Raw genomic sequence first — 72,089 nt, forward strand, 5'->3', positions numbered from 1 at the left:
AGTTGGACATGACAGCTGTTTTCAAAGAGGAAGGAGCAGAAGTTGTCAAATCGTACGACATCAGCCAGAAAAGGACACATCATCACTTCCACTATGTTTTATTGGTGAAAGCATAAAGCCAGCCCATATTCTGCCTCTGGAAAAGATGAGTGACAAAGAATTTGCAGCCACCACAGGCCACAAGTTATTTTACATTCTTGCTACTTTCAAAATGCACTCAGACTATCCCAAGATGCCAGTCTAATCTCATAAGACATCGGAAACTACTCTGGGAATTTACCATCTAAATAGTTCCAAGAGTAGGTTAGCCTCTTCTGGCATGGTTTCTCATATGTAATTCCTTAGGTGTGACTCCTCATGACCTGATAATTGTGAAAGGAGATTATCTGACTTCTACAAATACATGCATATTATAAGACATGGATGGGAACACTTCAACACATGCTTTTATTCAAAAAGGGGGCAACACAGGACACATTGCTATTACTAGTAGCAGTTCTGAAATCCTATCAAATTCCTACTGCTGGATTTTTGGTTCTCTGTGCCTCTTGCCTCTACCTTCTGACTCATTCTTTCTTTTCTGTAAAAAAAGTGATCATGCTTGATGCTGAGTAGCTTTCTCATTCTATTTTATTGTTGTAGAAGTTCTGGAACCTAAATGCCCTTCTTTCATTTTGAGCTATCTTTGTCACTTACAGACCAAGCTAGTATAATGTCCTTAACATTTCTTTCTTCTCTTTTGTGTTACATGTTAACTCACATGCTTGGACAGAAGCCACACTCAGAAATCTGTTTTGAGACAGGCCTCTCTCTGCCTTGGACTGAGAGTCAGAGTGCTGTTGGGGAATGCCCTTATAATTCTTAGAAATCTTTTAGTCTTGCTGAGCAGATTGGCTATGCGCTGCCATAAATATTTGATGTATTAACAAAGATTCTCGCTGGCTGAGGTTATTTCTTATCTGAGAGTTTTTCTAGCAGTGAGAAACATGCAATTATAGGGCAGTTCATTTTGAATCCAGTAGGTTCTGTTTCATAAATGTTTTCTCTATATCTGGCTTGAAACCGAACAGCTCCCTCTTTGGTTCATGTCTCCCTGGACATGCTTTATTAAATACAGTTAAAATAAATGCATTGGCACATTAAACACTCTGAGTGGCAATCTCTTTAGCCAATTTCACTAGTAAATTAGACTTATTTCTATTTTCCGGAGTTTTGCCAAACTTTTTTGCCACCATTTAACATATGTCTCTTTTTATTCAGTCTCCAATAACAATTTTCTCTCTGTCCTTTAGCCTTTAACTAATCTCTTATTGATATATTATAGTTTGAAGATCACCATTTTATCCCAGAGACAGTGCCACATATTTGAGGTTTTTGTAATGGACATAGTCCATATCCCTGGTAAGAAATCCTATTTCAGTTATCAATTGCTGCATAAACACCCCCATTGCCCCAAACAAAACACAATGCTAAAACAATTTATGATTAGCTTTCACAGTTCTATAATTTGAACAGCATAGTTGGCCAATTGGGAGCTCTTTATACAGTTCAGTTAGAGGTAGTGGGAGTTAGAGTCATCTGGATGTTCAACTGGGCTTGTAGCTTAAATTATTCACACTTTACTCATGTAATGACAAACAGTTTTAGGTGTTTATAATATGTAGAGGCTGATTCTCTCTTTGTTTCCTTCGCTGTCTCTTTCCCTCTGTTGGTCTCTTTCTTTTCTGTCTTTACATGGTCCACTGACATGGCTATATTGAGCTTTTTACAGCATGGTAGCTAACTTCTCCTGGAGTAAGCATTTCAAGAGATTTTGTCAGAAACTGCAAGTCATCTTATGACCTAAAATTGAAAGTCATGTGTCATATTATATCACTTGTAAGTCATGTGTCATACTATATCACTTCTGCATTCTATCAAAAGAGAGTACCAAGGCCAACCCAGATTCCAGGATATGCATACTGTGCGGCCCTGCTCATTGTAGTAGGACTGCAGGGTCATCTTTCAAGGCTAGCTTCCAGAACAAGAATGCCTATTTCAAAACATTATTTGATCACCTCTAATTAAGCCATTTTTTCCACTTTCATACTTATTTTTAAACTCATCAAGTTGTATATTTTAGATATGTATAGCCTTTTGATGTTAATCATACCTCAAAAAAGTGTTTTGTTTTAAAAGAATTGCTGTGTCAGTTCTATAACTTAACAGAAGATCTTTTCTCTTCAGGGTATAGCCGGAAATTCCAATTTGAGCTAACCTATTTCACTGATGAAAAGCCCAAAACCCAATGCAATAGGTTTTATGGCTATAGTAATCATTACAGAAAGACCCAGATTTGGAGACACTAAGAAACGACAAATAGTGACACTCAATCACCTTTGATGGGGCATACTGAAAATGTTGGTAATTTATGTCTTTGAGATGGCGTAAACGTAATTTAGAAAATTTTTGCATTAAAAATTACTTTAAAAATCTGGTTTAGCTTAAGAATTTTGTGCTGAATCCAAGTTTATATATATATATATATATATATTTATAGTGTTTATATATATAGTGTTTTTATATATATATAGTGTTTTTGTGTTATGTTGTAACTCTGAAGTTATTTATCTGAAATGTTTCACATAAACTAAGTAATAAGTGACCCACTCAGAACTGGTGGCTATATAATTAACTTATTTATGCCTACAAAGACAGAAAAAATATGTTGATTTTATTTTAGTCAAAAGATTAAAAAGCTAATAACTCTCCTCTTCTTGCATGACTGCTTTGATAATGTTGACAATTTATCCTATTCTTAAAATCACAGCTACCATACATAGCACAGTAGACTCATCTGTTAAATTACTCTGCATTTTCCCCTTTATTTTCCCCTTTTTAAAAGAATAATGAGATATTAAAATTCAGTCCTTATGGTAGAAATAGATATAATAATATTTTTGATTACTCAGATAACATAGATTCCTCTCTTTATTTTTAGTTACAAAAACAATTTGAGATCAGGAATTAATACATCCAATCACGTGTGATAATAAAATTGCAAACTTCATCTGAGGTCAAAGTATATGCATGGCATTTACAGAACATTTCAACTTATATAAAGATTGCAATCAAACAAATACTTACAGGGAGATTATTGCACATGTTGGTTCTACCTATTCAGGGTGAATGAAATAATCGAGGATATGAAAACACCAAAGGAGGAAGGAGAGAGAAAAAGAAACCAGGAGGGAAGATTCCGTAGATGTACAGGTCACTTCTATTGGAAATCATAATATTTAGAAGTATTGACTATTACAATTGAAAGAAATCGTTAATGTTATTTTGCAAGTCTTGATAGGGCCTCCAGAAGTTACTCCTTGTTGTGGTTATCCTCTCATCCCCAGCTCAAAATTTGGTTTTGCTCTTAGGATTGGTGATATCAAATAGCCACTAAGAGAGCGTGAAAAGGTTTCCTACTCTAGTAATAATAGTGTGGATGATGCAGGGATCAATAGTGCAAGCTCTTAGCTTACCAAGTAACTTTTACAAATTTAATTGAGGTAAAAGGGTGTTGTACTATGTGGAAGGTAATATCCCATTCCATTTTTCTCAGCTGCTTTGTAAGTTTAAAATGAATTTCCTTGGATGAGAATGTTATTGATATTGACAGGAGGCAGGGAAATACTGGGTAGAAGAGGGTATTTCCCTGGCAAAGTCCCCACCCTCAGGCCTGGAAACCCATGACCCTAAATGGGAGCACGTATTCCTGTTATCATGCCCAAATGTTGCCTTTTCCAAGACCACTCTGGTACATCACACCTCTATCCTGTACCCATATAGACCCCAAACCTCAGTCTCCACGAACAGAAGAGTGGCAAGGCAGAGAAGCAGACAAGAGAAGGAGCACCTGAACATTGAAAGGAGTTTGGCTGGAGATGGTTGGAGAGGAGATTGGATGTAGTACAGCCAAACTCCTGAGGGAGACCATCTTCCCACTCCATCCCCTTTCCATTTCCCTATCCATCCCACCAAAAGCCACTTCCATCATTTAATAAAATCCCCAAATCTACCAATCTTCAAGTCTGTGTGACCTGATTCTACCTGGACACCGGACAACAACTCAGGTACCAAAAGGGCAGAGTGTAAAAGGCTGTCACCCTGATTCTCCACTAGACCGTTAACACTTAGCTGTCTGAGGGTGGAGCATTAATTGTAACATATCCCCTAGCATTAATTGTAACATGTAACTACATGTTACCATGGGGCTGGAGCCCAAAAGTACTTGCCTCAGCTTCTGCACCTGCCCATCTACATGCTCCATAAGGGGTTTAAGCATACAGCAGCTGAGCAAACAGGTCCCACCCCTGCCACAAGTCCCACGACGGGGTCAGGGAGCTCTCTCATCTTATCATCAGTGTGATCTCAGAATTGTACCCCTGAAAAAAGTTAAATGTGGCTAAGATCTTGCCTGCATAATCTTGCCTGCCATTATGTGCAATGGCAGAGCTTTTGAGGAAACCAAAAAGGGTAGCTGGGAAAAGGTGTATCATGTTTCTTCAAAGGTGAAGTCAGGCTGTGACTGAGAGGCTGTTCAAATTGGCCTTGAACAGAACATACTAGCCAAACCTATACTCATAAAATACTTTTCAGTTGCTCATTGGGTAGAGTCAGCAATTTTAATAATATTGGATATGGGATCTTAATTCGTTGTTCTATGGCATAATTTGGATAATCCAAGGTGAGTAACTATTTGTTCTCTCCAGTTTTAAAAACAGGTCTACTTGGAATGTCAAACACAGAAACAGTGGGAATAATCACCCTTTCTTTAAATACATATTTTATAATGAGCTTCAATCCTTGAGCCAGTCAATAGGCAGCAGCTTAAGGTGCATATGGGAGAGCAGCAATGGGCCAAGGCAAGAGTCAGGGAACAGGCCAAGGCAAGACAAATGATAGTGGGTCTTGCAAGACATGCTGCTCACTGTGCCAATTGTTGTAGTCACCCTGAGTAAGGGTGACGGACTCTTCACCCAAACATTGGTTTAGATGTAAAACCAATGATAATGCCACACATACATCCACACAGGCCAAGAGGAAGTTTCCGGTAAAAGAAGGGTGGACTTCAAGCAGGCCAAAAAAAAAAAAACCTTGAGGGAACAAAAACAAGGTAACTGGCTTGGGGTTTTATTGTGATTGGGGTTGGGACTGAGATGATGGTTTCCTTACAAGGGCTATGGCTTGCACGGTCCGAGTTTTTTGCTGGTGCCAAAGGAGTGTGAGCACTGGACGTTCACAGCTTGCCCAGATGTGGGAAAGAAGTGGACAAAGGAGCACTGGGGCCTGAAAGCTGTCAGCAGTCAAATATAAAAATAGAGTCTCATTCTTTATTACAAACCTAAAGCAGTCTCATAACCACTGCAGTGATGGGGAAAGAAAGATGTGGTATCTACTTAGCTTTACTGTTGCCAAGATGGTAAACCCATTCATTAAGGTGACAGTATTTATAGAAATAAGTCCTTTTTTGTTGTTTTTTTTTGTTTTTGTTTTTTTGTTTTTGTTGTTGTTGTTTTTGAGACAGAGGCTGGCTCTGTTGCCCAGGCTGGAGTGCCATGGCGTGATCTCAGTCCCCTGAAACCTTTGGGTTTAAGCAATCTTTCTGCCTCAGCCTCCTCAGTAGCTGGGACTACAGGTGCACACCACCACGCCCAGATAATTTTTGTATTTTTAGTAGGAATAAGATTTCACCAAGTTGGCCAAGCTCGTCTCAAACTCCTGACCTCAAGTGATCAGCTCACCTTTGGCTCCCAAAATGCTGGGATTACAGGCGTGAGCCACTGTGCTAGGCCAGAAGTAATTCCTTAAACTAAATAAGGCATACAAAATTGGAAGAAGTTAGATTGTAGGCCCAATCTATCAGGTTTAAAATTTAGAGAAGTTCTCAAATTCCAACAGAAGCTGTAGCTTCAGGGTGTTTTTTAAACTGCAGCTAGTCCTTTTTTTAAAATGTCAACTTCCCAACAAGGAGTTGACTGCTTCCTGTATTCTTAGAATTGTGCTTAAGGTATAGTGGCAAGCAAGAGAGTGCCAGTCTTTGTACATACAGTTTATGTTGACGAGTGTCTCAAGCTGCAGACTTCCAGACAGTAGACATATATGTAAATACCTGAAGCCGCTTGGAATAAGATAAAAGAGAGTTGTAGAAACTGGTTAACTAGAAAGCACGTGTCCCAGCTATAGACATTCCAATTCAAATTGCTAAAACTGTCTGACAAAAGAAAACATAGCCTCGGAGACCCTTAATTAGCAAGCTTACTTTGGAGCTTAATTCAAAAAGTTCTCAGATTTTAATTCTTGATGGTAGGATTTGAATGATACATATCTACTTCCTATTCCTACCAGTTTTCTGGAGTCTTATCTAGGGAGCTTTGCCATATGATCTCCAGTCCATCGCGTAGATTCCTTACAATTTAGACAAATGTTCTTAGTGTATACGGTTATCAATGTGGAATTGTTTTCCCGTTCCAAAAGACAGCCCAAAGAAACTGAACTTCAATAATTTCTTCAAGATTCCTGAACTAGTTCATGACCCAGGCTAGAATGGAACCAGGATATTTTACTTTCTCATGTCTGTCAGTGCTGCATTTTGCTCTTAGACCCGGGATAGCATAGAAATAGAGAAATATGCAAATCGGAGGTTGAGGGGTCAAAGAAGATAAATTCACCATATTAATCAAATACAGTCTAAGCCTCTCGCTCTCTAAGTAGTTACTGTCTCTGATTTTTCACATTTTTTCTCATCTGTAATTTCTTCATCCTCTATAGTTCTTTCTCTTTGCTAAAAATTTTGTTTGACAGCTGTACACATACTGAAATTGCATCAGTAAGTCATTGCTTAGCGGGTACAGTGTGAAAGTTATCATCATTTTGCTTCTTTATACATTTCCTGCTTTGTTTTTTAGCAAACTGGGGAGATGGTTTTATTTATATAATCTGCAAAAGGCCTTTGAAAGCCAATAGCCTATTATCATTCTGTTGGGTTTTTACAACTGTTTAGCCACAGTAATAGTCAACAAACAGAACTATTTCTCTTTTATTTTCTTTTTAAAAATCACTTTATATATATATATATACTTTAAGTTCTAGGGTACATGTGGATAACGTGCAGGTTTGTTACATATGTATACTTGTGCCATGTTGGCGTGCTGCACCCATCAACTCGTCAGCACCCATCAACTTGTCATTTACATCAGGTTAACTCCCTATGCAATCCCTCCCCCCTCTCCCCTCCCCGTGATAGGCCCCGGTGTGTGATGTTCCCCTTCCCGAGTCCAAGTGATCTCATTGTTCAGTTCCCACCTATGAGTGAGAACATGTGGTGTTTGGTTTTCTGTTCTTGCAATAGTTTGCTGAGAATGATGGTTTCCAGCTGCATACATGTCCCTACAAAGAACACAAACTCCTCCTTTTTATGGCTGCATAGTATTCCATGGTGTATATGTGCCACATTTTCTTAATCCAGTCTGTCACTGATGGACATTTGGGTTGATTCCAAGTCTTTGCTATTGTGAATAGTGCCACAATAAACATACATGTGCATGTGTCTTTATAGCAGCATGATTTATAATCCTTTGGGTATATACCCAGTAATGGGATGGCTGGGTCATATGGTACATCTAGTTCTAGATCCTTGAGGAATTGCCATACTGTTTTCCATAATGGTTGAACTAGTTTACAATCCCATCAACAGTGTAAAAGTGTTCCTATTTCTCCACATCCTCTCCAGGACCTGTTGTTTCCTGACTTTTTAATGATTGCCATTCTAACTGGTGTGAGATGGTATCTCATTGTGGTTTTGATTTGCATTTCTCTGATGGCCAGTGATGATGAGCATTTTTTCATGTGTCTGTTGGCTGTATGAATGTCCTCTTTTGAGAAATGTCTATTCATATCCTTTGCCCACTTTTTGATGGGGTTGACAAACAGAACTATTTCAAGAGAATCAATAGCAAATACTCTTGTTTTCTTTATGGCCCATCCAAATCCCTACAAATTCCTCCTTGACTCAAAATGAACTAGACAGTCCCTGTGACATTTCTGGACATTATAGGATATTGCAAAAATCTTTCTTCAATTTTAGATGTAAAAATAATTGTAGATCAAAAATCAATATTTTCAACTCAACATAGTAAGAAAATACATTCAAATCCCATTTAAAGTTAAACCTTTTGCCCAATTCTTTCAACAAGCAGGCATAGGGAAAAACTGGCACTACCAACTTCTTCTCTGTAGTACCTGCCAGGCCTTCCCCATTTTCACCAAGTGAATAGGTTAGCTCTGACTCATCAGGTAAGGAGTAGAAAAATAAAAAGGTGAAAAGGTTGAAAAGGATTTACTTCACTTCTACTATTGTGAGCTGGCACAGGTTCTCCATACAATAGAACAGTTATCAAAGCTGACTCTCTTATACCTGTACTTTTCTAAAAATATCATATTATGTAGATGCAAAAGTAATTGAGATTATTGCCATTACTTTCATACCTCCCCTTCCCTAGCGCCAGTGACACATCACCTCACTATTTGTCTAATCTATATTTTTTATTAATCTTATTTTAGCAAAATTTGTATACAAAAATGACTCCATTTAAAGTTATCAATTTTATGAATATAGATTCATACAACTATGAAACCAAAGCCACAGTCAAAACACAAAACATTTCTGTTACCATCAAATGTCCACTTGTGCTTGTGTGCAGTTCATGCATCTCTGCTCTCCTGGCAAGAATGAACTACTAGTCAGCTCTTCGTCACTATAGATTACTTTGCTTTTTGTAGAAATTTATTTATTTATTTATTATTTATTTATTTTTTGGAGCCAGAGTTTTTCTCCGTCTCCCAGGCTGGAGTGCAGTGACACCATCTCACTGCAACATCTGCCTCCTAGGGTCAAATGATTCTCCTGACTCAACCTTCTGAGTATCTGGGATTACAGGGAGGCATCATCACACCTAACCAATTTATATGTATATGTATATATACACACACATATATATATTTCCATTTATTTATTTATTTATTTTATTTTTTAAATTATACTTTAAGTTCTAGGGTACATGTGCACAATGTGCAGGCTTGATACATAGGTACACATGTGTCATGTTGGTTTGCTGCACCCATCAACTCATCATTTACATTAGGTATTTCTCCTAATGCTATCCCTCCCCCACCCTCCGGCCCCCCCAACAGGCCCTGGGGTGTGATGTTTCCCACCCTGTGTCTAAGTGATCTCATTGTTCAATTCCTACCTGTGAGTGAGAACATGAGGTGTTTGGTTTTCTGTCCCTGTGATAGTTTGCTGAGAATGATGGCTTCCAGCTTCATCCATGTCCCTGCAAAGGACATGAACTCATCCTTTTTTATGGCTGCATAGTGCTCCATGGTGTATATGTGCCACATTTTCTTAATCCAGTCTATCGTTGATGGATATTTGGGTTGGTTCCAAGTCTTTGTTATTGTGAATAGTGCCGCAATAAACATATGTGTCCATGTGTCTTTATAGTAGCATGATTTATAATCCTTTGGGTATATACCCAGTAAAGGGATTGCTACATCAAATGGTATTTCTAGTTCTAGATCCTTGAGGAATCGCCACACTGTCTTCCACAATGGTTGAACCAATTTACAGTCCCACCAACAGTGTAAAAGTGTTCCTATTTCTCCACATCCTCTCCAGCACCTGTTGTTTCCTGACTTTTTAATGATTGCCATTCTAACTGGCATGAGATGGTATCTCATTGTGGTTTTGATTTGCATTTCTCTGATTACCAGTGATGATGAGCATTTTTTCGTGTGTCTGTGGGCTGCATAGATGTCTTCTTTTTAGAAGTGGCTGTTCATAGCATTTGCACAATTTTTGATGGGGTTGTTTGTTTTTTTCTTGTAAGTTTGAGTTCTTTGTAGATTCTGGATATTCGCCCTTTGTCAGATGGGTAGATTGCAAAAATTTTCTCCCGTTCTGTAGGTTGCCTTTTCACTCTGATAGTAGTTTCTTTTGCTGTACAGAAGCTCTTTAGTTTAATTAGATCCCATTTGTCTATTTTGGCTTTTGTTACCATTGCTTTTGGTGTTTTAGTCATGAAGTCCTTGCCCATGCCTATGTCATGAATGGTATTGTCTAGGTTTTCTTCTAGGATTTTTATGGTTTTAGGTCTAACATTTAAGTTTTTAATCCATCTTGAATTAATTTTTGTGTAAGGTGTAAGGAAGGGATCCAGTTTCAGCTTTCTACATATGAATAACCAGTTTTCCCAGCACCATTTATTAAATAGGTAATCCTTTCCCCATTTCTTGTTTTTCTCAGGTTTGTCAAAGATCAGTTGGTTGTAGATGTGTGCTGTTATTTCTGAGGCCTCTGTTCTGTTCCATTGGTCTATATCTCTGTTTTGGTACCAGTACCATGCTGTTTTGGTACCAGTACCATGCTGTTTTGGTTACTGTAGGCTTGTAGTATAGTTTGAAGTCCGGTAGCATGATGTCTCCAGCTTTGTTCTTTTAGCTTAGGATTGTCTTGGCAATGCAGGCTCTTTTTTGAATCCATATGAACTTTAAAGTAGTTTTTTCCAATTCTGTGAAGAAAGTCATTGGTAGCTTGATGGGTATGGCATTGAATCTATAAATTACTTTGGGCAGTATGGCCATTTTCACGATATTGATTCTTCCTATCCGTGAGCATGGAACATTCTTCCATTTGTTTGTGTCCTCTTTTATTTTGTTGAGCAGTGGTTTATCACTCTCCTTGAAGAGGTCCTTCATATCCCTTGTAAGTTGGATTCCTAGGTATTTTATTCTGTTTGTTTTCACTCACGATTTGGCTTTCTGTTCGTCTGTTAATGGTTTATTATTGACGACCTTCTGAAGCCTACTTCTGTCAATGCATCAAAGTCATTATCTGTCCAGCTTTGTTCCGTTGCTGGTGAGGAGCTGCAATCCTTTGGAGAAGAAGAGGTGCTCTGATTTTCAGACTTTTCACCATTTTTGCTCTGGTTTCTCCCCATCTTTGTGGTTTCATCTACCTTTGGTCTTTGATGTTGGTGACCTACAGATGGGGTTTTGGTGTAGATGACCTTTTTGTGGATGTTGATGCTATTCCTTTCTGTTTGTTAGTTTTCCCTCTTAACAGTCAGTTCCCTAAACTGCAGGACTGTTGGAGTTTGCTGGAGGTCTACTCCAGATCCCGTTTGCCTGGGAGTCACCAGCGGAGGCTGCACAACTGCAAATATTGCAGAACAGCAAATATTGCTGCCTGATCCTTCCTCTGGAAGCTTCATCCCAGAGGGGCAGCCTCCTATATGATGTATCTGTCAGACCCTAAGGGGAGATATCTCCCAGTTAAGCTACATGGGGGTCAGGGACCCACTTGAGGAGGCAGTCTGTCCATTCTCAGAGATCAAATGCCATGCTAGGAGAACCACTGCTCTCTTCAGAGCTGTCAGACAGGGACATTTAAGTCTGCAGAAGTTATCTGCTGCCTTTTGTTCAGCTATGCCCTGCCCACAGAGGTGGAGTCTAGAGGCAGTGGGCCTTGTTGAGCTGTAGTGGGCCTTGTTGAGCTGTGGTGGGCTCCGCCAAGTTCCAGCTTATTGGCCACTTTGTTTACCTACTCAAGCCTCAGTCATGGTGAATGCTCCTCCCCAAGCCAGACTGTGGCCTTGCAGTTTGATCTCAGACTGCTATGCCAGCATTGAGCAAGGCTCCATGGGCATGGGGCCTGCCGAGCCAGGCACGGGAGAGAACCTCCTTGTCTGCCGGTTGCTTAGACCTTGGGGAAAGCACAGTAGTTGGGCAGGAGTGTCCTGTTTTTCCAGGTAGTCTGTCACAACTTCCCTTGGCTAGGAAAGGGAAATCCCCCGACCCCTTGTGCTTCCTGGGAGAGGCGACACCCCGCCCTTCTTCAGCTCACCCTCCATGGGCTACATCCACTGTCCAACCAGTCCCAATGAGATGAACCAGGTACCTCAGTTGGAAATGCAGAAATCACCCGTCTTCCACATTGATCATGCTAGGAGTTGCAGACCAGAGCTGTTCCTATTTGGCCATTTTGGAACAACCATAATTTTTATATTTTTAGTAGAGATTGGGTTTCATCATGTTGGCCAGTCTGGTCTCAAACTGCTGACCTCAAGTGATTCATCTGTCTCGCCCTCCCAAAGTGCTGAGATTACAGGCATGAGCCACCACACCCAGACTTCGTATAATTTTATGTTAATTCACTTATATAGTATGATGCATATTCTCTTATGTCATTCTTCTTTCACTGGACACACCAATTTTGAGATTTACAAATATTGTGTGCACTGGCACCAACGTTCTGGGTTTTTTGCAGAGTAGTATTCTTCTGTATGGACATACCTGTGTATAGACATTGGTTTTTCCATTTTGAAAATTAAGCTGGTATGAACATTCATGAACAAATTTATGCATGGGCATATATTTTCATCATTCCTCCTGGGTAAATACCTAGAAGTAGAATGGCCAGGTAACTGAATATTATAATTTGAATAAGCTCCCAGTGATTCAAAGTGATTGTAAGTTTCATTCCCTCATATTCTGACACTTAAAATTATCAATCTTTTGTTTTAGCTATTTTAGTAAGTGTGTCCTAATATGTCATTGAAAATATATTTGCCTTTGCCCTTGGCTGATTTCTTCAAATTGAGTGGAATATTTTGATGATTTTATATATTTTAGATACAAATCATTCATCAGATAGATTTATACTGTATTGTAAATGTTTCCCACCATTTTATGCTGACCTTTTCATTTCTTTTTTCTTTTCTTTTTTTTTTTTTTTTTTTTTTTTTTTGAGATGAAGTCTCACTCTGTCACCCAGGCTGGAGTACAGTGGTGCAATCTCAGCTAACTGCAACCTTCACCTCCCAGGTTCAAGCAACTCTCCTGCCTCAGCTTCCCTAGTAGCTGGGACTATTAGCACGCATCATCATGCCTGGCTAATTTTTGTATTTTTAGTAGAGATGAGATTTCACCATGATGGCCAGAGTGGTATTGAACTCCTGACCTCAGGTAATCCACCTGCCTCGGCCTTCCAAAATGCTGGGGTTACAGACATGAGCCACATCACCTGACATTCATTTCTTTAATGACATTTTTTGAATTGAAAAGGTCTTTAATTTTGAATAGTTTCTAGTTATTAATTTTTATGTGTGGTGCTTTCCGCACTTTAATTTTTAAGATAAACATTTGCTTAAATAAACTTTAAGACAAATATTTATTTTAAAGTATTTGCTTATCTCAGGTTGCAAAGAAGTTCTCTTGATTTTTCCGTATTTTTATACTGTTAGCTTTTATATATAATAAATTTCTTGTTAAAATATGTGTACTATTGATATGGACAGGAAGCAGGGAAATATTGGGTAAAAAAGGGCAGTCCCCGGTGAGAGTCACACCCTTAAGCCTGGACCCATGGCCAAAAGTGAGAACATGCAGTACTGTTTTCCTGCCCAAATGTTGCCTTTTCCAAAACCAATCTGGCCCAACCCACCCCCTGTCTCGTACCCGTAAAATCCCCAGGCCCCAGTGGTGGAGCAACAGAGTGGCAGAGAAGGAAAGAGAAGCAGCAGCCATATGTTGGAGGGAAGCAGCTTGACTTTTAGAGGGATGGCTTGACAGTGGGACCTCAGAGAAGAGTTTGGCCAGAGATGCCCAAACTCCAAAGGAAGACCACCTTCCCACTCTGTCCGCTTCCCAGCTCCCCATACAACTGAGAGTCACTTCCACCACTCAATAAAATCTTCCACATTCACCACCCTTCAATTCATTCAAGCGACCTGATTCTTCCTGGATGCCAGACAAGGACCCAGGTGCGGGTGCAAGAGGCTGTCACACGGACCCTCTACTGAGCTGTTTAACATTTAAACTGTTCATAGATGGCAAAGCTAAAAGAGCACTCTCTAACACACGCCCTCTGGGACTCCAGGGATTGCAAGTAACCCCTAGACACTGCTGTAGGCCCACATAGAGTCCTGCTCCTGCGAATTGCACAGATATGCTTGTCCCAGCCTCTGAACCCATTCACTTGCATATTTCCCCTCCTGCAAGGGGTTGAGAGCAGTGTACTAAGTAAACAAGCCAACCCCTTTGCAAGTCCCACAAAGAGGTCAAGGGAACTATCCTGTTTCACTATGGTCTAGGGTTCATATTTATTTTATTTCATATGAATATCCAGTAGTTCTAAGAGCATTTGTTGTAAAGACTTTTTTTTTTTTTTTGCCTTTGAATTGCATAGGGACCTATGTTAAAACATGTATGTATCTCACTAAAATCACATTGTTTTGATTACTCTAGCTTTGTACTGTCTTGAAATAAAATACTTTAAGTCCTGTAACTTAGTTAATTTTCCAAATATTTCATCTATTTTAGGTCATTTGCAAAATTGAGTTAAGAGAGCAGGAATGATTTACTTTATTCCACTCTTGTGAGATGGCAATACAAAACTGTAATTTGACAATTACAAAATTAGATACTGTTTGTGAATTACACAAGAAAAGCCTTTTGGACTTTTTATTAGGATTCTGTTGAATGTAGATCAAATTAAGAAGAATTCACACCCAAACAATCCAGAAACATAGTCTCTCTTTCTCTTTATTATTTATGTCTTTTAAAAATGATTTCAGTAAGGTTTTGTAGGTTTTATAATAGATGTCTCACATTTACTTGTAAAAACTTATTTGGAAATATTTTATGTTTTTGGCAAGACTTAACAACTTTAAAATTCATTTTTCATTTTTTCCTGCTAGTGTATAAAATTCAAATTATTTTAAGAGTAAACTTATGAACACTTGCCAAATTCATTTATTCTAATAGCTGTCTTGTAGATTCTTTAAGATTGTATAGGTAAGCTATCATGTTAATAAGAAACAATTTTACTTCTTCTTTTCTGCTATTTATGTCATTTGTTTCTTTTACATGCCTATTTTGCTATAGTTAAGACTACTAGCGGAATACTGAATAAAAAGGGCCATTCTTACATTGTTTTCAATTTTAGGAGGAAAGTATAGGATATTTTACTATGAAGTAGCATAACTGAAGGTTTTCCATAAATGCCCTGAATCAGAAAGAAAAAATCTTGTTGTCTGAAAGTCTATATCAAAATGGTTACTGAACTTTGTCAACTTCTTTAATGCATCTTTGAAAATGAACATCTGTTTTTTCATTTGATTCTGTGAATATGGTTAGGTTATATTATTTGATTTGTGACTATTGCACACATGTTACATTCCTGGAACAAATTCTATTTAATCATGATGCATTATCTTTTTTATAAGTTTTATATTCAATTTGATAGTATTTTGTTAAGAAATATAACTATGTTTATGTAGGAAGTTAGTCTGTATGCTATTTTCTGCAATGTCTTTTTCGGTTTTATTTTTAGATTCATGTCAACTTTTTATATAAAAATGGTAAACACCCATTCTTTCTTGTGAAAGAGTTGTAAGATTGAGTTTTTTACTATGAATATTTATTAGAATTTGCCTCTAAAACCATAAAGTCCTAGAACATTTTCCTTTTAATACAGAAAGATAATGAACTCAATTTCTTCAATTGATATTGAGATAGTCAGACAGTATGTTTCATCTTTGTGAATTGATTAGGACATTTTATTTATCAAGAAAATTATACATTTCATCAAAGTTGTGAAAGTTTGTGGTCTATATTTATTCACATTATTCTGTTATTACTGTTTTCAAGTTTTTAAGATCTGTAATGGTAGCCCATCTTTAAATACTGATATAACTACTTTCTGTTATATTTTCCCTGAATATTTCTAGATAGGGATATCTTGATTTTTTTTTAATTCAAATTATTGGCTTTGTTCATTTTCTAGATTTTTATCTTTTTTATATTCCACTAAGTTTTTCTATTAAATATTTTAGTTCTGCCTACTTTGACTTTATTTTGATTCTGGAAGTTTTTTTAAAAAACCTATGTAAGGTATTATGTCTTAGATTACTAAGTTCAGCTCTTTCTTCCTTTTGAATATTATCATTTCAAGCTAAGACTTTCCTCTGAGCACAAATCTAGATGCAGCTATCACATCTTTATATTTTTATTTTATTATAATTTAGTTTTCATTATTTTCTGCTTTCCTTGTAATTTATTTTTCTTAACTCATGAATTATTTAGAAGTGTGTTGTTAAATTTTCATATTTTTTGGGGTGGGAACTTCTTAAATACCTTATTTGTATTGTTTTCTAATTTAGTCCATTGCAGTCAGAGAATATACTCTGTATGATACCAATAATTTTAAGTTTATTATTACTTGCTTTAAGATTCATTATATGGCTTACTTGGTGAATGAACCTTGTATGCATATTTACTTGAAAATCATTATTCTGCACTTACTGAGTAGTGCTCCATATGGTGCTTAATAGTATGGTTTAGATGACTTGTGTATTTACTGATTTTTTAAAATCTAGTTCTTCCATTGGTTGCCCGGAAAGAATTGTTAAGACATCCTGTTATAACGATGAAATTGTTTATACTATGAGTTTTTGCCTCATGTATTTTTAGGCTCTGCTTACACGTTTATAATTATTAGCTCTCCCGTATGAATTAAGCCTTAATCTTTATGTAATATTCCTTTTTATCCTTAGCAAAAATTTTTATCTTGAAATATGATTTTTGCTGATATTTATGTAGTCACTATATCCTTCCAAAGTTTACTATTTGCAAAGTATATATTTATTTTTTCCACCTATTTTCAACTTTTTATTTAAAGTGGCCCTTGTAACCATTTGCTTTGCTCTTGCCTATTTCACCTTTTTGGTAATCTGGTAATCTGTGCCTTTAATTAGGGTATTTATTTGATATTATTAAATGTAGATCCTTGTAGAGTTGGACTTAGAGCTATCACTTTATTACGGTTTTCTCATCTGATTTTCCTTCTGTTTCCCATTTTCTAACTTCAACTGAATTGTTGAAATAGTTTTAGAATTATATTAATTCATTGAATTTTATGTGATACTGTTATTCATAATCCTTTGTTTGGAATACTGTAGCATGAGAACAACTTCAAAGGAATGTTTCAGCTTGACCAGTTAGGGAAGGATTCTTACAGAGTTTTACTGTGATTGGTCAGCTGAAGTCCCACTAGTTAGGGAAATAATTGTCTAAAGATGATCCTCTAAGGCAGAGAGATTATTCTGTGGCTCAGCAGCCAGTCATTGGGAAGTTATCAAGAAGAATAGGAGGGATAGTTATGAGAGCCAAGGTCATATGTAGGCTAGAGTGAACCATTTTTAGTATTTAAAATTTGTTTACACTACCCTACTTTGTTTTGACTTAATCTATTTCACTTTTACTCACAGTAAATATTTCCTTTCTAAATATTTTACCTACTTATTCATTTCCTTTGTATCATTTGTTTGTCTGTTTGGAATGGAAACTTCATAAGTGCAGAGCTCCTGTTTATCCTGTTCTAAGTGTTGCCCATGTCTACATCAGTGCATAGCACTTAATAGAAATTCCAGAAATATTTCTTGAATTAAATTGCCTTAGAGAATAGATGATCTTTGGATACTACTCTCAGATTCCCTATCACGAACGAAACTAACTCTTTAGAATTTAAGTAAATTCTTTCTTTTGTTGCCTTCCAGTTCCCTCAAGTTCTAACTTTTTACAACATGAGGACTAAGTTTAACCATTTTTTTTTTCTATTCAGTAGACAGCAGTATACCAAGGATATAGCAAGCAAACAAATAAGGAGAAAGAAACAAATGGGTATAACCATTATGATGCAGAATGTGACCCTCCTTTACAGGGTATTTGGCTCATTCAGGTTCTGAGTACAGTTGAAGTTTATTTTAAAATATCTACAGCAATGAGAGAAGAAACTAGATGGACAGGTAATGACTTCTTTCCTCTCTGATGCAGATGAGATTTTCAATTTCCATTCCATTAAAACACCTTTTCATACTTTAAAGTTAAAATTATCTACTTGCATTCCAAATTATACATTAATATAGACCCCTATTTGCATTTTAAACTGGGCAATACTACTTTCCAGTCCGAATCTTGATGGTTTCACTTTAATTTGCAATATGTTTTAAGGGCAATCATATTTTCTCATAGTAGTTTCCCACTGAGAAATTTATTCTATTTCAAAACACATTTTGAACTGTGTTGTTATGTTTTCTCTCCTAGCATTCATTCCTTTCTTCCTCCAGGACCAGATTGTGTGATTCAATGCCTGCAACCCATTTCTTACATTCCTTAGCTCCTTCTTTTGTACTTTGTGTGGTCATATTTAATGTTTAATACCATTAGATTTTAATTATACCAAAAAGCAAAAAGATTTTAAAATGGAGATACAGAATTCTGAATATACAGCTAGTGTCCTATTTTAACAATTCTTAATAAGTAAATGCGTTGTAACACAAATTTGCTTACAGTATAATTGTTTTTATCAACATCGATACTCTAGACAAGAAATTCTGCAAGAAGTTCCTCATTATTCCATTTTTGTTTGGCAAATGTCTTTACATTGTAATATTTTCCAAGTTTGATTAGACACCTCTAAAGATTTCTGAATAATTAAAATCTTTTTCTAACACATTTTCCTCAAGTTATATTTCTATTTGTTTACAGGCTTGATCTCAGTTTGTGACTTGCCTGCAATGTTTTCCATTACAGTGCACTGTTTGAAAATGCCTTGATGGTGATAATCACTGGGCTCCTGGAGTGTGATTGGTGTGGTGAGCATCCCTGACTTGCCTTTTAAATTTTCTTCATTTTTCCACAGTTAAACAGATTTTACTCTTGTTTACAATTGGCCTCTTGTTTTTAATTATTTTGTCAACTAGGTAGTGTCATTATCTTTCAGTATAATTTTGTAATATGTGATTTTCATTTTCTTCAAATTTCTATCCTATGATTTTTTTTCTAACTGCCAATTGACTACTGAAACTAACTGACTTCAAAATGTAGGGATAAATTTCACGAATTTTATTCATGCAAATTTTCTTGCTGTCTCTTTTCATGTAATCCTTTTGTCTTAAATGGTAATATTGCTATGTTTTATGTAAGATAACATTTTCTTTATATTCTTTTTCTTCTGGTTCCAGTCTATGATTCTTTTAAGCAATACCTATAAGTTTCTGGGTGAGAGAACTACTAAGCCCTTTCTAAAGCAGGAATGCACGTGCAACGCACAAAACAGATCCAATCATGTTGCCCTCTTTACTACTTATTTCCATAGCATGTTCAAGCTAATCTTTTAATTCTTCTGTCTAAATCACATTGTTCCAAGATTTCTTCTACAGCATTGAAATATTCCTTTATGTAACTCTGGATCTACAATAAGCCAATAACTGTTCGACTTATAGGACTGATTAAGTACGAATTTCGTTGCTTTTCTCTGTTTGATTTTGAATTGTCTACATATTAAAATGCTACATTTTATTAGTTAATGTTATGAACTGGAAATTACATTCCAAAAATCATACTCAAATTGACTTGTTTTAAAAATTATACTCCTTCTTTAATTGTTCAAAATATGAAAGAACCAATTCAAGTGTTTCTGTGTTACACACACACACACACACACACACACACACACACACGTGATCATTTATGCTAAATAGGTCAATGACCTAAATAGACTTGTGATAATAACAAGAGAGACCATTTAAAATAAAAGATTCTTACTATTTTATACAAGTTTATTGTTTTCACAGTAAAGTCCAGCTCTGTTGTGGTAAATATTTTGTTGAAAGTTCTGTATTCTTATTAGGCATATTCAAATTCTTTTTAAAAATTTAGATAGTTTACTGAGTAAGATACCAAAGAAGTCTTGTATTTTTAAGAAGTATATTGTCTTATTTGTGGATCTCAAAGGCCTATTTGTCATAGGAATCCTTCTGATCCATCTGCACCCAGCCCGTCTGTGAGAACCCTAACATTTTATTACGCAGGTAGGCACAAACTGTTAGGTTGGCAAGACAGGCAAAATCAAGAGTTTTATAGCAGGTGTATATCAAGAAACATCCAAGTAATAACAATAGTGTTACCAATTTACAGGCTCTTTAGCTTCCAGGTCTAATAATTTGTTTGATTTTAGACATGATTCACACTACCTACAAATGTTCTCTTTATATAGTACACTTGTATTAAATTGATTTGACAACTTCTAGAATTTTTCTTAAGGGTGAGATACAGGCATCGAGGTCAGATTTGATTGGCTGGAAACAATAAGAACTTTGCAATGGTGTCATTTGGGATAAACAACAAAAAACAGTACCAACAACTTTTGACAAGGAAGAAGGAGACTTTAGAGGACAAAATGCATATTTGTCAGTCACTTTCCATGTGCTATTCAACTTATTCCTCAGAAAGCCCCTACAAATTAGGTATTCCCATTTTACAGATGAAGAAAGATTACTCCAGGTTGCTATAATCAGTCAGACCCTGCAAGGATGAAGCCTCAGTAGCTTTTATTATTATTATTTATTTATTTATTTGTTTATTTTGAGATGGAGTCTCGCTCTGTCCCTCAGGCTGGAGTGCAGTGGCGCGATCTCAGCTCACTACAACCTCCACCTCCCGGATTCAAGTGATTCTCCTGCCGCAGGCTCCCGAGTAGCTGGGCTACAGTCGCCCGCCACCACACCCAGCTAATTTTTTTGTATTTTTAGTAGAGACACGTTTTGCCACGTTGGCCAGGCCGGTCTCGAAATCCTGACCTGAGGTGATCTACCCGCCTCGGCCTCCGAAAGCGCTGGGATTACAGACGTGAGCCACTGTGCCCGGCCGACTATTTTTTTTTTTTTAAGATGGAGCTCACTCTGTCACCTAAGCTGGAGTGCAGTGTTGCCATCTCGGTTCACTGCAATCTCAGCCTCCTGGGCTCAAGTGATTTTCCTGCCTCAGACTACCGAGTTGCTTGGACTACAAGCACTCCACCACGCCTGACTAATTTTTATATTTTTAGTAGACACAGGGTTTCACAACGTTGGCCAGACTGGTCTCGAACTCCTGACCTCTGTTGATTCACACGCCTGGGCCTCCCAAAGTGCTGAGATTATAGGTGTGAACTGTTGCGCCCGGCCCTCCAGTGGCTTACTGATTCTTCCATGCGAGCCCCTGTATCCACCCACTGATAAATGTCATTTGAGCCCAACCTGAGGTTCCTGATGGGGAACTGGACACAGTGGAGTGGGCAGAGTCAGAGACATGATGAGGCCTTAAAAAGGTGAAGCTAGGATTTAAGCCTAGGTGTATCTTACTTCAAAGGACTGCACTTTAATACACCATCTTCTGATTGAAGTAAAAATCAATTTATTAATCAAGTTAATGGTCTTTTAAACTTGTAATACATTATAAAAGTAATTATTGATCATATGCTATAAGCCAAGAGCTCTGAAGGATTATCGTGTATGCATTGGTTATTCTTCCCTTCCCAATTTCCAGTTTTCAGTAAAGTGTGTGTGTGCGTGTTTGTATGTGTACATGTGTCTATATATAGACACACACATATGTATATGTATATATACCTACATATGTGTGTATATGTGTGTATATATACATATACATGTACCTACATATACACATACATATACATGTACCTACATATACACATACACATATGTGTATATACATATACATCTGAGAGATTATTGTGTATACATTATTCTTCCCAATTTCCAATTTTCAGTAAAGTGTATATGTGTGTATATGTCTACATACATATACACATATGTATATATAGCTACATACACATATACATACATGTGTGTAAATACATATACGTATCTATTTGTGCATGTATATACACACATATGTATATGTATTTACACATATACATATATGCATATACACACATACATATATACACACATATGTGTATATGTATACTTTTGTGTTTTTTTATGTGTGTGCATGTGAGCATATACACAAATAATAGAAAGTAGCAGAATGAGGAAATAATTTCCAAACTTCAATCCCTCAGAAAGTTGAGGCAAGAGTCACAGTAGACCAAAACATCATAGGCAACCTCTCGTCCTCCATCTCCCAATTGCTAAGAATTTGAATGAATATCAGGATAGCTGTGGACTCACCACAATATTTAGAGTAAATATTTTATTTAATTTTGTGTAGGCATTAAGGGATAAGATATTGAAACTGATGTCTGAATTATAAATATTTTAGAACTTGCCAGTTTTTAAAAACTTCATATGTTTTGCACTTCATCAATTAATCTGCATCTTAATTTGAATTCATTGATGTATTATTATTAAGATTAAGAAGATTAAACAGATATTTTCTGCTTCTGTAAATAAATAACCTTTGCCATCCCAAGGAAAAAATTCTGTAGGAATATCTGAAAGGAACTCTATAGACAATACACAATTTTACAGTATAATTTAAGGAAATAATTAAAAGTTAGTATGAGTAGAGATAATTTGGTATTTTAAATGGCAGAATTAAACATTCTGTCTACAACTCTTAGCAAATCAAAAGTCTCTCTATGTCAACTAAGCAACATATGTGTGGTAGTCAGAGCAATGTCCCAATGGACTAATCCCCAGAACCCGTTAATAGGTCAGGTTTTGAAGTCAAGGAAATTAAAATAGCAGATGGAATGAAGGTTGTTGGTCACCAAGCCTCAATATGGGAAGATTATTTTAGATTACCTGAGGGGCTCCAATGTAAACATTGTCCCGAAAAGTGGAAAAGAGAGCAGAAGCTTGTCAGAGTGATGGAGTGTGAAAATGGTTATTGCTGAATTTGAAGATGGAAGGATACCACTAGCCAAGGAATGCAGGAGGCTTCTAGAAGCTGGAAAAGACAGCAGAACAAATTATTCTGTAGCGTGTCTATAAAGGAGCACAGTCCTACCAACACACTGATTTTAGCCCCTAAGACCCTTTTCATACTTAGGGCCTCGAGAGCTATAAGACAATACATTTTCATTGGTTTCAGCCACTAAGTTTGTGGTAATTTGTTCCAGCAGCAATAGGAAGCTAAGTCCCTGAGTAGTGCTCTGAAGTATTGCTTTATATAGATGCTGAACATGTGTTCATTGGCTGAAGACAGAGAAATTAGGCTGGGCGAGGTGGCTCACCTCATAACCCCAACATTTTGGGAGGCCGAGGTAGGTGGATCACTCGAGGCCAGGAGTTGGAGACCAGCCTGGCCAACATGGCAAAACCCCATCTCTCTTGAAAAAAAAAAAAAAGCCAGGGGTTGGGGAACGCGCCTGTAATCCCAGATTCTTGGGATGCTGAATCACGACGATTGCTTTAACCTGGGAGATGGAGGCTTCAGTGAGCTGAGATTCAGTCATTGCACTCCAGCCTGGGTGACAAAATGAGACTCCGTTTCAATAAACATATAAAAATAAATAAATAAGAAGAGAAATTTAGTGCAATTTTGGAAATCTTATGGAAAGATAAATTTATATTTTTCGATTTTTTTATGTTGTGTTTTAAAACCTCAGAGATGACCTTTTTGCCACGTGAGTAGTGATGAAACACGACCAATTTTCATACCTGTTTCTATCTGTATATGAATATATGCACTTTCAGAAAATCTGGAAAAATCTTAGACTAAAGAGTTCCAGAATTCACCTTTGTTATGGTCAACTCTCTACTGTATCCACTTACAGCCCCAAACATCAGGCGTTAAACCATGCTGGCACACGATAAATATCCAATCAAGTTTTAGCACAGTTCATTCAGAACCTTGCAACAGATCATTAAAACCTGATTATCTCTTCTTTGAGGTTTTATTCAGTGCTTCACTTCAGTGCCTAGAGTAGTGCTTCACATGTGGTAGTGTCTCAAAAATATTTATCAACTGAATGAGTGAAGACAAGTACTGCTGAGTGTACTAAGAATTCTCTTTAGGCATTTAGTTGAGGCAGCTTTTGTTCAAGCACCGCCAGGGTTCCTGATGACTGTGTCTATTGCTTGGCCTTCCCCAGCCCATTTCAGAAGTGCTCAAATGTATGCAAAGGCTTTCATTTTCACATTTTGCTAATTTAAGTTACGCTCAGGTATTTATATTCTCAATGTCTCAAAGGTTTTTGGTGTGTAATGGCTCTTTCAGTTTTCACCTATCCTTTTCTAAGCATTCTTACCTAAGACGTAGCCATCAGTCCATCCAGTAACTGGACTGGTATTGTACTGTACTAACAACCACTTTCGCTCTAATTAAGATTATTTTTTTCCCAAGAACAACCTCTCCAATTCCCCATTTTAGTAGCCCTTTTTTGAGCTTTCCTCAGTAGTTCTCTAAAATATAACCCTACAGAGTAAAATGAAATTATAAATATGTTAGGTGCAAGCTAATACTACCATTGCTTTAGCTTCGAATGGATTCTTTATTTACCATTAGTAACCTTTAAAATGTTCATACTGTCATAAAAATCCTTTAACACAAAGCCTGATACAAAGCAGACCTTGAAAAGTATTAATTTTCCTACTCTTTTCTATGAAGAACCATGAAATACTGTCATAGAGTAAAATGTGCTTATATTCATGTGAATATAGTGTTTTGAATTTTTAAAGTCATACATCCAGTGAGACAACTCTTTAATATGATTTTCTAACAGATCTGTAGTTAATTTGAACAAAGTATGTAACAAGATGGAAGAATTTCTGTATATGATAGCTTGAGTTTTGAAGTCCCATTGCAGAATTCTCCATCATTACGAAGAACAGAAAGTTTATCCTTTTTGCTAATTCTCCACTAAATTAAAAAAATAGCTTTGTCTTAAATTATAATTTCAAATTTGCAACTGAAGCTAATAATTAAATTAGTCAGTACAGTTTCTGTAATAAAATTTTAAACTTTATCCTTCTAAGAAGAGGACAATAATACAAATATGTTTGTTTAAATATTTGCCTTGGTCTTCTTACCTTATTTCAAAAGTACTCTTTTTTTTTTTTTTTTTTTTTTTTTTTTTTTTTTGTAGGAGTGGTCAAAGTATATTAGAAGATATGAGAGAAAGCTTTATTTAATTTCAAGCATTTTTTGAGTATAAGTCATTTTACTTTTTTAAAAAAGCCCACAATCTAAAGTATGTTGACTTATATAGCAATTAATTTTTTACAATCTAATGGGATTAAGCATACTTTTTTTGTGAAAATAAAACTCCTAGACCCCAGGCATTATAAATATAGAAAGCTAGTGTTTCATAAATGTTAGCAATTTTTCCACTTAAATTAGTGGAAATGCATTTCAAATACTGCCTATGTCTAATCACAGAGAAAAATAGTAACTCTACAGTGAAAGAAGCTGTTGGACACCATCTTACCCAAGTGATCGAAGTTATCATCACCAACAAAAGGATAAATCATTGTCATGTGCCTCCGGATGTGATACACTGAAAAAGCCACTTTGTCATTTATGTGATATTCCTGCTGCCATATTCACAACCTTAATCCAGTTATAAGGAAATATTACACAATCCAAATTGAAAAACATTCTACAAAATACTGCCTGCAGTTTTGAAATTGTCAGGGTCATGAAAGTAGAAGTACAACTGAGGAACCGTTCCAGACTGAGTGAAACCAGAGACCAGACAGCTAAATGCAATGTGAGACACTAGATCAGTGGCTAAATCAGGAGAAAATCATAGCTCTAAAGGACATTATTTGGACAACTGATGAATTAGATTTGAATATAGACTACAGATTATGGTATGGCGTTAATGTTATATTTCCTAATTTTGAAAATTGTGCTCCAGTCATGTAAGAGAATGTTCTTGCTCATAGGAAATATACGAAAGACTTTCTGGCTGGAAGACACCATGTTTCCAATTTATTTTAATAATATTAAAATATATAGAGAAATAGTACTAGTAATGATAGTAACAAAGCAATTGTGGTAAAATCTAAGCAATTCGGTGCAGCTGGCTAAAGAGGGCAGAAGCTCTTTGTACTATTTTTATCACTTTTCCCTAAATTTGAAATAATATCAAAATAAAAAGTTTAAAGAATAGGGAGTCTGGGAAGTGTACATTATTTAACCTTATAAGGTAAGTGTAGTGTATATATTTAAAACATAAAGATTTGAATATTAGATAAAGTCATTTTACTTTTCAGGAAATATGTAGTCTGGAAGGTATGTTCCAACAGAGAATGTGTAGTAGTATTCTACTTGCTTCTAAACAGCAGCTGATAACAATTTTAGTGAAAGCACTGTTGTTTGTAATAGTTTTGTTCTTTTCCTATTTCAAAGATCAAGGAAATAGCTCTCTTTTAAAACAGTTATGAGTCAAGGTGAATTCAAACCAGATGTTTAGAGAGTTTCATTTCACTTCAAGATTTCTGATACACTCTGTAGAGAACGTCTAAGACATAATGACCAGCCAACATTTTTTATTTAAGATTGGATATCCATGGGTCAGCCTTCAATGTTTATTTTTCTAACTGTTTTATAGTGAAGTTTGGTTAAAAGACTTGGCACAGTGCTCTTCAGTTTAATTTTCAGCCTGACAGAAATGCTGGCCTCAGTGTGTGTATGTGTGTAATTTAGTTGCTGTGCTACTGGAAGTCTATGGAAGATTAATGAATGGTGAGGCTCCGTGGCAGTTGTGAGGGGATGCAGGATAGAGAAAACCAGCCACCATCTGTTCAAAATGCCTTTTGTAATGCTTTTAAGGAAAACAGTTACCAGCAGGAGACAGAGGCAAACAATGGCTTTAAATATTAATGTTTCTGTTCTCACAAATAAATATTGCAATTGTACTTCTATTATCTTAACAAATAAATAAGCACATTATGTTGCAACCATGTTGTGTATTCAATTCTCCAAAGCAGGAAAATTACCAGTAATTTAATATACTTACCAATACTTCCTTTCAATTAGGATCTTCAAGGTATGATATACATTAAATCCAAGGAAAAGCTCAGTAAATCATCTTCTACTTTGGAATTAATGTTTATCCTTAGAAGCACCTCCACCATCGTTTCATACAATTTATACAATATGCATTAATTACGTTCTCATAGATTCATTATCCCAATCATGCCTTCAAATCTTTTCAAAAGTGTCACTCTATAACTGGAATGCTAACTGTTATTTATTAATATGCTCACTAGGAAAACTCTAGACTAGCGCTTTTCAAACTTTAATTGAAAACAAATCACCTGGGGTCTTTTGAAATGCAGATTCTGATCAGGACATTTTTGGCTTAAACCTGACATGATGACTTTCTAATAAACTTCCAGGTGATGCTGATGCTGCTAATCTATGGGTTACACAATGGTTATTATAGATTAATCTCTCTGATTTTTTTTTTTTTTTTTTTTGCTGCAAAGAATAGTGGAGGGGGCCATTCAAAAAAGGTAAAAATATACATACCCACCTGAATGTTGGTATCTACTTGGCTCAGTCATTGCCAATGGTGGTGGAATGTCAATCACCCATTTGGCAACTGGGTGGTTAATATTCACCCAGTCACCAAATAACAATGACGATGACAACAACAATAATCATAGAAACTCTTTAATTCTAATCGAATACCATTAGAACCAGTATTGGGTTCTTTTATCAACACTTTTTGTTATATCAGGAAGTCATAAAATATGTACATAAAAACTTATACATTTTATCTTAATTAAAAAACATAAATGTTAATTCTTTCACCTATCTTTGATCCCAGGCCAAGGTATTTTATTTTAGTATAAGTCAGCAGATGAGATTTCCTTGTCATCTTTCATACATAAAAGGGATCCATAATTCATCACCTCAGATTTCCAGTTTTCATTTATTTCAAGTGGAGCAATAACTTAAGTACACTTGCAAAGAACTATGATTAGAAGATTTACAGTAACTTTCAATTTTTTACAATTAACTTCTCTATACCTAATTCAAGTGTAATTATTTTAGGGAAGTCAACTTTATTGGGAGGATCCAAAGCACCCAACACAATTACCATAAAAACAAAAATTTCTTCTTCGTTGTGTTTTACTTGTTGTTATTGCCATATATAATGATTAACTAAATTATAGCTTCGGGGACAAATATAGCCAAAATGTTTAATTCACTACTAAACATTGGTAGCAGAACTATGTGCGTAAACCGTGCAACTGACTAGCTATAACTGTAACTGTGCCATTAGTATCCATCAGTTAGTTTCACAGAAGGTAGAGAGAATAATAACCAATCAAAAAAGTGGTGGATGGTTAAGAAAACTTCTAATCTTCAAGAAAATCCAAAGCATATCTGCAACATTTTTTTAAAAAAATTAAAGGAATTAAATACATAATCTTCAGAAATGTTTCTCATAATCTCTTCTGATACTTCCCAATTCTGTTGTACATTTGGCTCCTTTTTCCTTCCCATATTGAGTCATATTTCCTTTTCCATCACCCTTTTACCATCTCAGGTTTTATTTTGAGGTGTGGGTGTGTGTTTCTGTGTGTATATGTGTGTGTGTGTGTGCATGTATCACTTTAGCCACTTTACATTCTTACATTTTTCTACATTTTCTCAAGTCTCACCTCTAATTCTTCTTCAGAATCATGAAATATCTGGGGGGAAATGGGAAAAAAGGGCAGTCTAAAATTATTTTCTTGGTAATTAAACTTTTACATCTTACAGATATTTGCCAAATGTATTATTTGCCTGATCCATCAATGAGCTAAGGTAGTAGTCTTTAAGGCTTGTGCGTTCCAATAGAGCAAATTAAAGTAACACTGCCATTTGGTAGTAGAGAATGCCTTATATAATAAGGATCATTCAAATAATATAAAATTAGAGATTCATTAAATACAACACAAATAAATACATATGAATCAATGATCTGGAAACAAAAAGCCAGCCTAGGAGGTTTTCTTCTTAATATAATTACCTTAGTGCCACCAACTAATGGTAAGATCATGAACTATGAGCAAAATATAACTACATTTTTCACTCTTTTCTCTTAAAAATATGTGATTTTTCATTATTCACAATTCTCATGAGAGAAAGTAAACAAGAGCAAAATTAATTTAAAAAATGAAAATACGCTATAGTCAAAATTTCAATAGAACTATGCTAGAAAAAAATTACCAAAGAAAGACTTCGTATATTTGGAAAAAAAATACATGTATAAATTAGCCTAATTACTACTTATGCAAGAGATTTGGTTGTAGCTTTTATATCTACCTAATAATTTCATGAGTTAGTGAGAAAAGGATTGAAATTCTGAAAACTTCAGTCTCATATCAGTTCAAATGTTTACTGATCATAGCATCAAATAAATAATCTTTTGAAATTTATTTTTACTCAGTTATTTTCTGTAATTCTAATGTGCCTTTAAAAATTTTTATTTTCAGAATAAAATCTGGTGTAAAATATTTAAAAGCTAAAATGGACAAAGTAGACAACAAATTTTTTAAAGAATTATTTATACATTATACATATAAGCAGAAATTTAGGTTCAAATTAGAATATGGAAAACAAATGGTTTTAATCATCTATTTTCCTGACAAATAGCAAAATAGTTTTGTAACATTAGATGTTTTATTCAGTATCTCTTTGTTAATGATTAGAAGAAGTTAAGAGTAAGTCTCTCCAGGTCCAGAAATTAGACATTTACAGTATTTATCAGTATACAGTTGTCTTTCTAAGGCTTTTGATGTACAGCCATACACATCAAGAGACACACACACCTGCAAACACAGACAAAGCTACCAACTGATGTGGCTATGAATGGATGATATTCTATTTTATTCACTATTGGTTTGATCTCTTTAAATAAGTCATGCATTGTTTACAGGGCACTGTATTAGCAAAACTGATTCAATGTGATATTCAGGTTAATTATTTTATTATTCTGGGGTTTTGACCTGGTTTGTATTTCAGAAGTCATAAACAGTGCAGATTTGGATTACTGAAACTGTTCTTGCCTATAAATGATTTTCCAATAGAAACAGCTCAAACAGTAAATCAAAAGCAAAAACTACCCTCAGAGAATTGTCATTCTCTAATATAGACACAACATTAAAGAAAAGAAACCCACCAAAACTTCTTACCAGATTTAATATATTTTCTTTTAGAATTTTTTTTTTTTTTTTTTTTTTTTTTTTTTTTTTTTTTTTGAGACGAGTCTCACTCTGTCGCCCAGGCTGGAGTGCAGTGGCACAATCTCGGCTCACTGCAAGCTCCGCCTCCCGGGTTCACGCCATTCTCCTGCCTCAGCCTATCGAGTAGCTGGGACCACAGGCGCCGGCCACCACGCCCGGCTAATTTTTTGTATTTTTAGTAGAGACGGGGTTTCACCGTGTTAGCCAGGATGGTCTCGATCTTCTGACCTCGCGATCTGCCTGCCTCAGCCTCTCAAAAGGCTGGGATTACAGGCATGAGCCACCGCGCCCGGCTTCTTGTAGATTTTTTTTTTTTTTAAATCAAGTTTTCCATGTGAATTGTGCTTATTAAGATATAGATATTTAATTGAAATCTAAATGTAGAATTTGTGATCATAGTCATGTCTACCTTACCTTAAGAACAAAATAAATATTGCATAGCAATAAAATGAATCCAAAAAATCCTAAAAAATAAAAATGTAAGCAACTGGCCAGGCGTGGTAGCTCATGCCTGTAATCTCAGTACTTTGGGAGGCCAAGTTGGGTGGATCACTTGAGCTCATGAGTTCGAGACCAGCCTGGCCAACATGGTGAAATCCCGTCTCTACTAAAAATACAAAAAATAGCTGGTTGTGGTGGCAGGTGCCTGAAATCTCAGCTACTTGGGAGACTGAGGCAGGAGAATTGCTTGAACCTGGGAGGCAGAGGTTGCAGCCAGCTGAGATGCCATTGCATTCCATCCTGGGTGACAAGAGCGAAACTTGGTCTCAATTAAAAAAAAAAAAGTAAGGAACTAATGTTAATAAACAGCTTAGCTAGCTCACATTGCCTGTGTCCATGCTACAAAACTGTAGACGTAAAGCAAAACTAATATCTGATGTTCTCATGTCCCTTTCAAAGATTGGGTTATCTTGGTGTATCCCTCAGGAGACTGTACATTTGACTGAAATCACTCACTATCAGTAATTTTAGAAGTGCTTTCTCTGCATCCCCAAAACAAAACTGTTTCTATTAGCTAGAACCTGTGAATATGATTTCTTACATGGCAAAATACAATTAGGTTTAGAGACCTTGAGGTGAGAAAATTAACCTGATACCTAGGTAGACCAAATCTAATCACACGATTTCTTAAAAGCAGAGAACTGATCCCAGCTGTGTGCAGAGAGACAGCAGCATGAGAAGGATTGGACTTGGACCACATCCAGTTGCTGCTTCTAATATGTATGGGGCTGTGTGCAAGGAACTGAATTGTGCCAACAACCCGAATGAGGGAGGAAATGGATCCCCCACTCTCACCCCTAGTCTTCAGAAAGAAATGCAACCATGCCAAAACTTTGACTTTAGCTGGAGTGAGATTAGCATTGAAATTCTGGCCTGTGGAAAATAATACACTTGAGTTATTTTAAGCCACTAGATCTGTGGTCATTTATTAGGACAGCAAAAGAAAACGAATACAATTCCAAATCATACGTATGGTTCAGTTGCCATGTCTCTTTAGTCTACTTCATTTGGCAGTTTTTTCAGTCTTCCATTGACTTTCATGACCTTAACACTTTTGAAGATTGCAGACAGATTAGAATGTCCTTCAATATGGGTTTCAGTGTCCATAGTGTTAGACTGAGTTTATGAGCATTTGGCAGATTACCACAGAAAGATTGTTATTTCTCATTGTATTTTGTCAGATAGAGAATGATTTTGATTCTGTCCATTGCTGATGATGTTCACTCTGACCACATAAATAAGTTATCTGCCAGGATTCTCCAACTGTGACGTTACTATTTTTCCTGTGGTAATTCTTAAAAGTTTTGGAGGGAGAACTTTGAACTATGTGGTTATCACATTTGTCAACAGACTGTTAATTAATTTATTTATTAAAGTATGGGCTCTTGATTTCCTCTTTGAGGGTTACAGTCATTGCTTTTATATCGGTGTCTCTATGTCTCTCCAGTGGATATTCTCATGACTGTTTTTGGATTCCCCCTTGTGCTACCTGACTATGAGGATATTCTGTTCATACCGTTGGGTTCCATGACTCCACACCAGGTTACCCCAGATCATGCCTTCCTATGGACATCACTTTCACTATTTCTTGGGCTCTGATGTTTCTCACCAGCCAACCCCACCCCTGGCCATAGATACCCACCTCATTTTACTGGGCTGTGACTCTTAATTTTCACAATTTTTAAAACTAATTATTTGTTCTTTATGGAACCCAATAATGTAGTGCTGAAAATATATCAGTTACTAATTGGTGCATGATTTCAGGATACCATGGGATCAGTTGCAAAATACTATGAATAAAAATTAAATTATTAATTTGTCAGTGATTAAAGGGAGTTTTTCTTAGTTTTGTTCATATATTCTACAGAGTTAGAATGAAAAATTTCAAATTATTTAATGTGATACAAAAATTACATTCTAGAAAATTTCACAATTGCATTCAGTAAGCTTTAGTAAGAACGTATAGTATGAATGTTTATTCACCTCTTAATTTACTTAAAATGCTAACATAAAACACAAAAGAGTCATCAGAGTCAACAAGTTACAATGAAAAGTATTTTGAATGCTTACTCAGAAACCCTAGATTCAAATATATACCCTCTAATTTACCACGGGCAAATTAATTACCCTTTTTTTCTCATTTATAAATAGAATAATCTTTGTCTTGTTCACAGTGGAAAGCTCATGATCTTTAAAGTCACATAAGTTTGGTTTTGGATCTCTGTTTTCATATCAATAGCTATGTGACTTTTGACATTTTATTTAATTTACCACATCTTCTATTTCATCATCAGTAAAATGAAGATAGTAATTGCTACCTTAGCAATCAATCTGAAGTAGGAATGAAATGGGACAATATGCGTAAATACCTAAGCCAGTAGCTGTTAGGTGCTTATAGTGTGTGACAGTAGTATCAACGATTGGACAAAAAAAGAGAGAAATATCAAAAATATTTTGTGAATTTTAAGGTGTTATAAATATGTAATTTATTTTATTTTTTAAATAATAATAAAACACTTTGCATTTCTCCTTTTAGGCATTATGGGAAATGTAATAATTTATTTTCCAGTATTTTTTTTAAATTTATTTATTATTATTATACTTTAAGTTGTAGGGTACACGTGCATAACGTGCAGGTTTGTTACATATGTATACTTGTGCCATGTTGGTGTGCTGCACCCATCAACTCGTCATTTACATCAGGTATAACTCCCAATGCAATCCCTCCCCCCTCCCCCCTCCCCGTGATAGGCCCCGGTGTGTGATGTTCCCCTTCCTGAGTCCAAGTGATCTCATTGTTCAGTTCCCACCTATGAGTGAGAACATGCGGTGTTTGGTTTTCTGTTCTTGTGATAGTTTGCTAAGAATGATGGTTTCCAGCTGCATCCATGTCCCTACAAAGGACACAAACTCATCCTTTTTGATGGCTGCATAGTATTCCATGGTGTATATGTGCCACATTTTCTTAATCCAATCTGTCACTGATGGACGTTTGGGTTGATTCCAAGTCTTTGCTATTGTGAATAGTGCCGCAATAAACATACGTGTGCATGTGTCTTTTCTAGTATTTTTAAGACCATATTCCCTACTGAAATTTAATGGAGGAAAAGAACCACATTTGTGCTCAATGTCCTAATATTCACTTATAATATTTTATTATAGCTATTTGTGTGCATCTGTATCTTCTTTCACTTGAGAGTAAACTCTCCACAGGCAGTGTCTGTCATGAGGTTTGACTTATGAGTAAGTGTCAAATGGATGTGAAATAAAGAAACTAAAAAAATATGTGTGAAGTTCACATATATTGATAGAAGCAAACAGCAGTATTGGTTCACATTCAGACCATCTTTCTAGTTCAGATCTACTGAACACAGAATATTTTAATAAAACCATAGAACATCTGTGCTTTTAAAAATCTGTTTGAATATGAGAAAATACATGTTACAAGAATTTCAAACTAATTTTAAATATGTAAGATATTAGTTTTTCATTAAATAAAACTGAATTCACTTCCACTACTAGAAATAAAAACAAACAGGCCAGGCGCGGTGGCTCATGCCTGTAATCCCAGCACTTTGGGAGGTCGAGGTGGGTGGATCACGTGGTCAGGAGATCGAGACCATCCTGGCTAACACAGTGAAACCCCGTCTCTACTAAAAATACAGAAATTAGCCGGGCGTGGTTGTGGGCGCCTGTAGTCCCAGCGACTCCAGAGGCTGAGGCAGGAGAATGGTGTGAACCCGGGAGGCGGAGGTTGTAGTGAATCGAGGAGCACCATTGCACTCCAGCTTGGGCGACAGAGGGACATTCTGTCTCTAAATAAATAAATAAATAAAGCTAAAATTAATGTGTACATTTTTTAAGTTACACTTTTTTTTTTTTTTTTTAGAGACAACATCTCAGGTGTATCACTATTTGCCCAAGCTAGAATCAAACTCATGAGCTCAAGTAATCCTCTCATCTCAGCCTCCAGAGTAGCTGGGACTACAGGCATTTACCATTCTGCCTGGCTTATACTTTAAAACCCAAAGTGAATGTCTGTAGGCAATTGAGGAACTGTGTCCAGCTCAAAACTATAAGAAAGGAGTAGCTTGAAAAACAAGTTTGCTATTTCCACTAATCATTTTATTAAATTCCTCAATATTATTAAAACTTCAAATCCTAATAATTTTGTTATCATTACTATTATTGTTAGAAGTGGTTTTTTTTTGTTTGTTTGTTTTTTGCTCTTAAATCTTTCCCTATAAAGTTGTAAAAATATTCAGATTTTACTAGTTATTTTATCTGGAAAAAGTAGTACATGTTAAATTTTTGACAAGGGCATGTAGCATTGGCCCAGAAAGCTAAATAACTTGTTATCTAATATGCTTGAGGAGAGTGAGTGTTGGGTATCTAAGTGAATGTTGTAAATTCCAGAAATGGAGCCAGAATGAGAACTTAGGGTCACTAGAGTGAGAGAGAGGTAAATTGTTATGTCATACAACATACCCAAACTACAACACTAGAATGATCTTTCAAACATTTCTAAGAATCATTTGGCTAGTGGAGCATTTTTAGGTGGACTAACCTAAATACTAGTAATTGCTGAATAGCATATAAAACTGGGTACCTGGAACCTAGTTTTTAAACCCAGTTTATATTTTAATGAAATATATTTTATTTATATTTAAATGTTAACTTATGACAAGGTAACATTTTTTTCTGTCATCAAAAACATTGACATTATAAAATAAACTACTTTCCCATCTCCGCTATTTTACAAAATTATTTTTAAAAATTCATTTGTGCTATTCTGTCTTTCCTGATATTCTAAGCTAGTGGTAAACACTGTCAAATCCCTTTTAATGTAACACAATCATTTACAAAGTAAATCTTGTTTTTCAGAGAGATGCATTTATATCTAGAAATAATTCACTCGACATGTGATAAAAGGAATTTAGATAGTTTTACATTTTTAAACAAGGGCCACTGACATTTAGGGATTTCTACTGAGTGCTCAAGGAAGTCCATTTAGTAATGAGATAAATTCTGAGTACTACACATGGGAATATCATTTGTAGTCCACGAGGACTTTCGAGTCTACCTAAAAATAATAACAGTTAACACAGGTTGGAATTTAATTAAAAGACTGATGGGAAGCAACAAGAGCAAGTGGGAAGATGGAAAAAGATCCCTTAGTGCTTAAGAGTAAGAATTGTATGTAGCATTTTAAGGACAGTGGTTTGAAGGATTAGGATGGTCCAGGACAAATTCAAGGCCATCATATCCCTCTGCCTCTGCATCTTTCCACTAAGACTGGAGAGTGAAGTATCTTACAATCTATGCTCCCTGCTGCTGGTGCTTTTCAGCGATAACCTAAAAATTATCAAGCTTCCCAAAAACCTAGTACAAGAAATTTCACTTAGTTTTATTGTGATTTCGATCATTATTGCACAGAATATATTATTGAAAGCATACAAATACTTGTAAGCTGTTGGTAGGCAATTGACATTTAAAATGCATATCTTTAAATTAACTTTCAAGACTACAAGTGGTTAATAGTGGGGAGAGAAAATGAGGAGTTTAGGTTTTAAGTGATCCTTTTTTTTCACCTGCAATTTTAAGTTTCCCTGGAAAAATCTTCCAAATTATTTAAAAGGCAAACTTGTTCATATTGCCTTCCTGGTTAATATTCTTCTATGACTGTTAATTAAACAAGATAAAACCCAAATTCCTAGCATATAGTCGGCAGGATTCTGCCCACTTTCCTGTTTCTGTTTAGCCACTTCTCACAAACCCTTTGGAAGTCGATCTCAGTAAGCTGCTTATTGCTTTCTCTATGCCTTTTATGTGATGTTCTCTCTGCCTCAACTAACCCATTTATTTACTTAGTGAGTGCATACCCATAGGAAAACACCTCAACTCACAGCCCTGCACCTTTGTGAATGCTTACAAGCTCAGGCAGAGTGTGGCACTTTCTTCTTTGTGGCTCCCATGTCTCTAACGACACTGCTGTAATTATGCTTAGGTGTTCATGTCTTCCGTTAGTCTTCAAATGCCTCAGAAAGAGAGATCATGTTCTATACCTCCATGATCCTCTTGTGCCTAGACAGAATAGGTGTTTTGTAAAGCACTGTTGAAAAATGAATGAGTGAAATAGATGGACGTGAAATATTATCAAGATGCCAAATAGGTTCAGAGCACAGACGAACGAGTTGGTTCTAAGAATAACAATTCATTTACTTGACAATTTTCTTAGGAACAACTAATCTAACTTTCCTCGCAAAACCACCTTCCCCATCCCATGTATAAAGAGTAGAATAAAAATGATGCCATTACATTCAGTGCACCCTAGTGGTTACAGAGAATGGACAGCACTTAAACATAGGGCGTCACCCTCACGATACTTTTTCACACCTCATCCCTACAGTTCAGCCGACTCCTTAACAATTGAAAAACGTTTGGGTGATTTGAATATGTATAAGATCTGCCATTTGTAATTTTTTGAGTTGTTTTTCTTGCTTATATAAAATGACATCTATAATGCTTTTAATCAACTTCTGTATCTAGCATTCAAATGCTGTTGACATTAAGGTAAACAATATAATTTGCACTAACACTATGGAAACCTTTAAGTTCATGTACACACAATAGGTTATCTTCGGCAAAATTTTATGGAAATATTCTGTATTTTTTTTATTTGAACACAGTAGACAGGTACTTGAACAAAAATGACCTTTTTATATCCTAAGTTCCTCAAATCCACTACTGTGATTCAGTTTTGCATATTGCACCTGCTGAGTTCCTAATGCAAACTATCACAGTGTGTGGTCCCTGCTACTATAAACATGAATTCTCTCATTGTGATTTCATATCTTCAGCACTGATTATAATGATTCTTTGTCAGCTCAAAGCTGTCAACATTGTTCTCAAAGGACTACAACCTTAGCTTAAAAAAAAAGAAAAAGAAAAAAAAAATACTGGGAGCTAGTCACATGGAATTAAAGGTGAACTAGTGTTCTCAGAAAAAGAAAAGGAAGACAAATGTTTCTCTACTTTCTCACTGACAAGAAAAAAAATGAACCGTATAGTTTTGGTTTTGTCATATCACCTTATTAATGAAACAATATTTTTTTAATGAAACACTTGGCATCACTTTTATTTTTTCTTATTTTACTACAGCAATATTATAAATATAAGCCACTGATAGTTATTTTTCTGCTTAATCCTCCTTAACACATTTCCTTTTTCATAAAAAGTGATAAACTACACAAACACTCAACTGCCTGATTACGCAAATACCTCTGCTAATTTGCCAAGGTTAGCAGAAATGGTGCGTACAGCATTTTGTTGGCTATGCATGGATGAAAGGTGCAGAAACAGCACAAGGCTGTATATTTCACACTCCATAAACAAAATGGTGAAACATACACTAGAAAGGTGCAATACTTATCTAATCTAAATTCAGGCAACATCAGTAGCTTTGATCTCTATTAGGTTAAATCACTGTCTCTTCAAGGAATGACCAAATCATTAACCCAACAAACCAGTTGATGAAAATACTCACATATATAAATACTGAGTAGACAACATTTCTGATACAGTGTGAAATAACTCCACATAGTAGAGCATAATAATAATGACTGGAATAGCTTTAAAGTTTTATCCTTTTTTTCCCCCCGTTTATTTGTCCATTCATACAAAAAATGTATTAAACATCTCTGAACTGAGCAAAGTGTTAGGCATTAAAATAACAAAGATAAATAGCAGTTTTTAATGCAATGAATCTCATAGTTTAGTGGGAAGAGCTAGCTCTACAGACAAATTAATAATACAGAACATGGTTAGAACTCGCATTAGTAAGGATAATCTCGGCCATAACCAATGACCCCCAAATTGCAGTGGTTTACAAAAACTAGTATTGTCCTCATCATTGGGCTATGGTTCTCCTGTATATTATATTCACTATGGAACTTAAGCTAAAAGAAATATTCTCTGTGAAATATTTCTGATTCTTAATATTATTTTTATCTGGAAGGGACACATGCCAATTTCACTTATATTTCACTGGCCAGACCAAATAACATTAATGTGGTGGGACTGACATTAATGTGGTGGGAAAGTATTATTCTCCCTCCACAAGGGACAAGAAAAAAATTGGAAATAACTATTCAGCTCTTATAGTACTATAAAACAGAGGTGGACCAAGCACTTTTGGAAGATACTGGGTAAATCAATGTTAATTCTGAAAGAATCTGAGGTGAAGAGGACATCACGGAGGAGGTGACAATTAAAGAACAAAATATACCTTGTCAATATTACCTTCTCACATTTTTATGGGGCAGAGAGTGTAATTCTCTACAGAAATGTAGTGGTCTAGAAGTATAAAAGAGAATGGTATGCTTGGATAGGAGTGAAAAGTTCAGGACCCAACATACAATATTTTGCAGAGTAGGAGAAGTAGTGACTTTGGTGAAAAAATAAAGTGTCTTCAAGACTAGATTATAGGGACTGGACTATATTTCATTAGCTCTGGAGAATGAGAAATATTTAAACAAAAAAGAATATGGATTGTAACCAGGTCTCTGAGACCTTCTAGGGGAATGGGAAATACTGAGCAGTCAGACTATTCTCAAGAAGAAGATGAAGGCCTAAAATAGAGAGGAGCAGTAGGAATGCGAAAGGGTGACTTGCTGCTTCCTGGGAAGTTTTAATTTCAGATATATTAGTTGATAATTGGGACCTTAGTTAGTCTATCTTTGATAATAAAATAAAATAAAAAGATATAAAGACATTTATTAATTGCAACTGACTTTAAACATTATGCTAGTAAAACATTATTATTTAATGTTTTAATAACTTATGTTAAATGTTATGGGAAAATATATATGAAATTTACCATTTTCACCATTTTTAGGCATATAGTTCAGTGGCATTAGGTGTAGTAACATAGTTGTGCTACCAACACCACAATCCATCAGCAGAATATTTTTCATCTTGCGAAACTGAAACTATGTACCCATTACAAAGCTTCTTATTCCATCCTTCCCCAGTCCCTGGCAATCATTATTCTACTTCCTTTCTCTATGAATTTGACTAAATACCGCATAAGAGTGTTTTAATTGTATTAAAAGAAGGAAAATTATAATTCTATGAAGTGTATCTTTTTTGAAAGTATATCACTGATTATCATAAACCAATTCATAAAATTATTATGAAATGTGCTATTTTGGTAGACCAATGACTGCACAAGCTCTCTAATTTACTGAAAGGACTCATGTAACTAAATATAAAATTATACACAACAGTTAACAGTTATTGCAGCAAAGCATATAGTGAAAGATTACAGGAAAAACATATGCAATAGGCAAAGGGGAATGGTCACAAACACAGGCTTTCTTGCCTTCACTTTGTGGGTATCACATTATAGATGCATCATTTTCTCTACCTGCAAATTGTAGATTATGTGGAAGCAATCTTTACCCAGGAAAGCCCACTTGAGTCTTGGGCTCCAACATGGTGCGGACCCCGAACCAGGCATTAGATGCACATCATGAATCTTCATGTTTACTCTGAACGTGCTGACAACCTGGTCCATCATGATGCACTTGGGATGCATGGATGTACAGAATGCTTGGGATGTATAGAAAGAACATCATCACTCAATAGCTACAAAAATAATTCAAGTTGTTTTGTTCTCAGAGTTTGCATGTAATCACGATTACTAATAGGCAAGAACAGAATAAAACAAGACTGCTGCATTAAGTTTTTCCATATATATGTGTATGTATACATGTATATATCTAACAAAATATACAAATATTCAAAGTCTAGCAGCTTTCTTAGTTTTAATTTCAGTTAGCCATCTATTTTTTAAAATAATTAGACAAAGACCTTGCAAATCGTTTTTGATACAGGTTGGGTGTCTTGAAAAATTTTTTGAGTTCCTGGCATGACGTTCATTGTGCATGTAAGTCAATAGGACTTCAACCACTAGTCACAGACACAAATTTATCTCATTAATTTATAGTTACTCCAGTCAAAAATATTATTGTATAGTCCAACTTTCTCTTCAGAATGTAGAGAGCGCAAAGGGCACATGAAGGACAATTCCGGGTGCAGAAAGTTGGGTAAGGAGCATTAGCACAATATTCCTTGGAGCCTCAAATTTCAAAATTATGCCACCAAGTCTTCCCTCATTACTAGAAATAAAATGCTTCTCTTTGCCTAGCCAGTCTGCCTATGTTAACTTCTCTCTACCACATTAAGGTGATGTGAACAAGCAATTTCAGTCCATTGGCTCATAATTTACTCACAAATACAGATTTTGGGGAGAAATCAAAGTCAAATCACAGACTTTTACTTTGTTTCTTCTTTTTTAGATGACATAGAAGCTTAGTGTCAGAAAGACTTGCCCAAGCCAGTGTCATATAATCAAAAGCAAAGGGCAGGACTTCACACTAGCAGTTGGCTGGAGCCAGGTTTACCAGGAAAGATTAGCTTCAGGAGGAGGAGGAGGAGCTGCGGCACTGCTGTGCACTGTATTCCAAAGAGTGCTCAGAGATCTGAAAAGGCTTGTTGTCATCCTGCGGAGGAGAGGCACTGACCTTCGGTCTATTGAGTTTTTGAGTTACAGCCTTCGTTGGGAAGCAGTAGTTCCACCTCTTTTTGATCGGGGGTTGGTAGCATTACAAAGTGGCAGAACCTTGGTTCCTGCTCTAGTCCATTAGAAGAGCAGTAATGATTTGGTGAGTGCCAGGCCTGCTTCTGGAGTGATCAGGAGCTCAGATTCAAACCTTATGACAAAGTGGCAGAACCTTGGTTCCTGCTCTAGTCCATTAGAAGAGCAGTAATGATTTGGTGAGTGCCAGGCCTGCTTCTGGAGTGATCAGGAGCTCAGATTCAAACCTTATGAAGGCAATTGATATGACCTAGGGGATGGATAAACTGGATTCCATCTTGATACCATTCCAGATTGATTTCACAGAATGTCACAGAAGGCCAACATGGAGACACTATAGTTACTCCTTATTGCTTACGTCTCAGTCACCCAGTTAATTTGAGAGCTGGATGGAAATTCTCATCTTATGTCTGTTCATTCAGTCTTTCAAGTAAATATAATATCTGATGAGCTCCAACTATGTACTAGGCAATAGGAATATGACAATGCAGAAAACATTGTCTCTATCCTCAAAAATTTGATGTCAGGTGTCATACATAAATGAGTCACCAGATGATTTCAATACAGAGTATAATAGGGACTATTATGAAAGAAGTATACTGTAGCACAGAAAAGAGATACCTACCTCAGTCTTTGAGAATCAAGAAAACTAGAGTGATTTTTAATAGCTTGAAGTACAAGTTATTTCTGTTAGAGTATGCTTCTTCCTAGTAGCTGTATTTTCCCCAGAATATATCACTGTGATTTAGTTTTTGTTTTGTTTTAAAATATCCATTATGATCCTCAAACATTGTCCAGCTTTTTACGTTTATGGTTAGATTATTAGTCTTCGTAATGAACCTTTCCTAGTTCTCAGGAGAGTAGATCAAGGTTATTTTCCCGGTTTCTAAATTATTTTTATCACTCACTAGCTTTGGCACCATACTAACTTGTTGGCAAAAATGTGTTCATAGTGTCCCTCTATTATCCCTTTATTATCTGTTTGGTTGTTAATAATAACCTTCTCTCTTTTATTCTTTGGTTGGTAATGTGTGCCTTGTCTTTTAATTTCATGATCTAACTTGCTAAAGGTTTGTCAGTTTTCTTTAATATTTCAAACAAAAACAAAAACAAAAAAACAAACTTTGGTTTCATTGATTTCTTTATTGATTCTGCTTTCAGTTTTATTTATTTGTGCTCCAATCATTATGGCTATGCGCCTGCTTTTGCTTGCTTTTTACTTAGTTTGCCTTTTTTCTAGTTTCTTAAAGCAGGAGCTCGGCTATTGATTTGAGGATTTTTTTTTTCTTTACTGATTCAGGGATTTCAGGATATAAATTTACATCTAGATACTGCTTTACCTATATCTCATAAGTTTTAAGGTATGTTTTAATTTTTATTCTGTTCAAAATCTTATCTATTTCCTTTGTAATTTGTTCTTTGAGACATTTTTTTAAAATGTTTATTTTCCAAATGTTTAGCATTTTTCAGATTCTTGTTTCTGTTATAGATTTCTAATTTAATTCTAGTCAGAAAACATATTTTATATGGTTTCAATATTTTAAAATTTATTCAGACTTATTTTGTGGCTAAACATATAGTCCATCCAGGAGAATATTTCATATGCAGTTGAAAGAACTTGTATACTGCAGACTTTGGATTAATTGTGTTAAAAATTTTAATTTTTACAATTTATCAATTTAGTTGATAACGTTGTTTAAGTCCTGTGTATTCTTAGTGATTTTTAGTTGAGTTTATAAAAGAACACGAATAGGTAAGGCAATTCTAAGGAAATAGGACAAAGCTGAAGGCATCACGTTACCCAACTTCAAACTATACTACAAGGCTACAGTAACCCAAACAGCATGGTACTGGTATGAACACAAGCACACAGACTAATGGAACAGAATAGAAAACCTGGAAATGTGGCTGCACATCTACGACCATCTTACAAATACAAGCAATGGAGAAAAGATTCCTTATTCAATAAATGGTGCTGGGTTAGCTGGCTAGACATATGCGGAAGATTGAATCTGAACCCCTTCCTAACACCAAACACAAAGTTAGCTCAAGATGGAATAAAGACTTAAGTGTGAAACTCAAAATTATAAAAACCCTAGAAGACAACCTTGGCAATACCATCCTTAATATAGTAACGGACAAAGACACCAAAAGCAATGACAAGTGGAATATAATTAAACTTAAGAGCTTCTGCATACAAAAGAAACTATCAATAGAATAAACAGACAATGTACAGAATGGGAGAACATTTTTGCAAACTACGCATCTGACAAAGATCTAATATCCACCATCTATAAGGAACTTATGCAAATTTATAAGAGAAAAATACCCCACTAAAAGTGGGCAAAGGATATAAACAAACATTTCTCAAAAGAAGACATACTTCATACAACAATCACATAAAAAAGGCTCAATATCACTGATCATTGGGTAATGCAAATCAAAACTGCAATGAGATACTCTCATACTGGTTAGAATGACTATAATTAAGTCAGAAAATAACAGATGTTGGTGAGGTAGAGGAGAAAGTGCACTGTTGGTGGGAGTGTAAATTGGTTCAACCATTGTGGAATGCTGTATGGTGATTCCTCAAAAACTAAAAGCAGAACTACCATTGGACCTGGTATCCCATTACTGGGTATATACACAGAGGCATATAAATCATTCTACCATATACACAGCTGCATGTGAATGTTCGTTGAAACAATGTTCACAATAGCAAAGACACAGAATTAACCTAAATGCCCATCAATGATTGGATAAAGAAAATGTGGTACATACATATCATGGAATATCATGCAGCCATATAAAAGAATGAGATCATGTCTTTTGTGGGAACATGGGTGGAGCTGGAGGCTATTTATCCTTAGCAAACTAACAAAGGAACAGAAAACCAAATACTGCATGTTCTTCCTTATAAGTGGGGGCTAAATGTTAAGAACTAATGAAGATAAAGAATATAACAGACACGGGGGTCTACTTGAGGATAGAGAGTGAGAGGAGGGAGAGAACCAGAAAAGATAGCTATGGGGTAGTGGGCTTTATACAGGGTGATGAAATCATACGTACAACAAACTCCTGCTACCTGTGTTTACCTATGTAACAAACCTTCACATGTACCCCCAAGCCTAAACTAAAAGTTAACAATTAAAAATAAACCATTGAGAGTGGGGAATATAACTTATTGAAGATTATTGTTGGATTTCCTATTTCAACTTTCAATTCTTCCAGTTTTTGCTTCAACTATTTTGGATTTTGTTGTTAGGTGCATAAACATTTTTTTTTCTCCCCTGAGTTTATCCATTCATCATTATGAACACTGATGGACCCTTTTGTCACTCTTTGTCCATCGTAACGTCTCTTAAAGTCTCTCATATCTTAATGTAGCCACTCCAGCTCTCCTGTGGTTATTTTTTGACATATATGTGTATATCTTTTGACATTCTTTTATTTTCAACTTATTTGAGCTTTTGAATCTACAAGATCTCTCTCAAAAATACCATATAGTTGAATCTTGATTTTTTTAAGCCAATTTGATGATCATTACCTTTTTAGTTAACTTATATTGTGGAATTTACATCTATCATTTTCATATTTGCTTTGAATTTGTCTTGTGTCTTTGTTGTTCTTCTGTGATTACTTTATTGCCTTATATTGAGTTAAATAAATAGTTTTATTTCTCTGTTGATTTTTTTTTTTTTTTAAGGCAGAGTTTCACTCTATCACCCAGGCTGGAATGCAATGGTGCGATCTCGGTTTTATGCAACCTCCACCACCTGGGTTCAAGCTATTATCCTGCCTTAGCCTCCTGAGTAGCTGTGATTTTTTAAACTATATAATTTTGACTTTTCTTAGTAGTTGCCCTAGAGATTGCAATAGAATTTTAATTTCATTCTGGTAAAATACCCAACCTTGGCCCCAAGTAGCTCAACTTCTCTCCTCCTCCTTTGTGCTATGATTGAAATCTCAGTTATTAGTGGTTTAGGATAAATATAACTGGAAGCCACTGAAGTGTTTTGAGTAATGAAGAGCTAAGTTCAGATCTGCACACCCTTAGGAGATCACATTTGTAAAAATGTCCTTACACACACACAAACACACACCACACACAGACACACACACTTCCTGTTACCTAATAGATGAATTCATCCTTCTGGAAAAGCAAGAATTTCTGAATGAAAAGCTATGGTTCCATTCCAGCTGTTATATTGTTAAGTCATATAACACTGTAGAGTTAGCCCTTCTTGTAAAAAGGAGCTTGTGTTCCATAGACTTTTATGGCTCAGTCTGTGATAACATATATCAGCTTATGCTGCATCTTTGGCTGAAATACAGTCATCACAGAGGTTAGTGCCCATATCCCTAGGTACTCAAATAGCAAGTGCTAACTGCTCTGTTCCGTCAGCCAGATCTTGGCTCTTGCCCCTGAACCCTTTTCTTTTGCCAGCTTTTGTATACAGTGTAGAAACTGACTGAACTAATTTGTTACCCTGAATATGGTGGGGTTTAGCCTTATTGGTAAATCATCTTTAAGACAAATTTTCTTTTCCAGAAGAAATATCATTTCTTATATGTAAATATTAGTAATTACATTTCAAGGAAAGAACAATTTGTTAGATAGCAATGTGTTATTGATGAGTCATTACAAAAAAATGTTAATTTCATTCTCAGTGGTAGACATATAATTCCAAAATAACATTTTGTTTCTTTGTTTTGTTTGAGACAGAGTTTTACTCTTTTGCCCAGGCTGGAGTGAAGTGGCACGATCTGAGCTCACTGCAACCTCCGCCAAACCAGGTTCAAGTGATTCTCCTGCCTCAGCCTCAGAGGTAGCTGGGATTACAGGTGCCTGCAACCACGTGCAGCTAATTTTTGTAGTTTTAGTAGAGATAGGGTTTCTCCATGCTGGCCAGGCTGATCTCGAACTCCTGACCTCAGGTGATCTACCCACCTTGGCCTCCCAAAGTGCTAGGATTATAGGCATGAGGCACCGTGCCTGGCCTGTGTGTGTGTGTGTGTGTTTGTTTTAACAAATTTTTCAACAAAATCAGATTGTATATGACAAGTTCTCCATTGTTCTTTTCATAAAGTAACTTGCAGGAACTGGAGTCGAGAATCTCCTCATATGAAAAAAAATTTGCCTGTCAGACCTAAGGATAACCAGGACATTGAGGTAGAGGATGAACTACAGTCAGAGAGAGCAAGTGATTAGCCATTTTTAGATGGAACATAGCAGATCTAAAATCCACATAAAAAGGAGTATTGATATGAAGAATTTATGAGAAATAACAGACAGAAGTCAGAAGGAAAACAAACTCAGGATCCAGACAGTTTCCTTAAATGTGTTATTTCTGCTGACTGTGTGAGCCCTAAACATGTACAGGTAGACTCTTCTTTAGGGAGTATTTGGGATTCTGACCTGTTGCATAATTTAGTACATTTAATATGACATATAAAATGGAGTAAAGTTAGACATTTATTGTGCCATGTCCATGTCATATTTAGAAACTGCAGTCTTATTTTTAATAGGACAACATAAGGGATTGTATCTACTAAAGACAGAAAGCCCTTCCCACTATAATTCTTTTCCTTAGAGAATTATGAATCATATGACCCATTGGGATGTCTGCAAATGACACATTCCTATATTTTAGTTCTTATGGTGTATACTAAATAGATTTTAGAGAAAAGGTTAAAAAGAAAGAAAGGAATTGTAGAATATTCACTCTAACCATGAAATTAGGGTGATGTATGGAACTGAAATAAAAGAAAGAGGAGCACATAAACTGGAATGTAGATTACTCTCATTCCCTCTATAGCAAGAATGCACAAAATGATGCCAACACTGACCTTCTTTATATTAGCCATCTCCTGCAAGTGAGAAATACACTAAAGAAGATCTTTGAATCCTGGTCAGTAAGACATAAGAACAAAGTAGGAGAAGACATTAGAACATTTGATCATACTAGAGGAGGTGGACTTCCCATTATTTCTGTGAATTCTTCGTAAATCAGAGGGCTTCACATCTTCTTTCATGTGCATGGTGTAATTGTCTAGATGTGCCAGGATGAGGCTCATCATTTTACAAGCACAAAATATAAACACACAGGGTAGTTAGAGTTTTTAATGTGAAAAATAAATTAACATTCTATCACATAATTTATGGGAAATGTGCAATGTATTTTATTGACTGCCTGTAGAACTTGGAAATATGATTTATATGAATTTGCCGTTTCAGCATGATGAATTGATTGTCACATTGAGGATTATGGAATTAGCTGGAAGAACAGATGATTAACCACCACAGCATTTTGGCGAGTGAAGTTTTACCTTCTGATTTTTGAACATTAATAAATCACACTTCAGCATATGGGATTATTTTGGCAATAGAGTCACTTATCAATTTAGTCATTTCAAACCAGAGTAATGTATAAGTTGAAAATGCTGCAGACATGAAAACCAGTTCCTGAGAACAATTGAGTATTATTCTTATAGTCACATTAATTACAGCTGAAACAAACCTTGAAGAGCTAAGAAAACTTAGCACAACTTATCCACTATTTACTAGAAAAAAAAAAAAAGAAATCGATACGGCCATTAATTGCACAAATAGCAATAAATACTTTGGCTGCTCTCCAGGAAGTGTACCAACTGAGAGAATTTTTCGTACTGCTGGTTTCATTACACAGATCGCAGTCACAGTAAAGCGGGCAGTGGACTGCTGTTCAATAAACTAAATTTAATGTTACTCAATTATGATCATCGTGCTCAGATATAATACTAATAGGAATGTCAACCGCTATTACATTTTCAGATTTATGTAAAATAATTCAAATGCTATTTGCTATCCCTCAGATACAAGGTTCATCTGGTTGTTTATGCAGTTGGTCGATATTGATCGTGCACAGCAAGTAGCACAGTAGAGGCCCAACGGCAAGTATATATAACATCCCCTGTGCCAGCAGCTAGGGTGCTATGCCAAGCACCAGGGGCAGCATGCCAAGTCATCAAGCAGATAGCGCACCTCTGCAAAGCTGCCTCTTTTTTTTTGTTTTACAATATTTCTTTGAATTGCTCACATGTGCCATGAATAATTCTTGCCAACATTACCCAGCATGAAACAGAAATGAAAGCAGGAAAATGTCTTTCTTAGGTAATTCTTTGCAAAGCTAAATGAATCCAGTGAAGATATCACTCTGGCATCATTATATGTTGTTATGTGTGGCTGGGGCTGTGTCATTTAGCAAAAAATGTTACAAAAAACTGTTCAGTGGACTGAACAGCTCGTACATATGATTTTGTATACCACCTGCAAAAAATATACCAAACCATATAATCAACCACCTGGCCGAGTAAGTAGGGTAGCTAAACACTACTTTGTTGTTGTACCCACATTTTCAGGAAGTTGGAGAACATAAACAGACACAGGCACAATGAACATGTGTACACGATAAGGCTTGTTAAAGCTTTTCTGTTCAATAAAGCATACAGTGCCTGCTGTTCAGAGTACTGTTGAACAGATTTGCTTTATTTCTAATGAAGGTGTTTGGGCATTTTCCTGGCACAAATGGAGTGAAATTATGTACTTAAAACAACACTTTAAAACAACAGCACAACAAACCACCACTTCTATTGCATTGCAACAGATTGGAAAAAATGAAAATAGATATAAACTGAAAGTCAATAATGAATTAGTGTTGCTACTATGGATGAATCATTCATTTAGGAGAATCTTGCTTAGTTTTAAACAACCTGTGTGTCTAGCAACTTCCACTGAATTCCTTGCTGCCTAAAACATGTGTTTATTATAACAGTCTCCATACCAATGCTCGTGGCGAAAATACTTTACAGGTGGCCTCTTTACTTATTTGGCTATAAGTGAATATGAGAGTAATTTGATTGTAAACTAATCTTTATATCACCAGATTTCCAGTGTTAGCAATGTCAATCTCATTATCTCACCTTTTCACTAGCTCAGCACTGGCTTGCTTTCTGTGGCGATGCACCTTTTAAAATTCTAGTCCCTCATTGTTTGACAGATTACTGGAGGAAGAACTAATAACTAGATGAGGGTATTCAATGTGAAACAAAGGGAGTTGCTGCTTACAGACCAAGGTCTCTTGCTCTCATTATCTCTGTGGCTCTGAGTTTAAGCTCATTAGATTCTCCCTTTTGTCTCTTTTTAATATAGAAAGACTGATTTGGGATTTGTTGACTCCATCCCAACTCCTTAAGAAAAACGTTAGGATTTTGAACACATAGAGAAGTTCTGCTATGTAGTATTAGTTTTCTACTTAAAAATCTTTTTTTTAATTTTGGATGATTTGGTTACCTCTTACCCCAAATTTTTTCCATCTTTCATTTGAGAATAATTTTACGACATGGGAGGTTTAAAAGTGCATTTGCTTTGTGAGAATATATAAATGTATTTTGCCAGTCATTTCAAATGTTCACGTTAACTTCTATTTCCTCTAGAAAAAAAAATAGAGGAGAAGTAGAAGAGAACTTTTAAAACCTATTAATAAATACGCTGTATATATTAAATGCAAAAACTAGAATAGGGACAACATGATTTTCTTTTAATTCAAAATGATCTCTAGACAAGAAGAAGCTAAGAATAAAATAAATTTCTTATAAACATATAATTAAAATACATTACATAGTGTTCTTAGAATTAAAAAATAAACTTTGACATTTATGTTTAATGTTCACTATGAGATAAAGAATTTCTCCTCATTATGTAACCTCCCATCTTTCCTCATGTCTACATTTGTTTTGGTTTTGTTGTGTATATTTTCATTTTATAATTTTTAACTTTTGCTGTATGCTTTGAAATAGTAAGAACATTATCTACTTTTGAAATTTTTGGCTGTCATTGAATATATTATGTTTGAATATATTATGACACTGAATATCAATCACTTCAGAGCCCTGTGTTGCAGTTAGACTAACTTGAGAAAAGTAAATAATCCATATGGCCCTAAACTTTGCCAAAGTACATTTTTCTAAACATCCAGGACAATTACTTTTCAAAAATATATTTTCACCTATTCTTCTTCATCCTGAAGTCATTCTGTCACTATTTTTAGTGCCTCATATCAACTTTCTCATAGTCCTACTTCCACTTTTTTTTTCTTTTCCAAGAGAATATTTCAGAATATTTTGTTTGTTTTGTTTTGTTTTGTTTTGTTTTGTTTTGTTTTTGGAGTCTCACTCTGTTGCCCAGGCTGGAGTGCAGTGGTGCCATCTCGGCTCACTGTAACCTCCGCCTCCTGGGTTCAAGCGATTCTCCTGCCTCAGCCTCCTGAGTAGCTGGAACTACAGGTGCACGCCACCACACCCAGCTAATTTTTGTATTTTTCGTAGAGACGGGGTTTCACCATATTGGCCAGGATGGTCTCGATCTCTTGACCTCATGATCCACCTGCCTCGGCCTCCGAAAGTGCTGGGATTACAGGCGTAAGCTACAGCACCCGGCCAGAATATTTAGTTTTATGTAAGATAATGGTAATCAGCACTCTCATTATGACTGAAAATGTCTTTATTTTGCCTTACACTACAATATATTAACTTAGAATTTGAAGTTCACAATGGTTTGCTTGCATAGTTTTCAAAACTTTCAAGATGTCACTACACAGGTTTGCGGAATCTGGTGTTATAAGCACTGTCTTAGATCAGTCTGTTTTCTAACCCTTGTGGGTAGGATGGTTTTGTATATACATTATTTCTTTTATCTTGCTTCAGTAATTTGTGAACAGTCAAATCTTTGAAGACTATGTTCAGAGTATTTTCCAGGGATTTGTGTTTTCTATTTTGTTTGTAGTGGTTGTGTTTTCTATCTCATTTCTATCTCATTCTCGGCTCTGAAGCATAGGCAATTGTTAAATAACTGGAAGTAAATCTCCTTGTTAACTCTTCTCTTACATCTGCTTTCTTTTTTCTTTTTTCTTTGGCTCTTTATATTAGGATATGTTTTCAGTTTATTGTTCACATCAATAGCTGGCCCTTGAAACTTATCTCTTTCTAGCTATATATTGATAATATTGTTAATTTCCAGAAACCCTTTGTTACTCTTGTTATTTTCTTTCCTTAATTTCTTCATTCTTCCATCTCATCCTCACTTTCTCCCTCCCTTTCTCCTGTCCCCTGTGTCCTGTCTTCTATTGTTTTCCTTCCTTTCCTCTTTCCGTTCTTCCTGCTTTCTTACCTTTCAAATATATAGTAGACTATTCTGGTTTTCTTGAAGTAATTACCTATCAAATTTCCCTGATGATGTCAACAGGAGTTTTTTCAATCTAGATGCAAATATTAATGTAAAATGTTATTTTGTTACTTTATTCTGTTACTGACAAATGTTTAATTATATTTGAAAAATCTGGGGATCTGAATCTACTTTCTCAATTTGTTTTATTATATATAAATAAATCAAGTATTTCTGATAAAAATTTAGTATCTGATATTAGATAAGCTATAAATGTAAAATCATGCTGGAGTTGGAAGAACAGTAAAAGAAAGGAAAATACATCATCAATAGTTTTATAATGATTTTATTTTGAAATGATATTTTAAATATATTGCAAAATGAAATATATTACTAAAATTAATTTCACCTTCATCTTTTTACTTTTATTGTGGCTACTAGAAAATTAAAATACATGTATGTTTCTTATTATATTTTACCAGACTGCACTATATATGCCACAGTATATACCACATGACTAGTATGTATATATATATTCATTATCAATAAACTCAATTAATCTGAAACCATGTTATCTCTATTTTGGTCTAGTGTTTCCAGAAATTACTTTTACCTACAATTTGGATTTTTTTGGCCATATATGTATTAATATTATAATCTTTTTTATAGTGCATAAATGTTCTGGTCCTTTGGGACTCAGCATGCTGAATCTGACCTTAGTAGTGGCGCTGTTAGCACTGACAGGCAGTGGAGGTGGACATGAGGTAATGCCCCTTCAGGGTCTATAAGCAAGGCATGACTCTGTGGTCAAGTGAGGCTTCATGGGAGTGGGAGTTTGGGAGTAATTTAAATCAAATAAATCATTTCAAATATCATTATTCTCAGTATCAGTCTCCAACTCTTTCCCAATGATTACTCTAATTAGTACATAAGATACTAGAAGATTTTGTGAATTTAATGTATGTTGTAATTTCTCAACCCAGAGCATCTGGCTCTGCATTTTTTTTTTTTAGGGTAATCATAGAAATGATTTTCTTTTTACCGTGCCTTTTTTTGTTTAAATTAAAAAAAAAAAAACTAAACAAAACTTAAAACCTATCCTGTTATTGCCACCTTAAACTTGCCAGTGTGTGAAACAACCATTCATCCTTATGGTCTTATATTCCTCATTTGCAGTGATGGTATGGCAGCATCCATTCAGTCTGCCAAAGAGGGACTGTGAATGATAATTGAAGCAAATCATTTGCAATCTGCATGTAGAGGTTACTGGTACTCTATTTGAAAATAATTTAATCACTGCCATGGAGATCAACCAGGAATCAATTACAGATTCCTATCACCAGAGTGGTGCTGTAAGTTACTGTGTTATGTGAGTTTCAGTAACAGATGGAGAATCTACTCTTGATAGTTTAACAAGAAAGAAATTTAAGAGAAGAAATTAAGTTTAACATTGTTGGGTGATATAGTATAATATCCAGAAATGACTGCCAGAGCAATGCCTCAGAACTGCCTACCCCTGGGAGCTATAAACTCTACCACTTCTGAAAATGTAAGAATCAAGGAGCTATCATCACAACTTCAATTTTCTAGATTACATTGCCACTGTTGTTACAAAATAAATATCTGCGTAGGATTTTGTGAACCATCTGCAATATTTCTTCATACTAGTTTCCAAGAACAGGAAACTTAGAACCAGAGAAGTAAATTTGTGAGCAGACGATATAGAAATTCAGGAAAAAAGGTACTAATGTGAAGAATGTTATTATAGATAAAGAGAGACACAAAATAATAGCAAAAGCATTTATACAGAAAGATATGATCATTCTAAACTTTTGTGTATTTAGTAACATATGATTAAAATATGCAGCACAAAAAAGATATAACCACAGAAAAATACACAAATGTACTATCAGAGTGGATGATTTAATATACCTGTCACAGTAATTGATAAATCAAGCAGACAAAAAAAAAATCTATAAGGGTATAGCCAATTTGAATAACATAATTAAGAAGCTTGATTTACATATATGAATACATATATTCTGAAAAGTAACTATAATATAAATAGTAATAAACATACATTTTTCTGAAAAGTAATAAATAATAATAATATTTTTTGTTCAAGCACATATGGATATTAAGCTTTAAGCATGCTTGCCTTTTACTCCACAGGGAGACATCACATCTATCTTCCAAGGCTGTTCACTATGCAAAAATCCTTTAAAAGATAATCCTGGACAATGGGTAGTCATTGCCTTGCTGGCATGACATAAAGACCCATGGAGAATTGTTTACTAATAATGGCATGACTGCAAGATGGCAGTTTGAGATTACTCACTACATATCTTAAATATATATCATCACATGTGTCTTATGTTGCCTTTGAACTCTTAAAACACTTGCTACAAGTAGTTTTACAATTTTGTTGTTGTAAGTAGTACACAGGTGCACTAAACTCTCTTTCACTTATGAGGGTTTAGTGGATGGTATCATTTGTTTAGAATTATGCTTTTGCCTTTGCTCTTGCTATGTTTTATAGTGGAAGTAGTATAATTCCCTGCCTCACTGGCATTGGGCTCAGACATGTAATTTACTTGGGCCAATGAAAGATGAGTTAGCTTCACACGTGCTTCTGTGGACTTGCCTTGTTTAGCTTTCACTCTAGGTGCCCTGCTCCGTGCCATGAAAAAGAAAAATACTCAAGATAGTGATTGCTTCTTCAGCTTAGACCTTGTTTTAGTCTATTTAGTGTGGTGATAACAGACTACCTAAAACTGGATAATAGATTTTAAAAGTTTATTTGGCTTATAATTCAGGTGGCTGGACAGCATAAGACCAGACAACTGCATCTGGTGAGGTTCTCTGGCTGTTCCAGTTCATGGCAGAAAGCAGACGAGGCTCTCTTCGCATGTGCAAATAGATCACATGGACAGCGGGGAAGGTGGGGAAATGTCAAGCGCTTTTTCATAACCAGCTCTGCCAGAAACAAATAATGTGAAAATCCCCTCACCCCCAGGGAGGACACATTCATGAGGGTTCTACCCACCTGACCCAAGCACCTCCCACCAGCCCCTACCTCCAACATTAACACATTGGAGATCAAATTCGTGCATGAGGTTCAGAGGGCACAAACATCCAAACCACAGCAGTCCTAAAATGAAACATAAGCAGAAATGACCTGAGCCCATTCTTCAGGCTGAAACACAGGTGCTGCAGCCACTCCACAGACCAAAAAAAAAAAAAAAAAAAAAAAAAAAAAAAAATGCTTGTGTTGTAAGCCACTGAAATTTTGGAGACTACTATGCAGAATTATTGAAACAGAACTTGACTAATTTGGAGAGAATGTCTTTTTTATTATTTTCCAGACCACTGGACACCCAGGAAATTTACTTAAGTCCAGATGTCTGAGTTTTCATGGGAATTAGTTCATATATCTGTCCAAATAAAGAATATTTCAGAAACTTTTGTCTAAAACTGGGCGTGGTTTTCAGTGCTCAAATCTAATTACTTCATCGAGTATGTTGTGTGACAATTTTCTTCACCTCAACCCTCACACATATATTACGTGAAATTTGAAGCCTCTGTATCTGAGGTGTGGCTCACTAAGCAGAGCAATTAAATTCCAACCTCAAGACCTCCTACTTAATTGGGGAATTCACTAACAATATCCATTAAAGTGAGGCTTTCTTACTGCTAATCCAGTTCCTGGGTGATTGCTTTGAGTTCTACAGAGGAAATCTTCTAATCCTCCAATTTATAGTAGAAATGATTTGTTTCAAAGTAATTTCATACGGCTCTTTCTTTTTTTAAAAAATGTTAATCATAGCAATATTATACAATAGTAATTATTACTTCTGTTTTATATATAGATTACCAATGTAATTAATAATATTTTATTAATAAATATTTTTGTTTTATGTATAAAGAATAATTAAAAATTAGATTATACCAGCGTGAGTGTGGGAAATATTCTTTGAATAATGAAAGAATAATTTTAAAAAAACATGCTATCAATGGATAAAACTCTAACTTGCAAATAAAGATTAAAGAAATGTCTGAATGAAACAGATTTGAGTATTGATTGTTACACAAGACTTCAATTTCATGAAATAACATTATAAAATATTTTTAAAAATAGGCTGGAGTCTATATATCTACATATTTACATCTATATCTTTATGAAACTCTCCAGAATTTTTGAAAATACTTAATATGTATCCATTATCTATGTATTAAAGAGTTCATCTAAAGTAGAAAAAGCAACTAGTAAATAACTACTGTCAGTAAAGACCCACCTGCTATTACTTAATCATACCCATATTTTGCCACAAAATAGTCATGTCAGGGTCATTACTGAGAAGAATGTCAAATTGGCCAATTTAATGTTACTTAGGGCTTACTTTATCTATATAACTGTCTCAGATAAGAATTGCAAGCTAATAATAATTACATTAGTGTCAGAAGTGTAGGGGACACCTATGGTTTATTTAGTAGGGAAAGATAGTTTTAATGTTTAAATTGAATTTTACTGTCTACTTTAAGACAGTTAAAATAGCATATGTAAAATATTCAGCCCCCCCTTTAACGGTTGATAGCTGAAAAATACAATGTTGTTTGAAATAGCTTGTCTGCTGCTACCTCAGTCAAAGTTGCTTGTCAAAAGGCATGTTGTGCCTTAACTTGGTTATTCAGAAATATAAATAATTTTACTATATTTTTATGAAACACAATTTTAAAACATTATTATTATTAGAGACAGAGTCTTACTCTGTCACCCAGATTGGAGTGCATGGTGAGATCTCGGCTCACTGAAACCTCCGCCTCCCGGATTCAAGTGATTCTCCTGCCTTAGCCTTCTGAGTAGCTGGGACTACAAGTGTGCACCACCAAGACTGCCTAATTTTTGTATTTTTAGTAGGGATGGGCTTCACCATATTGGCCATACTGGTCTGGAATTCCTGGTCTCAAGTGATTTGCCAGCCTCAGCCTCCCAAATTGCTGGGATTACAGGCATGAACTACTAAGCCCAATCACATTTAAAATATCTTATTATTAAAGGTTACCAACCATCTGTTCTTCATTTGTACCCTGTGGATTTAAAAACTTTATTCCTTTTGGTATAATGTTGCATTTTCCAAATTCATATATCTAATAGGACAAAAATTACAAAAGTAAATTTGTAAACAATAACCTTATGTGATCTACATATGATCATGGTTCTCATTCACAGATCCAACACACACACTCCAGATTTCACACACACACACACACACACACACACTCCATATTTGACACAGAGCCACCAGAAGAATTATGAAAGAGTATAAAAGAACACAGAAAACTAGTACCACCTGAAAAGGTATTTTGGAAATGAAGCCTATCTATATAATTTTTAGAAATTCTTAATTTTCAAAGACAGTTAAGATTCCCCTATATATATGTATCATACAAACTAACAACCACCTTAAAAATAATTGCAATTGCCACAATAGTAGGTTGTTTTTGTTTTAAAACTTTCCTATCTTTAAAATGTTAAAAATGATTTGTTACCACATCTTCATTCATAATAGAAATGTTGAACGTGTAGAATAGCAACAAAATTTAGGTTGATAATACGTAAAGAGAAACAATTAATTAACATGTGATTGATTCAAAGTTAGCATGAATCTATACTAAATAATCTATCATGGCAGAGAGCAAGGATACCAGAGAACTTTTGGAGGATGTTGCTCTTTTCTATCTGGAAAAAAAAAAAAAATTGGAATTGATAGCAAAGAGAGACTTTGATTCCGTTGCTACATCAACCAATGTGGTAGCAGTTAGAAAGATGAAATGTAATGATGTCTGAGGGGGTCCACGTTAGTCTTTCTCCTTCATGTGAAGCTCAGCTTGTCAAATCTGTCAGAATAACTCATCCAAATGTCCAGAGAGTGCTTGGCCAGGAACAACAGTTAACAGAACAACATATTATGTATGTTCTATAGTTTACAAGGCATTTTGCCACACATTATCCCCTCTGTTCCTCACAACCACCCAGAGAGATTGATACATTGAATATTGTATTTTTCAAGTTCAAAGCTAAAAGCTGAATGAGTTTTAAGTAATTCACGTATGAACACATAGCTTATGGTAGCATATTCAGGACCTAGATCAAAGTTTTCTGATTTCTGATTCTAATCACAGACTTATTTCGATTGCATCTGCTCTCTAAGAAGATTCAAATCATATATTTCATCAAGACATAAGATATATCATAAGTTTGTTAAATGTCAAAATATGTGAAAATTTTTCTAGATGACTTCAAATTCCCCATGAACTTATTTTGTTCTAATATTAATTAACATCATGAAATATCTATTCTGCAAAGCGTTCGTGGTATGATAAATCGTTTACTTGGGGTAAGATAATTTGCAATGTTTTTTACAAATATTCTTAGGGAAATCATTCTAAAAGCAAAAATAAACAAAATGAAATGTAAAGATATAGGTGTTTATGAGTGTGCACATGTGAACATTTCTCACTTTAACCTATAGGGTGCTTCCTATGCCAATTTTCAGGCTAGACCCTGGAAATGCAACAAAAAAGTGAGTTTTATTAGCAGTGAGTTTTATTAGTAGCAGCAAGTGCTATTCCTACACATAAGCTCCGTCTCATAAGGAAGACTGATATTAATCAAATAATCATTTTTTTTCATTTGTTCTTTAATTCGGCTAACATTATTTGGCATTCAGCAATGGGAAATTACTCTAAGTGCTACAGATTCAACTGCCTAAATGTAAATGCATTACTCACAGATATGAAGTAATAGAGTTTGTACCTTCATACATTCTATAACTGGAACACACCACCAGATCTGCCTGAAAGCAGAGGCTCATGAACAGTTCACCATACCACAGCCCTTTTTTGCATACTTAGAAAGTGCCAGTTCAAGTTGGAAATTTATTTGAAGCATTTTTTTGGCTCAAAAATATATGTAAGTTTGCATTATTAAAATATATGTAAATATGTATTTATACCATATAATATATATATTATTACAATATAAAGATATACAGATTTTACCTCCAAATTTTTGAGTAACATTGATTCTTGGAATAGATGTTCTACTGAGACATATTTGGGGAGTGGGACACAATTATTTCCTTTGCAATATTGTTTTAACATGTATTTTTAAAAGTACAGGAATTAAGACTGAGAGACGTACAATAAGAAACTGTTCTGAAGACCCAGAAATGCAAAGATGAAATAACATACTCAGAAGGACTTATTGCATTATTTTTTCATGTTATTAGAGTGATTAATACCTATCTTGCAGAAAACCAATGAAATAACATATATAAAGGCAGTTCTCAGCGCCTAGGGCATATAGTAAAAAAATCAATCAATATTAAAATATATTCTTGGCTGCTTTTTGCAATAGCTCAGTTTGGAAGTAATGAGGCAGTCATTAAAGAGAGAGATATTTGGGATGTAACATCTCTGGCATATGTCCTATCTCTTCTTCCTCAATATCTGTGCCCCAATTCAATATAAGAACAAGGAAAAGATAACCCTATTGCTAGGAATCAGAGTGACTGTTCAAAAGATAATGAATTGAATAGAATTAAGAATGCCAGTGAGCTGGGTCTAGTTTGCTTGTACAGGTGAAAAAATACATGTTGTTTTATTTAACTCTTAATAAGAACTTATTTTGTTTTTTAAACAACAACGTAAAATACTGAAGTTCCTGCTATTATTTTTGAAAACTATTTGGAAAAAAATATTTTCATCATTATCCCCCCAGGTGCAGTATGATAGCTGTGATGAATGCTTGATTTGTAATAAATGACCACCTTTTATCTTACAGGTAATTTTACATAACCGGCGAAATTTGCCCACATTTCAAAATGGGAAGTATGATGATGTGGCAGATATTAAGTCTTATAAGGGTTAATTATAAACATGGTCCTACCAGTCTATGATTCAAATATAAAATGAAAATGTCTTTGTTAGTTATTTCCAAAAACAAAGTTGTAATTCCTTACTAGGTGAGAATATAAAGTGGGACTTTTAAAGTCAGTGCAGCAGTCATGTGTAACATGACTTGTACTCCTATGCATTATATAGCCCAATGTCATAGAAAGCTGGATTGAATTTTGTTTATTATTTTTATATTATTTTATAGTTTATACTGCCAAGCACATCTGGATATAATATTATCCTTTATATCATATCTAGGTTCAAATATCATTTATTTCTTTAATATTTCTCTACTTTACCTATATGTATCTTTACTGATTTCTCTAACATTTTTAGAATATTGGCACTTTTTCCTCATCATTTGATTTTCTGTAATTATTATAATTAGAGATTTTATCTTCAATCCAACTTTCCCCTTTTAGGAGAGAAAGCTAAAAATTGGAGTGGTTTCTCTTTTTGCCAATTCAGATTTTCAAATGGCTAACAGTTTACAAGTATTAAACTTATCAGAATCCTTTAATTTCTCAAAAATAGTTTCCTTCATATAGAAGAGCCTCGTATTACCTCTGAAAAAATTAGTAGCCTCAATATTTTGTAGACCAACATGGAGGTAAAGGGGTCTGGAATATTCTCTAAATTGTTTTCTAATTGGTTCTGTGGTGGTGGTGCTGGTGATGGTGTGTGTGTGTGTGTGCGTGTGTGTGTGTGTTTGGTGTACACACAATCCTGTTCAACCTGTGTCTATTGGTGGTGGTAAAGTACTTCTTTCTCCCTTTTCAAATAAAAATGTCTTATTGTAAAGAAGACACATAAACTACCAAATGCAATGTGATGTTTTTGTTAAATAATAAGCAACAGAAGCATGCAGAAATAAATATTTCTCATGGAGCTAAAATATATACAACTATAAAATCATAAATATACTAGAGAATTATAATATGAATTTGTAAATTGTATGCAAATAGCTTGAAACCAGATCTATAAAGACATAAATAAAGCAACAAGACTGAAAGGTTTATACGTTGGCTTGTTTATAGAGTAGCACAAACATTTTTCTTTTTTAATTGGCAATTAATTTTCGGCAGCCATCTAGGTACTTTCATGTCAAATTACTTTCCCTACACTAAACAAGATTAGGCATCCAAGCAGCAAAGCACTTACGTGAAAGTGAGAAACTGACTGTCAAGTAGATATTTTCCACCTATAACCAATTAAAATGTTTCCTTTTTGATGAATGGGTGTTGTAATATCACATTTTGTATTTTTACCTAAGTACATACCTGTATAACGTCCCAGTTCACAAGTACTAAAAAAGATGGGTACTGAGATTTCTGTTAGTTTCTTTATGCAATTTACCTTCAGAATAAAATGAACGAGCATTTTCCATGAAGGTGAAGGAACACTTTAAAAGACAGCTTTCTTACACTGCTGCACACAAATATACAATAGAACATGAACACATATAGGTTTATGGGATTGTGTAAAAATATATATAGAGAGAGATGCATATATTTGTTTTAAGCAATAAACTTCAAAAAATATTTTCATCAAATAACTTTTAGCCTCTGAGTTCCATGCAGATTATCATTTTACATTAAAATGTAAAGATGCCTGTATTTAAAAATTAGATCATTGACACATAAGGTAAAAAAGTAATGTATTATTGATAATCTTGAAGTGAATGACATAAAAAGAAAAATATTGATTTTTTGAAGATGTCTCATTTTTCTTACTTCACAGAAGACTGATGCAGGTTCATGAGCCTATCAATATTATTTGAATTAATGCATATTCCTTACTATTGATTGTTTTAATAATGATTGTCATAACTGATTTATGGGCACTTATGCCTGTTAAATATTTTAAGAAGTAAATATCAGATTTGTATATATAAGTAGATTGACTTGAATAAACAACAGAGTTGGATGTTAATATTATGCCTTTTGGTTCAATCCATGTTGTTATACATTATGCAAGATGCATTTTTAAGATAGTAGCAAAAATCCAACTAAAAGTTGATATTTGATCACACTGCTCGTTAGAAGTAAGTACAATGAAGTATTTTCAATTTTGAGGCAGTGGTTCTCATGTTACTCGAAAATGTACATAACATCTGTGAGAACAATTAAGATCTATTAAACTAAAACATAAAATTTCAGCATACTCAATATATTTAAGATGGATTTGTTACTATAGCTTACAATGGAATATAGGATTACAATTCTTATTTTCAGCTTTCTGTGAAGACTGATACTTAATACTTCCCCCATTCTCCCATTCAATGGGCTGTCTTTTCATTTCCTTGATGATATCATTTTCAGCACAAATAATTTTAATTTTCATTTAGCTAGATTTGTCTATTTTTCTTTTATCATTTATGTTTTTGATATAAAACCTAAGAAATTATAATCTAATCCAAGGACATAAGGACATATTTCTAAGCATGCCTCTAAGTGTTCTACAGTGCTAGCATTTACGTTTAGATCTATGATCTATTTTGAGTGAAATTTTGTATACGGTGTGAGGTAGGAGTTTGAATTCATTCTTTTGCATGGGAATATTGTCTCAGTGGTAGATTTCAATCATTTGTTGAATTGATTTGTTTCCCCAATGATTTCTTGTTTCCCCATTTAAATGTCTTGGTGTCCTTGCCAAAAATGAACTGATCTAAATATAAAAGGGTTAGCAACAGGCTGTCAAATCTACTCCATTAATTATATGCACACATGCACACACACGCATACATACATATATGTGTACATGTATGTGTGTGTGTATATATATGTATATATAATCATCTATATGCTTATACTGATACTACGCAGTCTTGATTACTCTGACTGTATAGTAAGTTTTAAAATAGAGAAATGTGATTTTTAAAAATATATTCTCCTTTTTCAAGCTTATCCTCCTCATCTTTAGTAAAAACTTTTGTTTCAAAATCAAAAACTTTTGTCAGAAAGTAGTATAGCCACTCCAAATCTTTTTTGATTGTTATTTTTATAGTATCTTTTCTAATCCTTTTACTTTCAATCTATTTAGATCTTTGGATATAAAGTGTATATCCTACAGAGAGCAAGAAACTGGTTCTTATCTTTTAAAGAAATACAGTTGGTGGGTGCGGTGGCTCACACCTGTAATTCCAGCACTTTGAGAGGCCGAGGCGGGCAGATCACGAGGTCAGGATATCGAGACCACTGTGAAACCGCGTCTCTATTAAAAATACAAAAAATTAGCCAGGCACCGTGGCAGACGCCTGTAGTCCCAGCTACTCGGGAGGCTGAGGCAGGAGAATGGCGTGAACCCGGGAGGCGGAGCTTACAGTGAGTCCGACATTAGGCCACTTCACTCCAGCCTGGCGACAGAGCAAGACTCTGTCTCAAAAAAAAAAAAAAAAAAAAAAAAAAAAAAAAGGAAAAAAGAAATACAGTCTGTTAACTTCTACATTTTGACTGATTGTTAATTCATTAACATTCCTGTTGTTATGGCTATAGTTGAATTTACATCTACCATTTTTATTTTTGTTTTATATGGGTCTTACGTCTTTTTTGTTCATGTGTTTTTACTTTACTGTCTTCTCTAATTTTAAATGGATGTTGTTAACTGTCACAATTCTATTAGTAATTTTATAATTCTAATTTGAAATTATTATCTTCAAGTTTGCTCTAGGACATACAATAAATATCTAAATTTTTGAAAATCTACTTCAGATTTATACTAATTTAGTACCAATTAACATATAATCTTCATTCTTATATAGTGGCCCTCCTTCCTGCTTTTTGTTCATTTCTGTTAAACGTATTGTTATGAGTGTTTTCCTCCAAAAAGATATATTGGTGTTCAAACCCTCAGTACCACAGAATGTGATCTTAATTGGAAATATAGTCATTGCAGATGTAATTAGTTAAGCTGAGACAAGGTCATACTGCAGTAAAGTGAGAGTTTAATCCAATATGACTGATGTCCTTACAGGAAGAAGGTGTGATGACATAGATTCTGAAGGGCAATGCCAAGTGATGACAGACGAAGCCATTGGAGTGATACAGCCATCAGCCCAGAGCACTAAGGATCCATGACCGTCAGAAGCCATAAAGATGCAAGAAGGGAATCTCTCCTACATGTCTCAGAGGAAGCATGGTTCTGTGGCCACATTTATTTCAGACTTCTATCTTCCACAATTGTTTAAGAATTAATTTCTGTTGTTTGATTTTCTTAACTATGTATTAGTTATTTTTACTATTATTCTTAGAATAATTCTTAAGGAGACATGTTTTTTTTAGTTGTGGGAAAGTATATATAATATAAAATTTACCATCCTAACCATTTTTAAATGTACAATTTAGTAGTGTTAAGTGCATTTATATTGTGGTGCAAACAATCTCCAGAGCTCTTTTTATCTTGCAAAACTGAAACTCTTTATACCCATAAAACACTAAGCTCACATTGCCTCCTACCTCCCAGTCCATGAGAGCCACCATTCTACTTCCATCTCTGTGAACTTGCCTGTTCTAAATCCTCATATAAATGGAATAATACAGGGTTTGTCTTTTTGTGACTGGCCCATTTCACTTAGCAAAATGTTCTCAAAGTTTATTCATGTTGTAACATGTAAAAGACTTTCCTTCCTATTTAGATGAATAACATTCGACTCCATGCGCATATTGCATTTTGTTTGCGTATGGACATTTGGGTTGATGCTACCTGTTGGCTATTGTGAATAATGTTGCTGTGAACATGAGTGTACATATCTCTCTCCAAGACCCTACTTTAAATTATTTTTGGTATATACCCAGAAGTGCAATTGCCAAATAATATAGATGTCAACAGAAAGAATCAAACTCTTTTTTCTGTTGTTTTAATCAACTCAGTTTGTGGTACATTGTTATAGCAGTCCTAGGAAACTGATGCACATGTTAGGTCTACGTATGCTGCAAATCTAATAAGAAATTGTTATAATTTTATGTATTAGTAACCAGCTGCCATAGATTTAGTGGAATAACAGTTCGTATTAGTTATCTTATAGTTCTGTGGGTTAAAAGTTGGACATTGGTATCATTATGCTAAAATCAAGGTGTTGGCTGAGCCACATTCATTTTTGTAGGCTCTTGGGAACAATCAGTTGCTTTGCTTTTATCCAGTTTCCAGGTAACCCCTGCATTTCTTGGCTGATTGCCTTCTACCTCCATCTTGAAAACCAGTAACAATGAATTGAGTCCATTTCATATTGCACTTTTTGAACACTCTTCTCTTCCTCCTCTTCTTTCACTTTTAAGGATCATATGATTAAATTTGGCCCAAACTAAATTGGGCCAAAATTGCCTCTGTAGGTCTTCATTCATCCTGCGGCTTAATTTATTTAGTGTCGTCCCTTTCTCCAATACTCAGTTATTACCTCTTGCCTACTTTATGCTGTTATTATTGAAAAGATTACGCATCTACTGTGGGATGCCCTCCTCCTCTCAGATCCATATATTTAAGTCAATCCCCAGTAGATCAGAATGTCACTATATTTGGAACTAAGGTCTTTAAGGTAAATTGAAATATTTAGGTAGGTCCTAATCTAATCTGACTGATATCCTTATAAGAAGAGAAAATTTGGATACAGACATGTACATGTGCATGAACAGAGGAAGGATATTCCAAAGACAGAGAAAGAAGATAGCGATTTAAAGGTCAAGAAACGAGGCCCCAGAAGAAATCAGTTCTGCCAGTGCCTTGATCTTGGACTTCTAGGCTTCATAAATGAGAGAAAATAAATTTCTGTTGTTTAAATCACCCAATCTGTGGTACTTTGTTATGGAAGCACAAGAGAACTAATATAATGTGTATGTAGTGTAAGCCCAATAATAAAATTATTATCTGTACATGTGGATATCGATATCTGTATCTATATCTGGAATCCACACAAAAGACTGAATGTCGGAAAAGGTAATTATGTATAGTACATGAACTTATGTCCATCTGTACAGGTAAGTAGTTTTCTAGAACTGCTACAACAAAGTTCCACAAATTGGGTGACTTGAAACAGCAGAAATTGATTCTTGCTCAGTTTTGGAGACTAGAAGTCTGAAACCACAGTGTCTGCAGTATCATGCTCTCTTTAGACTCCATGGAATTCTTCTTTCTTCTTTGTCTATTCCTAGCTTATCACTAGGGGTGTTCCTAATTGTTAGTGTCCAATGACTTAGAGTTACATCACTCTAGTCTCTGCCTCTGTCATCACATAAACTCCTCCTGAGTGTCTATATATCTTTACATGGCTATCTTCTCTGTGTGTCTCTCCTTTTATTATAGGACACCAGCAATATTAGATTAGGACTCCATTCGGTATGATATTGGCTGTGTGTTTATCATACATGGCTCTTATTATTTTGAGATACAGTCCATCAATACCTAGTTTATTGAGAGTTTTTAGCATGAAGGGGTGTTGAATTTTATTGAAACCCTTTTCTGCATCTATTGAGATATTCATGTGGTTTTTGTCATTGGTTCTGTTTATGTGATGGATTTATTGATTTGTGTATGCTGAACCAGCCTTGCATCCCAGGGCTGAAGCCAACTTGATTGTGATGGATAAGCTTTTTGATATGCTATTGGATTCAGTTTGCCAGTGTTTTATTGAGGATTTTCACATCGATGTTCACCAGGGATATTGGCCTGAAATTTTCTTTTTTTGTTGTGTCTCTGCCAGGTTTTGGTATCAGGATGATGCTGGCCTCATAAAATTAATTAGGGAGGAGTTCCTCTTTTTTATTGTTTGGAATAGTTTCCAAAGGAATGATACAAGCTTCTCTTTGTACCTCTAGTAGAATTCAGCTGTGAATCTGTCTGGTCCTGGGATTTTTTTGGTTGGTAGGCTGTTAATTACTGCCTCAATTTCAGAACTTGTTATTTGTCTATTAAGATATTTGACTTCTTCCTGGTTTAACCTAGGGAGGGTGTATGTGTCCAGGAATTTATCCATTTCTTCTAGATTTTCTAGTTTATTTGCACAGAGGTGTTTATAGTATTCTCTGATAGTAGTTTGTCTTTCTGTGGGATCAGTGTTGATATCTCCTTTATCATTTTTTATTGTGTCTATTTGATTCTTCTCTCTTTTCTTCTTTATTAGTCTTGCTAGCAGTCTATCTGTTTTGTTGATCTTTTCAAAAAACCAGCTCCTGGAGTCATTGATTTTTTTTAAAGGGTTTTTCATGTCTCTCTTTCCTTCAGTTCTGCTCTGATCTTAGTTATTTCTTATCTTCTGCTGGCTTTTGAATTTGTTTCCTCTTGCTTTTCTAGTTCCTTTAATTGTGATATAAGGGTGTCAATTTTAGAACTTTCTTTCCCGCTTTCTTTTGTGGGCATTTAGTGCTATAAATTTCCCTCTAAACACTACTTTAGCTGTGTCCCAGAGATTCTGGTACATTGTGTCTTTGTTCTCACTGATTTCAAAGAACTTATTTATTTCTGCCTTAATTTCGCTATTTACCCAGTAGTCACTCAGGAGCAGATTGTTCAGTTTCCATGTAGTTGTGTGATTTTGAGTGCGTTTCTTAATCCTGAGTTCTAAATTTGATCGTACTGTGGTCTGAGAGACTGTTATGATTTCTGTTATTTTGCATTTGCTGAGGAGTGTTTTACTTCCAAATATGTGGTCAATTTTAGAATAAGTGTGATGTGGTGCTGAGAAGAACGTATATTTTGTTGATTTAGGGTGGAGAGTTCTGTGTGTCTTTGCATGTGAGAAGGGTCTCCTGAATACAACACACTTATGGGCCTTGATTCTTTATCCAATTTGCCACTCTGTGTCTTTTAATTGGGGCATTTAGCCCATTTATATTTAAGGTTAATATTGCTATGTGTGAATTTGACCCTGTCATTATGCTAGTAGCTGGTTATTTTGCCCATTAATTGATGCAATTTCTTTATAGTGTTGATGGTCTTTACAATTTGATATGTTTTTGCAGGGGCTGGTACCAGTTTTTTCTTTCCATATTTAGTGCTTCCTTCAAAAGCTCTTGTAAAGCAGGCCTGGTGGTGACAAAATCTCTCAGCATTTGCATGTCTGTAAAGGATTTTAATTCTCCTTCATTTATGAGACTTAGTTTGGATATGAAATTATGGGTTGAAATTTCTTTTCTTTAAGAATGTTGAATATTGGCCCCCACTCTCTTCTGGCTCATAGGGTTTCAGCAGAGAGAGCTGCTGTTAGTCTGATGGGCTTCCCTTTGTGGGTAACTCGACCTTTCTCTCTGGCTGCTCTTAACATTTATTCCTACATTTCAACCTTGGTGAATCTGATGATTATGTGTCTTAGGGTTGCTCTTCTCGAGGAGTATCTTTGTGGTGGTCTCTGTATTTCCTGAATTTGAATGTTGACCTGTCTTGCTAGATTGGAGAAGTTCTCCTGGACAATATCCTAAAGAATGTTTTCCAGCTTGGTTCCATTCTCCCCATCACTTTCAGGTACCAATTAAACGTAGGTTTGGTCTTTTCACATAGTCCCACATTTCTTGGAGGCTTTGTTCATTCCTGTTCACACTTTTTTCTCTAAGTTTGTCTTCACATTTTATTTCATTAAGTTGATCTTCAATCTCTGATACCCTTTCTTCCACTTGATCAATTTGGCTACTGGTACTTGTATATGCTTCATGCAGTTCTCATGCTATGTTTTTCAGCTCTTTTGGGTCATTTATGCTCTTCTCTAAACTGGTTATTCTGCTTAGCAATACGTCTAACTTTTTTTCAAGGTTCTTAGCTTCCTTGCATTAGGTTAGAATATGCTCCTTTAGCTCAGAACAATTTGTTATTACCCTCCTTCTGTCGATTCGTCAAACTCATTCTCCATCTTGTTTTGTTGCTTTGCTGGTGAGGACTTGTGATCCTTTGGAGGAGAAGAGGCATATGGTTTTTCAGCCTTTTTGTGCAGTTTTTTCCCTCATCTTTGTGGATTTACCTGCCTTTGGTCTTTGATGTTGGTGAACTTTGGATGGAGTTTCTGTGTGGACCTCCTTTTTGCTGATGTTGATGCTATTCCTTTCTGTTTGTTAGTTTTCCTTCTAACAGCTGGAAGCATTCCCTTTGAAAACTGGCACAAGACAAGGATGCCCTCTCTCACCACTGCTATTCGACATGGTATTGTAGTTCTGGCCAGGGCAGTCAGGCAAGAGAAAGAAATAAAGTGTATTCAAATAGGAAGACAGGAAGTCAAATTGTCTGTTTGTATATGACATGATTTTATATTTAGAAAACCCCATTATCTCAGTCCAAAATCTTCTTAAGCTGACAAGCAACTCAGCGAAGTCCTAGGATACAAAATCAATGTGAAAAAATTCCACACATTCCTGTACACCAATAACAGACAAACGGAGATCCAAATCATGAGTGAACTCCCATTCACAATTGCTACAAAGAGAATAAAATACCTAGGAATACAACTCACAAGGGATGTGAAGGACCTCTTCAAGGAGAAGTACAAACCACTGCTCAAGTTTGGATATGAAATTGTGCATATCCATACTGCACAAAGTAAGTTATAGATTCAAAGCTATCCTCATCGAGCTACCATCTAAATCTTCACAGAATTAGAAAAAAAAAGCTACTTTAAATTTCATATGGAACCAAAAAAGGGTCCACATAGCCACGACAATCCTAAGTAAAAAGAACAAAGTTGTAGGCATCACCCTACCTGACTTCAAACTATACTACAAGGCTACGGTAACCAAAACAGCATGGTACCAGTACCAAAACAGATATATAGACCAATGGAGCAGAAAAAGAGCCCTCAGAAATACTGCCACACATCTACAACCATCTGATCTTTGACAAATCTGACAAAAACAAGCAATGGGAACTGATTCCCTATTTAATAAATGGTGTTGGAAAAACTGGCTAGCCATATGTACAAAGATGAAACTGGACCCCTTCCTTATACCTTATACAAAAATTAACTCAAGATGGATTAAAAACTTAAATGTAAGACCTAAAACCATAAAAACCCTAGAAGAAAACCTAGGCAATACCATTCAGGATATAGGCATGGGCATAGACTTCATGAGTAAAACACCAAAAGCAATGGCAACAAAAGCCAAAATCGACAAATGGGATCTAATTAAACTAAAGAGCTTCCTCACAGAAAAAAAAAAAAAAAAAAAAAAAAAAAAAAAAAAAAAAAAAAAACCTATCATCAGTGTGAACAGGCAACCTACAGAATGGGAGAAAATTTTTGCAATGTATCCATCTTAAAAAAGGCTAATATCCCGAATCTACAAGGAACTTAAACAAATTTACAAGAAGAAAACAAACAACCCCATCAAAAAGTGGGTGAAGGTTATGAACAGACACTTCTCAAAAGAAGACATTTATGTGACCAATAAACATATAAAAAAAGCTCATCATCACTGGTCATTAGAGAAATGCAAATCAAAACCGCAAAGAGATACCATCTCACACCAGCTAGAATAACGATCATTAAAAAGTCAAGAAACAACAGGTGCTGGAGAGGATGTGGAGAAATAGGAATGCTTTTACACTGTTGGTGGGACTGTAAATTAGTTCAACCATTGTGGAAGACAGTGTGGCGATTCCTCAAGAATTGAGAACCAGAAATACCATTTGACCGAGCAATCCCATTACTGGATATATACCCAAAGGATTATAAATCATCCTACTATAAAGTCACATGCACACATATGTTTATTGCAGCACTGTTCACAATAGTGAAGACTTGGAACCAATCCAAATGCCCATCAATGATAAAGAAAGTGTGGCACATATACACCATGGAATACTATGCTGCCATGAAAAGGATGAGTTCATGTCCTTTGCAGGGACACGGATGAAGTTGGAAACCATCATTCTCAGCAAACTAACACAGGGACAGAACACCAAACACCACACTTTCTCACTCATAAGTGGCAGTTGAACAATGAGAACACATGGACACAGGGAGGGCAACATCACACACAGGGGCCTGTTGCGGGGTGGGGGTTAGGAGAGGGATAGCATTAGGAGAAACACCTAATGTAGATAATGGGTTGATACGTGCAAAAAACCAACATGGCACATGTCTACCTATGTAACAAACTTGCATGTTCTACACGTGTGTCCCAGAACTTAAAGTGTGTCCCAGAACTCCCAGAACTTAAAACAAACAGTCTAATAACCTCATATTAACTTGATTATTTCTGCAAAGACTATTTCTATATAAGGTCACATACACAGGTACCCAGTATTAGGACTTAAAACTTACCTTTTGGGGGAACAAAACTTAACCCAATCTTTCTATCTATCTATTTATCTACCTAATCTTTTTATCTGATATCTGTTTTATCCATCTATTTTTGTATCTGTCAATCATCACCATCACCTATTTAGTTTTCTGCAATTGATTCTAATCCTTTAACCAAAAAGGAAATTAATACGATCATAATTTTAAAAAAATAGTTACCTACATAGTTTCCTTTACCGACACTCATTTTATCTGTGTGTGTCAGTAGGTTTGGATTACCATGTGTTGCCACTGATTTTAGCCTGAAGGGCTTATTTAGTATTTCTTGCAAGGCAGTTATTTTTTAGTGAAAAAATCAGTTTTTGTTTATCTTATGATGATTTTATTTTGTCTTCATTTTTGAGAAATAGTTTTTTCTCGGTATTAGATTATTTATTTCTTCCTTCCTTTCTCCCTTTCTTCTTCTCTTTCTTTTTTCTTCCTTCTTCTCACCCTCTTTCTCTCTTAAACTTCAAATAAAACATCCAATTGTCTATTGTCTTCTGAGTAGTAGCTGTTAATCTTAATAGAGCTTTCTGGTATGTAGTGAGTTGTTTTTCTCGTAATGTTTAAAACATCTTATTTTTACCTTTGGCTTTCAGCATTTTGGCTGTTATGCCTGGCTGTGGATCTCTGCATTTTGGCTGTTATGTCTGGCTGTGGATCTCTGCATTTTTTCTAATTGAAGTTTGCTGAACTTTTTGAATATGTAGATTGTTATTATTTTTAAACAAATCTGGCAGGTTTTCAATTACTATTTCCTCAAAAAAGTTTTCCTTCTACTTTCTTTTCTTCTCTCCTTCTGGCACTCGCAGAAGCATTTGTCAGTGCACTTAACGATGTCCCACATTTCTCTAAGAGTGCTTATTTGTGTGTATTCTTTTTTTTTTTTTTTTTTTCTGTTTGGTCTCCAGATTGCATAATCTCTATTGACCTATATTCAAGTGTGCTGAGATTTTCTTCTGCCAGTTCAAATCTACTATGAGACTTCTACTGTATTTTTTATTTTATGTGATTTTCAACTACAAAATATTCATTCGCTTCCTTTTTATAATTTATAAAACTTTATGAATATTTGCTGTGTGATATTCTCTATTGAACGAGACATTGCCATTGTAGCATCATTTAATTCCTTAAGCATGATTATATTCAGTTCTTTGAACATATTTATAATGGTTGCTTTGAGTCTATCTGCTAATGCCAACTTCTGGGTCTATTTTTTCTAAATATGCATTTCATATTTTCCCTTTTCCATGTCTTATGATTTCATCTTGAAATCTGGATGTTTTGGGTAATATATTGTAATAACCCAGAACCATCACTCTTCCCACCTCTTTGAGGTTAATGTTGTGTTTGTTTAGTTGTCATTAAGTTATTAGTTTAGTGATCTGGCTGAAATTACTCTGCATAATCTTTTTCCATTTCAATGTGAAGTCTCTCATGATC

General features: G+C 35.2%; 1 long non-coding RNA gene across 1 annotated transcript; it reads right to left on the reverse strand.

Annotated features, from left to right (window-relative positions):
* Positions 1 to 27,491: 27,491 nt before the first annotated feature.
* Positions 27,492 to 54,663, reverse strand: LOC105481769 (uncharacterized). The gene is made up of 3 exons (XR_987181.2): positions 54,612 to 54,663; positions 28,479 to 28,535; positions 27,492 to 28,227 (listed from the first exon to the last, which is right to left on the reverse strand). It is a non-coding gene; the product is annotated as an uncharacterized lncRNA (long non-coding RNA).
* Positions 54,664 to 72,089: the final 17,426 nt, after the last annotated feature.

This window comes from Macaca nemestrina, chromosome 16, assembly GCF_043159975.1.
Source record: "Macaca nemestrina isolate mMacNem1 chromosome 16, mMacNem.hap1, whole genome shotgun sequence".
In the NCBI taxonomy this organism is placed as follows: domain Eukaryota; kingdom Metazoa; phylum Chordata; class Mammalia; order Primates; family Cercopithecidae; genus Macaca; species Macaca nemestrina.